Consider the following 72,089-nt stretch of genomic DNA (forward strand, 5'->3'; position numbering starts at 1 on the left):
GAGCTGTAATAGTTTGGTGGTGTGATAATACTCAATTATCAGAGGGAGAACTGTGGAAAATACATTTTATGTAGAAAAATAATGCGTAACAGGTTTGTTTCAGTTAGCATAACCAGGCTGCACCAGGCCACATTATTGAAAGTGCATGTTTAAATGTTACACAAGCATTTCTTTTCATTTACTTCTCAGAAAATCATTGAAATTCAGCTGAGGCCACAGTATGTCTTTGTATGTGTAAAGTAACATTCTTCTCTAACTCCCTCTGCCGAATAGATGTGTTTTGAAACATTGGAAGGTTATGAGCTAAACGTCTGTTGCTATGTTTGTATCAGAGAACAGTTCATTGTACCAAGTTGCATTTCTAATTTTCTACCCAGTGAAAATCGTTCGCAAGTTAGTGTTTCGGAAATTAAAAATCAGATTGATTTTCTGTTCAAGTTACATTTTAGCTATACTTTTTTACATGATGTCATACTATGAAATGTTGTGCTTTTATTATATGAAACATTATAAAAAGTTGTGCTACTTGGGAGGAGCTAAATCATTCACTCAGAGGGCTAGATGTCTTATGTTTATTTTGTGTTGTCGTATGTTCTATGGCTACTTAATTTATTAAAGGCACAATACATTGTTACATTTAATAATGAATTTGGTTTCTGATTCTAACTAAAAATGTGATTTCTGTAATTATTAACTTGACATTTAAATAAATCTATAAACTGAGAACTGGAAGAAGCCTAGCTGTGCAAATTTTTCAGTTATGGTCGTGGCTGTTTCATTGAGCACAGTATTCTTCCTCTCTCGTGAGCTGACACTCCTTAAAGTCAATTGAGTTAGCGCACCAACACCCTAAACCCCATAGCTTGCATCATATCCCTTCTCCCAAGCAAGACATGCATAGGTGATGCAAGACCCCTCCCAAAACAGATTGTTTACTTACCGTACTGCCCTTCCACCCATCCCCCAGGCATGCATATACAGAACATTCTGCCTTTTACACATGTTCCCCAGTCCCTTCTAAGCAAACAAAAATAGGGTGTTCTTCCTCACACCTACAAAAAAACCCTGTTTTGAGTCCTGTATTCCCCCAACTAACAACCTAGAAGCAGCAGTACTTTTGCTCAGTCTCACAAATCTAACTGCCAGCTCTAGTGGGCAAATACCAGTTAGCTTCCAGCCATGATGGGAGGGTTGCACTGAACGGCCAGGCAGCCTGTAGCTGTCTAGTGGTAATGCAAATTGCTGTCTGGTCAACAGCAAGTGCTGTCCCATTGATGCAGAAAGGCTGTCTGTGTGTTTGACATTCTACTAATGGTCACTTTGAAGCTATGCCTTTTTGACAATTTTTATATCGACTAGGGATGCTGGAGTGTCTGTTTAAGATATTGTGGCAAACTGGGCAAGTAGATTGGATTCATGCCTTTCAAATCTCGACGTATAATGTCTGCATGTTGCAAGTGAAGGACCTGCCTATGTGAAAGGACATGTCCTTGCACAGACATAGAACTGGGATTAACAACTACTTTTTTATGTCCAAAATAATCTTATGATGCACGTTGTCAAAGGCACCAACAGACCTGCATTTAAGTATCACGAACAGGGTGACCAGGCGTCCCGGTTTTCCCCCGGAGTCCTGGTTTTTCGGTGGACTGTCCTGGTGTCTTCATTTTGAATAAATGTCCCGGTTTTGGGACAAAGGTCAGGTAATTGCAATTTTAAGGAGAATTGGAAAGCATAGAGATTTACACAGGTGTTCAGAAGAATGAAAAAATTAAGAAATTCTTCAGTTTCTGTCAGGCAGCACAGGAGGAGTTCAGCTGCATGCACCCAGCAGAGGGGAGACAGTGTGGGGAGAAGGATATGCCATAGATAATGTTAAGTAAATGTATTCCTGTATATCTATATATGTGCGTGTGTGTGTATGTGTGTGTGTGTATGTATATATATATATATATATATATGTATATATTCACTGAAAAAAACATAGGTTTCAGGGGCGTTATAGTTAGTTGGACATTTCACCCGTACAAAACCATAGAAATTCCCCTGTTATGGTTAGTTCAGCTAACTATAACTCGCGCCCCCGCAATGCACTGCTGATGATGTCACATATTACATCACTCATGACATGGTCAGTGACATCACTCATGACATCTCAAATGACATCAGATGACATCATCCATGTGATAATTTCATGCATCTTCTCACACCCTAATATAACTTTTGATACACCCACTCTAAATTACAGACTGCCATTTTCAAAACCATAGACACTTCAATGCCAATAACTACATACCAACTCACTGATTCTTAGGTCTACACACACATCCACTCACTCACCTGTACAGTCACTCATACTTATGGTCACTCAGTACAGGACTATCATATGCACTCATACACCTATATAGACACTCACACACCGCCACTCATCCATAGAGGTACTCACACACCTAGTCAGTCATGCAAATAATTAATCACACTCTCATTTACTCACCTATACAGTTATACACACACCAGCTCACTTACTCATACTAATACTAGCACATTCTTACGCTCTTATACAATCACTGATACAAGCACACACTCATCCATACAGCCACTCTCACAACCACACACTCTCACTTATAGCCATTTATATACTCTAACACACATATATACTGCCTTTCACAGATGTAGTTATGACACCCATACACTCACTCACCCACCCATACAGTCCATCACAGATGAACTCTTGAAACCATGCACCCAGTGAATCACCCACTCACACATCTATGCACAGAGTCACACACTCCCCACCCACACAAACACTCAGGCACCCATACAGATACTCAGACAACCAATCAATAACCCATATAGACACTCATGTAGCTATTCACAAACCCATGCAGCCGCTTACACACCAACAGACAGACGGATACATTCGCACAGTTTAGTCACTAACCCATGCATTTAGTAAGATACATGTATTTACTCACTTATAGAGTCAGTCACGCACCTACTACATCATTCATTCAGACACTTATATACCCACTCATTCTTCAATATGCCTTTCCCTATATATATTAAACATATTTAAACTTTACAGAAACACAAAGTCACTGGATGATGTCATCAGAGATGTCATCAGTGATGTCATTTGAGATGTCATCAGTGACGTCATCAGTGATGTCACTGACCATGTCATGAGTGATGTAATATGTGACGTCATCAACAGTGCATTGCAGGGGCCTGAGTTATAGTTAGCTGAACTAATTATAACGGGGGAATTTTCATGGTTTTGTATGAATGAAATGTCTAACTAACTATAACGCCCCTGAAACCTATGTTTTTTTCAGTGAATTTGTAAGGTTTTTTAAATGCTAATTTCTAACTATAACGTGCCTGAAACCTACGTTTTTTTCAGGGAATTTCAAAGGTTTTTTAAATGCTAATTTCTAACTATAGCATGCCTGAAACCTATGGTTTTAAGTGAATATATTTATATATATATATTACCTACTGGCGGTCGCCAGTAGGTAGTTATAATTAAAACCTTGTTTCCATAGGAAAACCGCAACATTCTATTTGGAATAACTTTGACGCCGGTGGACGAATCTTTGCGAATTTCTCCAAGAAAATGGCCTGCTCCGCTCCGCTCCTTCCCTGAAAGTTTGGGGGTGATTCGTGTAGTGGGGGCCGAGAAAAAAGGGGGGTCCCAAAACGTGTTTTCCCCATGCAATTTCCCATAGGACCTTTAGCCAGAGCTACAGCCCGAACGGCTGAACGGAATTACACCAAACTTGGCAAAAAGGTAGAGTTCTGTTCGCAGATCACGCTTTTTGTTGAATGGTGTAAATCCGTTCAGTAGTTCGTGAGAAAATCATAAGTAAAATCATAAGTATATCTATAGAAGCTTACCGTACTCTCTACTGTACTCTGTACAGTAAGCTTACGGTGCGCGTACCTTCCCGATCACGAGCTGCATGCTAATTGGCTGTCAACTGTCTGTCAACACTCCAAACCAGGAAGTGTTGGCAGCCATTTTATGCCTCGGTAGAACCGAGGAACAAGAAAGCTGAAAACAAATGCGCAAAACACCCAAAGGGGGCAGGGTAGACACACCCTGACCCCCTAGGCCTGCTCTGGGGGTCCCACAAGGACCCTCAAGGCCCCAAAAAAACAATATTTTTATTTTAAAAATCGCGGGGTACGCGTACCCTGGTGTGCTTTTTTAATATTAGCCCCAGGGGGGACAAAATCTGTGGCCCAATCCCCCACACTGCCCCGGGGACCGCCACCCCCCGGGGCTTTTTTCTAAGTATGCGGGGGCTCACGCCCCCCCTCGCAGCCCCGGGGACCGCCACCCCCCGGAGCTTTCTTTTTAAGTATGCGGGGGGGCTCACTGCCCCCCCCGCAGCCCCGGGGACCGCCACCCCGGGGCTTCGTTTTCTATAATAAAACCTGTGTCGGGGGCTCAGGCCCCCCACACGCCCCGGGGACCCCCACCTCTCCGGGGCACTAATATGCAAATAGGGGGGTCCGTGACGGACCCCCCAGCCCCAGGGACCACCACCCCCTGGGGCTTCGTACATGTTGGGAGGGGGGCAACACGGCCCCCCTCCTGGAGCCCTTGATGGCCCTGGGAACCGCCACCCCCCCGGGCCGGGACACTGCTGTTTGCTGTGGTAGGGCGGGAGCTTCGCAGCTCCCACCCTACCACAGCAAACTGCTTTGATTTTTGAAAGAGAGAGCAGTAAACCTGCTCTCTCTTTCAAAAATCAAAGCCGATTGCTTTTCTGTACGGGGAGCAGCATGTTAGCTGCTCCCTATACAGAAAAGCAATGCCGGCTCCCGCAGGATGCGGGGAGCCAGCAGGGACCGTGGGGGGCTTGGGGACCCAACGAGGAAGGCCAGGCCCCGGGGGATGGGGTCCCCGGGGCCAGAAGTGGCCCGGGAGGGGGGCCACACAGCCCCCATCCTAAAAAAAATAAAAATAAATAAAAAAGCCCGTCCCCCCCACAAAAAAAACCACAATAAAGTTGGACATGCCCCGGGGGATGGGGTCCCCGAGGCCGAAATAAGCCACGGGAGGAGGGCCACGAGGCCCCCTTCCCGATTTTAAAAAAGAAAAAATTATAAAAATTGGGGGCAGGCCCTGGGGGATGGGGTCCCCAGGGCCAAAAAAAAGAAAAAGAAGGGGGGCTGCACAGCCTACGCCCCTTTTTACACCTCTCTGCAATGGAGCCCCGGGCGCACACTGGAGGTTCCTGGTGGGCTAGTTTGCCCCCAGGGACCCCCAGTATGCAAGCGGAATTAGTTCCCCTCTGAAAAAAGCGCCAGGGGGCTGCATTGCAGAGAGGTGTAAAAGGGGCGGGCCTCTTTACACCTCTCTGCAACGCAGCCCCCTGGCACACATTGGAGGTTCCTGGTGGGCTAGTTGGCCCCAGAGACCCCCAGTATGCAAGGGGAATTAATTACCCCTCTGCAAACGCACCAGGGGGCTGCGTTGCAGAGAGGTGTAAAAAGGGGCATGGCCTCTTTACACCTCTCTGCAATGCAGCCCCCTCGTGCATACTGGAGGTTCCTGGTGTGCTAGTTGGCCCCCAGGGACCCCCAGTATGCAAGTGGAATTAATACCCAACTTAGAACACGTTACGGGGCATGTTTGCACAGTGGTGAAGGTAGGGGGCGAGGCTTGAGGTGACATGTGTGCAAACACGCCCTGTGGCGCGTTTTAGGTTGAGGAATATATTCCTCTTCAATCCACAAGTCGCCTAGGGGCCAACTAGTCCAGCGGGTACCTCTAGCAAGTGCCACGGAGCTGCACTGCAGAGTGTTGTAAAAAGGGGGCGTGCCCTCTGAACACCTCTCTACAACGCAGCTCTCTGGCGCAAACTGGAGGTACCTGATGGGCTAGTTAGCTCACAGGTGACCTCAGGATTGAAGACGAATATATTCTCCAATCTAAAACACCCCACAGGGCATGTTTGCACACATGTGTCCTCAGGCCCCGCCCCCTTCGTTCACTATTGAGCGAAATATTCCTCTAAAATCAGCCGAAGTACGAATTCCGATTTACTCACCTGTTATCACGAGAGACGTCAGTGCTGCATCTTTGAGCCCAGGACGGACCCTGAAAAGTAAATCTAACCATACTTACAGTAACCTGAATTTCCTTCCATAGGCTAACATTGACTGGATTCACTTGGAAATTTTTCTAAGTATGGAATTTTGGAACTTCAAAAAATTCCTCTAAAATCAGCCGAAGTACGAATTCCGATTTACTCACCTGTTATCAGGAGAGACCTCATTGCTGCATCTTTTAGCCCACTACTGATCCTGAAAAGTAATTCTAATCGTAGTTACAGTAACTTGAATTTCCTTCCATAGGGTAACATTGACATGTTTCACTTAGAAATTTTTCGAAGTGTGGAGTTTTGGAACTTTAAAAAATTCCTCAAAAATCAGCCGAACTACAAATTCCAATTTACTAAGCTGTTTTGAGGAGAGACCTCAGTGCTACATATTTCAGCTCACTACTGTTCCTGAAAAGTAAATTTAACTGTACTTACCAGTAACTTGAATTTTCTTCCATGGGATATCATTGCCTGCTATATAAAATATATATAAATTAAAGAAATATAAAACAAATATATACATTACAATTTCAATATTTTTAAAAGCATTTTTTTTTCAATTTATATAAAAAATATGTAATGTAATTTAAAAACTAAAATATCTAAAAATAAATAATTTAAAATAATGTAGTAAATCAGTATAAAAAGATAACAATTAATACATTTAAAAATGATCATTTACAAAACCTTTGAAATTCACTGAAAAAACCATAGGTTTCAGCCACATTACAGTTAAAAATGAGCATTTAAAAAACCTTAGAAATTCACTGAAAAAACCATAGGTTTCACCCGCGCTATAGTTAAAAATTAGCATTTAAAAAACCTTAGAAATTCACTGAAAAAAACCATAGGTTTCACACACGTTATAGTTAAAAATTTGCATTTAAAAAACCTTAGAAATTCACTGAAAAACCATGGGTTTCACACATGTTATAGTTAGCTGGACATTTCACTCATACAAAACCATTGAAATTCCCCCGTTATAGTTAACTATAACTCGTGCGCCCACAATGCACTGCTGATGACGTCACATATTACATCACTCATGACATGATCAGTGACATTACTCATGACATCACTGATGACATCTCAAATGAACAGTGTGAAGAAGGGCTCTTGTAGCCCGAAACGCGTAGCTGTTCCTGTTGTGGAAATACATTTTCGTACCTGAGCCTGTGGTCCGTCTCCTTCTTCACCGATGTTGCAGGACTGCTTGCCGGAGGTAGTGTGGAGTTCGTCTGTGAATATATATATATAAATATATATATATATATATATATATATATATATATATATATTATAATTTTTCTATGATGCGTTGCCTATGTGCAGTTATGGAGCTAGATGTTTTAATGGATTTTGTGTTATTTTATTAATAATGAATACATAGCAATTCAATATTTTTGTTGGTTTTCCTCTTATCATTGTAATTATCATTATTATCAATATACATTAAATTATTGTTGTTATGTAAACTGCGAGATAACCAGTTACACGGCTGTGGTGTTTTATTGTTATTTGTTTTAAAGAGCCGTTTTGGGTGTGATATGATCCTCATGCTGCCTCCGGTCCCTAATTCTCAGGTCTGTTACAAGCACGGGCTGAGAGCCACGATATAGTGCCTTGGATTGATAGATAGCCCCATCTGCCTCAATGGCGCATTTGCGCCCCGGCTTCTACTGGTTCTGGCAGTTCCATTTTCTGAACTCATCACCAGTACTCTCCTGAGCCGCAGTTTGACCTCTGACAGAGACTTCCTGTGCCAGAGGAGCACTGTGGAATAGGCGATTTGGTGGCTTCCTTCCCATAGCGGGACACGCCCAACCGAGACCCGCGCCAGCTCTCTTCTCTCTCAGTAAGTCTTCCACAGTCAGAGCGCTTTTCCATGGCGCAAAACCTTCCCGTGTACTCTTATGGGCAGTCGTGATTCCTCCTTTTATCACGACAAGAACACGAGTAATAACCGCAGAGAATCGCATGCCCCCGTGACTTGGCCCACCCGGGGGCTAAATAATAACAAAGCGCGGGAGCCCGTGCTTCGTGTTTTTTTTATTTACAGACAAATTGTTGCTGGTTACGCGTATCTTGCCAATTTTGTTTTTTGAAAAAATGCTTTTTCTGGACCTGGGGGTTCTTGTGGGACCCCCTGAGCAGGCCTAGGGGTCAGGGTGTTTCTACCCTGCCCCCTTTTCTTGTTTTTTGCATTTGTTTTTCTGTCTTCGTGTGCCTTGGTTACGGAGGCACAAGATTGCTGCCAATACTTCCTGGTTTGGAGTGTTGACAGCCAATTAGAATAAAGCTTGTGGTAGGGAGGGTCCACGGATCCTCCGTGCCTCTAAATATCGAAACCTTTATTTGTTTATTTTCTCAGCAACTACAAAACGGATTTACACCATTTAAAAAGAAGGCGCTTTCTGAACCAAGCACTACCTTTTCCCCAAATTCGGTGTAATTCCATTCAGCAGTTCGAACTGTAGCCGTGTCTAAAGTTTCCTATGGGAAATTCATTTTATTACCTTTTTTTAAATTTCTCAGGCACTACTGAACGAATTTACACCATTTAAAAAAGGTCTCTGTCTAAAACAAGGGCTACCTTTTTACCAAATTTGGTGTAATTCCCTTCAGCAGTTCGGGCTGTAGCCGTGTCTAAAGTTTCCTATGGAAAATAACATGGAGAAAACACGTTTTGGGACCCCCCTTTTTTCTCAGCCCCCACTTGGCGAATCACTTTAAAACTTTTAGGATAGGAGCTGACCGGAATGGGCCACAAGTTTTGATAATTTTGTGAAGATTTGTCAACCGGCGCCAAAGTTATTGGGAAAAGAAAAAACACTTTTCCTATGGAAACTAGGTCCTAACTATAACTATCTACTGGCAATCGCCAGTAGAATATATATATATATATATATATATATATTCAACTCCTCCTCACTTCAGATTGTAGCTGCCGCCTGCCAGAACAGCGGGTGTCTCGTCCAAATAAAAGGACCTCCGAAGTCAGGTCCTTACAACACTGCACCTCTCAAGTAGTAAAACCACAAGGTGACGAGACTATGTGCTGGCCAAAGAATTTTATTTTCAGACAGCCCTCGGACGCGTTTCGCCTGACCAGCAGGCTTGTTCATATATATAAATCCAAATATTGCGTGAAGGGAAAGACAGATGCGTAGTCACTTAGGATTTACTTCCATAATTTTTAATTATGCTAGGTGCTCATTACCAAGCCCAACGCATTTCGGTCCTGAAATGAAATGAAATGAAATGAAATGAAAAGAGGATTTGTATAGCGCGGCTGCTGCCCGAGGGCGTCCAAGCGCTGAGTAGAGGGCATAGTACTCTGAGGGAAGTAGGGGTGATTCGTTTTTAAAGAGGAAGGTTATTAGCTCTTTGCGGAAGGACGAGAGGATCCGGTTAGTTGACCTCGGACTTGATCACGAGAAAGCGCAAGTTTAAATTATGGTTTTATTTATTTCTTCTCCAACAATCATTTCATGTTTTTGTCTGATTGTATGCCTGGTACATGTAGTTGAGATACTTTAAAAGTGACAATGTGCTTAATTAAGTTATAAAGTGCTCAAGTGATACTGTGCACAATACTTTCACCTAATAACATCAGCTTACCCGAAAACAATTTAAATTTAGAGGCATGAATTGCAATTGATATTTACAGTCATTTGAAAATGCATAATCTGTTTTCTCTTCCCTTTAGTGGGGTAATCCAGTCAAATGTGATTTTAAGATTGTTCTATGTTCGTGGTACCTCTGCATGTTACTTTTTATTTTTTTATTTTTTCTCTTTGATTTTATCAATTATAACTGTTTGTTTTGATTTGTGCCCACATCATTTGATCTCCATTGATCCTCATCATTTTGTCTTCTCGGGTGCTTTTTATTGCTCTCCACTGAGCCTTGTGATTGACTTCACACGTGCTCCTCAATTTTGTTTATGGTACCACATAACATGGAGTATTTGTCCCTTATTCTTATGTGTTTCTTGTTTTTCCTATTTATTGTTTTTTTGTCCTTTCCTTTCTTCTCTTTAATTTTCATCAATCACGAATGTCTTTATATTTATCCAAGGGTTTCTGGTAAGCTACATCGTTCTATCCTTTCACAAATTAGTTGCTCTCTAGTGAGCCAAATGATTTTTTTTTCTCTGCAATTCTAAGTTCTAGGATGTGTTTGTCCTTTTCGTCACTTGTAACTGGACGTCAGCTGGTCCTTAAAGTTTCCTATTTAAAATTTGTGTAATTCTTGTTTTGGAATATTTGAGATGTTCTTTTTATTTCACTTATAGATGGACATAAAGATCTTCATTGTGATTAAGTCCACCAGGGTGTAAAGTTCTTATTGACACAATATGCTTTCATTCCTTTTGTCGTAATAGCTTTTCTCGATTAATTCCTCTTTCTGAGATAGGTATTTGCTCAATGGCATAGTATTGCAAATCCTCCTATTTGCTGTCATGATATTTTTCCATGTGCTTGGAGATGGCATTACTATGAGCTTCGGGGCATATCAACAAGCGCCAGTGACAATTATCGCTGGCAGCTCTTAGCATGTGATTGCATATCGCCGGCTATCGCTGGAAATTATCGCCATGCTTGCGCTGTATCAACAACGCATAGCGCAATGGCTATAATTATTCCAGTGATAGCGATGTTTTCCATGGAACATCGCTGGTTTTCCAGCGATGTTTCATGGAAAACGGCGATATCCTTGGTGATAGGGCATGTGGTCTTAGCCACACAATCCACCCCTCCCCCCATGTTAGGTATAGCTTAGTCAGGAATTTAACGGACGTTAAATTCCTGCGTCTAGGCATACTTAACGCGATTTTAAATATTGCTAACACTCGTCAATATAACGAAGCTGGGTTAGCGATATTTTCCCATGGTGTTTGGTCAGGCACGCCTCCTTTGCATCTCATTAGCGATGCAATGGGAGGCGTGCTGACAAGGGGCGCTAATGCGTGTCCTTGTTGATAATGCGATAATATTATCGCCGCTTTTCGCCCGAAAACGGGCTCTAAAGCGGTGATAATATTATCGCCACCCATTGTTGATATGCCCCTTTCTACTTTGTGGCTCTGATGTGTTCAAGAATCTTCTTTTTAATTTCACAGGTGGTACTTCCAATATTTCAGTTTGCAGGGACATTCCACTATGTAAATCACTAATTTGCTCTTACATTTTAATTGTTGTTTGATCTTCTATTTTGTGTCATTGTTTAGTTCCACTTCCTTTTTGTGTATAGCTATCTTTCAAGCTGTACACTGCTTACATGGTCAAAATCCTTCCACTTTTGTCCAAGTGTGACACTGCTTCTCTTTAAAGTGAATGTGAGTTAACCTGTCCTCTAGATTCCGAGGTCTCCTGTATGTAATATTTGGATGATTTCCAATTATGGGTGGCAGACTGGGATCTAATTTCAATATTCCCCAATGTTGTTTTAGTTTCTGTGTTAATTTACTTGTTTCTGCAGTGCATGTTGTTATTAATCTTATCTTTTGTTGTTGTTCTTTTTTTGCTGCAGTTTTTGATCCCTATAGGATCTGAGTTCGATGTTGTGTTTTCGCTCTCTGGAGACCTCTTTCAATTATCTTTTTTGGGTATTCTGTTTGTGAATCGTATTTGTGCTTACTGGCTGTGTTTGTCAAAATCTTTATCCAATGAGCAATTTCTTGGTATTCTTAAAAATTCACCGTAAGGAATGCTCGATTTAAGATTAGTTTGGTGAAAACATTCTGCATGTAAGATTGCGTTAGTGGCCGTTTCCTTACCATGTAATGTTGTCTGTACTGTGTTATTAGCCACATATATTTGTATATCTAAGACGATTATTGCTCTTTGGCTAATTTCATATCTAAATTTACAATTAGCTGTGTTGTTATTCAGAATTTGAAAATATTCTGAAAATTCATCACTCGTACCATCCCAAATCAGAAAGAGATCATCTATAAAAACGTATCCACAAATTTGTCATTTTCTGATGTCCAAGCAAGCGATTGTTCATACCATCCTTTCAAAACATTTGCATAGTTCGGTGAAAATGAAAATCCCATTGTAGTACCTTTTGTTTGTTTAAAAATATTTTTATTGAATAGGAGTATGTTGTTAGTGAGGCAGATTGTTATCATTTCTATTCTTGTTTCATTATGTTGTTGAAATTGTATTTTTCTTTTGCCCAAAAAATATCGACAAGCCTTTATTCCAATCTGATGTTTTATACTAGTATATATAAAACAACGTCCATTGTTTCTAATTGGTACGTAGATTACCATGGAATTCCTTCTAAACGTTGCAATAGGTCTGAGGTGTATCGTAAATATGAATTAAGGTCTTTAACTAGTGGTGTCAGAAAGAAGTCTAAGTAGTTAGACATGGTTTCTAGTATTGATGCTTTTTCAGATACATATATACATAAATATATATATAGATATATATACACACACACATATATATTATGTGTGTGCGCACATGTTTAAAAGTCTACCGTATATATGTATATATATGTACATATTTACCACTGGCGTAACGAAAAGTGAGGGGGCCTCCCTGCACGGTACTTAGGGGGCCCCCCTCCGGGCTCAATCAGGAGCTCTCCCGGCCAGAGTTCAGTGCCGAGGGGGCCCCTTGGATCTAGGGCCCCCCCCCCGCACCACGTGGGCTGCAGGGGCCTGTGTTACACCCCTGATATTTACAAGGATACGCACAAACCGGGACATGCCAGTAATAGAAGTAAGACTAAAGGCTTTAGTCCTACTTTTATTTCTGGTGTGTCCCGGTTTTGGTTCTTAAAATTTGGTCAAACTAATCAATGATCAAGATGATTCCAGATGACATTCCACATTTTAACAGGGACCCAGCCTTCCACAGTTGGGCCATGAACGCCCATTCAGCCCCGAAAGCCCCCTTCAAGTTTCCAGCCAGCTGGGAAAATGCCAGAGTGGCTGAATAGGCAGCCCAACCCTCACTGAATCAAGGCCTATCCTTCCTCTCCTCCCTATATTTTACGGAAAGAGAACTACAGTTCACATTTGCAATGCACAGAACCCCGAACAAACTCCTGTGCAGTACTTATTTTGAGCCCATGGTTGTCAGTGAAGCCATCGGGTCTGGCACTTATTTTTCCTCTTCAGGCATGTCCCAAGAGCAAGAGGGGGAAAAACACAAATGGGAAGAAGGAGAGAAAGACGGAAAACCTCACACAAAGGTGCAAAGAAGGAGCCTGCGCAAGCGAAACAAAGGGGCAGGGTCAGGAACTGTCTGGGAGTGGATTGAACAGGCATGAGAGAAGGATTCCAGATTAGACAGCCTTAGTATTCAACGTGCTGACTCACCAGGGGGCTTCTGAGCAGTGCTGAGGCCCCAGTCCCCATGCTGTTACAAATTAAGCACAGCACCTATGTGAAAAAGTGTTTAATAGGAATTTAATACATCTTTTTGAGTAAGAAGAGTGCAGACTTATTGCTCGAAGCTTCCCACGTGACTTCCGTTTCATAGCCGCTGAGTGTAGGGCTTCTGCTGGTGTGTGACATCTTTGTCACGCGCTCTGTGCGCACACTCGCCCAGAGTCCCTCCCTCTGCGTCAATGAATGTGTGAAGCCCTGGGCCTTTCACATCTCCCATTGGAAGGTTTTTAAGTGCTTCAAGGCAGCAACAAAGGCTTTCACAGGAGGTCACAAGGACAGCTGCTGAGTTGATCCCAGGAATGCTTAGCGACTGCTGGTGAGTATGTGCTGTTCTCAAACCTGCCGCCATCAATTCATTTTCACTACCAATGGCCTGAACCAGTTAGACAAATAGAAGGAAAAAAACTCCACTAACACCTGTGATATAATATGTTGTTAGATCGCATTCTAAAGATGAGACCACAAACATACTGCTTACGTGGTCAAATTTGGGTTTGACACCGCCAATAACCCATACAAGGAGTTTGGTGTTTTTATTAGGCTTGATTTAATGGAGTGGCAACAGGAAACCAAAGGTTCCTGAGTCTTTTGGCATCGAAGGGCAAAACCCATTAGGTTTGATGATTAAATCGTCGAATAATGCTGCAGACGGCCTAGTAGGGAAATGTGCAACCGTGTGCAAGAGTCAAACGTAGACTGTAAGAATCTGCAGAACGTGCTAGGAAAAAGAAATATGATTGGGCAAGAGCAGTGCCCATCAGAAAGGTGTGAAAATAAAAAAGCACACAGTGTTCAATCCAAGCAACACCTGCATGTCGCCCACGAGCACATCCTACTTCGTGCATGAACAAACTGTACACGTGTACCCGTTAAAAAAGGTACTTTTGCAAAACGGGCGATCTTCCCGAGCTGGTGTTGCTAGAGGCAAGTGTGGGGTTGTGGGGTCGCTGCTCCTGCAGTGACACTACAGCAAGAACGAGCATGCCAGCCTGCTATATTGCAGGAGCAAGTGCATTTGTGTGCCGCTTCCTACTTCTTGAGGGGCACAAATGTACATTAGAAGACAAGAGCGAGTGCTTGTGAGAAGTTGGCCTGATATATAATGTTCACTATTCTAGTGAGCACTTTGTATCAGTCCAAACAACCCTTATTGATGATTGGTTGTAAGTCAACCTTATAGACCAGCTATCCTAGTAGCATGGATACGAGCAGTCTAAGGCTAAGACTCTAGAGGGCGTGTTAAGCCAGCTGTTTTACCATCACATTACCCCTTGAACACCAAGTGAAAGGACACCACACAAGTTGTTATGAAAATAAACAGATATTTATTTATAACAAGACTACCCTGAACTCTTTATGAGTCAGGGAGCTAAGCACACAACAAAACTCTTACGAAAATACTTTAAGTCGCACAATTTACACAAATGACCTAGGGGCACGAAAAACCATATACACAGTAAGTGGAATGAGAACTTGCTAGCAGGTAAGTAATACTTTTCTAGACTTAGGAATTGCTAGGCCTACAATTCTAAACACTGGGATTAGATGCAGGAGGCCTGTGGACGTTGTGTGCAAAGTGGGAACTCTCACGCGTAAGGCGGGAAAAAGTCTATGGAGGCTAGCAGTTGCAAAGTTACTGTTCTCGGGCGAACCCGACTAGGTGGGTCGAAAAAAAGAGTGGATCCGAACACTTAGGGTGTTGGACTATGCTGGAGCACCGGAGTACTCAGGTTACCTAGCCCAGGGGCTGCGGCTGCATAGGGTTGAAGTTGCGTCGGAAACCCTCGTTGAAGATCCAGGAGCCTGAAGAAAGAGTTGCTGGCAGGCGGCCAGTGAAGAAAGTTCGGAGTGATCCAAGCCTGGATCAGGGAAGGAGAAACCTGTAAGCAGAGGGGACCAAGTTCTGAATCACTAGCCAGTGATTTGAGTGGGCACCAGGATGGCACCGGACGAAGTCACCTCAGCCAGGTGAGTGGGCGCTGCTGGGCTCTGCAGTCTCTCGGACCAGGAGGCGTTGTCGGCGACCAGGATGGAGGTGCGAGCTGTCCCACGAAGGTTCTTGCTGTCGACGTCGCTGGACCCAGGATTGGGCAACAAGTCTTGGCAAATGCAAGGCCCACGTGGTGGACCTAAAATGGCGTCTTGAGGGGACCAGGAGGGTCCAGGGTGCTCCTCTGTTGGAGGGGAGCAAGGGCTAGTCTGGAGCAACCAGACCAGCGGTAGTTGTCGTCGTGGAGCATCGTGAAGGGGTCACTAGCCAACGGGCAAGCGACCTGGACAACGTGGTTGGCAGCAAAGAGGAGAAGGGCCCCACGCAGATCTCGTGGATGCAGGGGGGCTGAACTTCGGTGCTGGAGCTGCTCAGGGTCGGGGCTTCTCTTACCCCAAAGCACTCAGTCGAGGGTCACTCGGGAGTCGTGCTGGACAAGCGTCGTGCAGTTCTGAAGATGGCCGGTCCCTCGAGGTCTCGTCACACCCACGGATCACAGCTGGGCTGATGATGTAGGTTGAGGTTAGAGGTGCCAGGGAAGCCGGTTCTCGTCGTGCTGGAGCAGTCTTGATCCGAAGGAGAGACTGGCAACAAACCGCGATGCTTGGTTGGTGCCTGCTGCTGCAGGGTGACTACTCCTGAGTCACAAGGGAGAATCTTGGGAAGAAGTCTTGAGTTCCTTTTGTGGAAAGTAGTTTCAGGATTCAAAGATGATCTGATTTGGAAGGGGGCCAGTTCCTACCTTTATCCTGCAAAAAGGGGCTGGCACGCGACTAAGTCCTGCCCTATGGGTGGGACCAGGAGGGGGGTGGTTACACCCCTCTCCTTTGGCGGGCTTTCCCCAGGCCAGGGGCTGGAGTGCCCCTGGAACTGGTTTCAGCCGGCCTATGCACAGTGAGCACCGGGGTGCCACTTGCAGTCACCTTCCTCTAAAGCCCTGCCTACCTAGGATACACAAAATCCTGTCTGGGACGGTGCTGGCACCGCCCCTGGCAGGAAACCCTTTGTCCTTGCCTCCTGCTCTGGGAGGACTCCCAGCAGCAGGAGGGCAGACTTGTGTCTCGGTGGCAGCATCCATTTTGTGGAGCTAAGGCTATGTCTGACTTTAACCGGGGTTACAGGTTACATACATACATAAAAAACAGGACATAAAAAATGGGCCGCTTACTGGAATGGCTACACCTATAATCCCCCAAAATCAAACTGACTGTGCAATCACACTGTTTCCAGAGATTGACATCTTGAGCCTGCAGCAGCTGATGGCCAGAATCAAATCTGGATCTCCAGCGGACCCTTGTCCACCTAAAGTTTTTCAGGCAGCCCGGCCACTATTGGAGGAGCAAGTCATCCATCTCCTAAATAGATCCCTGGAATTAGGACAACTACCAGCAGCACTTAAGGAAGCGCGGGTAAGACCGCTGTTGAAAAAACCTGGCGCAGACCCCGCAATACTAAAAAACTATAGGCCGATCTCTCAGCTACCATTTCTCTCTAAAGTACTGGAGCAACATGTATTAAAATCTTTGTCCATGTACTTGGAGTCCCGCTCCCTGCTTCACGAACGACAAGCAGGGTTCCGAGCACACCACAGCACCGAGTTGGTGATGCTCTCGGTGCTGGATGAATTGAGAGGCTTGGCTGACGGTAAAAAACCGAGCGCCCTGATTTTATTAGACCTTTCAGCGGCGTTCGATACCGTCAGTCATGCGCTGCTACTGGAAAAGCTGAATGACTTTGGCATCAAAGGCCGGGCTTTCGAGTGGTTGCAGTCCTTCCTGTCAGGAAGGACACAAAGAATACAACTCGGAGAAGAAATCTCCGCCGTGGGAGAAATAGAATGTGGGGTACCTCAGGGCTCGGCCCTATCCCCACTGCTGTTTAACCTATATCTGCAGCCTCTGATTGCCTCCCTGGCGAGTATGGGCTGCACAGTATATAACTATGCAGACGACACGCAGCTGCTGCTGAGTGTTGACAATACAAACACCGCCCAACTCCACACTCAGAATATTTTGAGACACACGGTCCAGTGGATGACAGGAAACCTCCTAAAAATCAATCCAGACAAGACTGAGGTCTTGGTTATTTCATCTACCACCTCACCAAAGTGTGACCTCTACTGGCCCGCAGAGTTAGGTCCAGCCCCAAAACCCAGTTTGAACGTGAAGAGCCTGGGGATCAAACTGGATTGTGACCTCTCTATGGTCAGCCAAATCTCTTCAGTGGTGGGCAGCTGTACTAATATCATCCGACAGCTACGGAAATTAGTGCCTATCATTTCCCAATCTATGCTACGTTCCATCGTCGCAGCTACTGTGATTTCACGCATAGATTATGGAAATGCCCTCTACCTTGGCCTACCAAAAACCTTGATAAATAGGCTACAGGTGGTGATGAATGATGCCGCTCGTCTTATCTTCAGACAGCCAAGACACACTAAAGCATCCCCCCTGCTACAAAGCCTCCACTGGCTCCCTATTAAGGAGCGAGTGGAATTTAAAAATCTGTGCATCGCCCATAAAGCCATCTATGGCATGGCACCTGCTTACATCAAAGATCGCCTGGTAATGTATAGCCCAAAGAGAGCTCTTAGGTCCTCAGACTCTCAGCTATTAGTCTGCCCTCGGTACAAACTTGCCACCAAGGGCGGTAGAGCCTTTTCGGTGCTGGTTCCGCATTTATGGAACACACTACCTGAGCCGCTACGAAAGGAAGGAAACCTCCTACGTTTCAGAAAGGGGCTGAAAACGCTGTTGTTCAGGAGAGTCCTGTGAGCCACGTAGGCCAGTGGATGCCCTCTGTACTGTCAAAGTTGTTGTTTACCATCGATTCCCGAGCGCTTAGAGGCCTGTAGGTGATTGAGCGCGCTACAAATCAAAAATAACAATAACAATAACAATAACATGTCGTGTCCCTCTAGAAGGGTGGAATGCTAACCCCGTCGCCAGAATTGGCGAGGGGTTAGTATTCCAATTCGTATGACACCTTACTCGACATGTTTCGATAAAGCGATACCAGAGTTGGCATATAACCGCGAGGATTATAATGCACTTAAGAGTATATGGTATGCGATATCATGGAAACGGCTAAGGGATGGATCCCGAAAGCCGCAGACAGGCTCAGCTCATGCCAGAGCACTATCTCACACGATTCCAAGCACTCTGCCTTCAGGATTGTTAAGGCCTGCCATAGGAGTGACTGATAGGAGATCTGTGTGTCCATTTAGGTTTAGATATAGGGATACTATATCTAAAGCAAAGGGTGAGTACACCACCTTGCCCCCAGCTGTCAAGCAGCCAGTTGTGTCTGTTTGGTTAGTCAGTCCAGGGGTGGCATAATACATGCTGCAGCCCCTGGGAGACTTCTGGGTACACCTCAGCCCTGGGTACAGGGACTTGGAAAGGGCCCAGTGCCAATTCAGTACCTGGGTACAATTTGGAATAGAGAGAACAGCTAGGCTGTGGGTCTGATTAGCAGGCCCACAGCCAGGGAAAGTCGTAAACCAGTGAAGCAAAAAGCAAAAATCTGGGTGATCATAGGATTGCAGACTCTACTCTCCTACATGACCCCCCCAAAACTTTGGGACAATAAACTAACCTTGACCAGGTGAGTCTTCTTGCTCTAAGTGGAAATACCTGGAGAGCCCATCAGCATTGCCATGATCAGTACCAGGTCTGTGCTCCACTGTAAAATCCATCCCCTGTAGGGAAATGGACCACCTAAGTAGTTTGGGGTTTTCACCCTTCATCTGACTGAGCCATAAGAGGGGCTTATGGTCGGTCTGAACTGTGAAGTGAGTTCCAAACAAGTAGGACCTCAACTTCTTCAGGGCCCATACCACAGCAAAGGCCTCCCTCTCAATAGCTGACCAATTTTTCTCTCTGGGGGTCAGCCTTCTGCTAATGAAAGCAATTGGCTGGTCGTTGCCATCAAAATTCAGCTGAGATAGAACAGCTCCCACACCCAACTCAGAAGCATCTGTTTGGACAATGAATGGTTTGGAGAAGTCTGGACTCTTTAGGATAGGTGCTGTGCACATGGCCTGCTTTAGGTCATCGAATGCTTTCTGACAGCTTGCTGTCCACTGAACTTTCTTTGGCATCTTCTTACTTGTCAGGTCATTAAGGGGGGTCACTATGGACCCATAATTTCTGACAAATTTCCTATAGTACCCAGTCAGGCCCAAGAAAGCTCGAACCTGAGTCTGGGTGATTGGAGGAGCCCAGTCCTTGATGGCCTGTATCTTACTCTCCAATGGCTGAACCTGGCCTCCACCTACAAGGTGGCCCAGGTATAGAACCTGTGTCTGCCCTATCTGGCACTTAGTGGCCTTGATAGTGAGGCCGCCTTTTGCAGGGCCTCTAACACTTTCCTCAGGTGGACCAGGTGATCCTCCCAGGTGGAGCTAAAGACAGCAATATCGTCCAGATATGCTGCACAGAAGTCATCCATCCCAGTGAGAACTTGATTCACCAGCCTTTGGAAGGTGGCAGGTGCATTTTTCAAACCAAAGGGCATTACCACAAACTGATAATGCCCACCAGGGGTAGAAAATGCTGTCTTGGGCCTGGCTTCCTCAGCTAACCTGATTTGCCAATACCCAGCTGTCAGGTCAAATGTGCTTAAGTAGTTGGCAGAAGCCAATCTATCTATAAGTTCATCTGCCCTTGGTATTGGGTGGGCATCAGTCTTAGTGACTGCATTGAGGCCTCTGTAGTCTACGCAAAACCTCATCTCTCTCTTACCACCCTGGGTGTGAGGCTTTGGCACTAGAACTACTGGGCTAGCCCAAGGGCTATCTGAGGGCTCAATGACTCCCAGTTCCAACATTTTCTGCACTTCTGTTTTGATGCAGTCTCTGACATGATCAGGCTTTCTGTAGATTTTACTCTTGACAGGCAGACTGTCTCCAGTGTCCACTTCATGGGTGCACCAATCAGTTTGACTGGGTGTCAGAGAGAACATATGTCTGAAGGATTGCAGAACTTGTCTGCAATCCTGTTGCTGATGTTCAGAGAGGCTGCCACAAAAGACAACACCATCTACTGATCCATCATCAGGATTCTGAGTGAGCAGGTCTGGGAGAGGGTCACTCTCTTCCTCCTGTCCCTCATCTGTGGCCATGAGCAAGCTCATGTCCTTCCTGTCGACATATGCCTTGAGCCTGTTCACATGGAGCACCCTGAGGGGGCTCCTGGGGGTTCCAAGGTCCACCAGGTAGGTGACCTCTCCCTTTTGCTCAATGATGGTGTGGGGCCCAGACCATTTGTCTTTGAGGGCTGCTGGGGCCACTGGCTCCAGTACCCACACCTTCTGTCCAGGCTGGTACACAGTCAGGACAGCCTTCTGGTCATGCCAAGCTTTTTGGAGTTCTTGGCTGGCCTCTAGGTTTTTAGTTGCCTTCTCCATGTATTCAGCCATCCTGGAGCGGAGACCAAGTACATAGTCCACTATGTTGGTTGCAGGCTTTTTGAGAGGTCTCTCCCATCCTTCCTTCACCAAACACAGGGGTCCTCTTACAGGATGCCCATACAGAAGCTCAAAAGGGCTGTAGCCAACCCCCTTCTGTGGGACCTCTCTGTAAGCAAACAAGAGGCAGGGTATCAGGACATCCCATCTACGCCTGAGCTTTTCAGGTAGTCCATGAATCATCCCTTTGAGGGTCCTGTTGAATCTCTCAACAAGCCCATTGCACTGTGGATGATAGGGTGTGGTGAACTTGTAGTTAACACCACATTCCTTCCACATTGCAGTCAGATATCCTGACATGAAGTTTGCACCTCAGTCAGAAACAACCTCCTTAGGGAAGCCCACTCTGGAGAACACTCCAACTAGGGCCCTTGCCACTACAGGTGCTGTAGTGGTCCTAAGTGGAATAGCTTCAGGATACCTGGTGGCATGGTCCACCACCACCAGTATAAACTTGTGCCCTGATGCTGTCTGGGGTTCCATTGGACCAACAATGTCAATCCCCACTCTTTCAAAGGGAACCCCCACCACAGGTAGTGGTATGAGGGGGGCCTTTGTTGTGCCACCTGACTTACCACTGGCTTGGCAAGTGACACAGGAGCGACAAAACTCCTTGGTATTCTCATTCATGTGAGGCCAGTGAAAGTGTGAGACAATCCTGTCCCAAGTCTTTGTCTGGCCTAAGTGACCTGCAAGGGGAATCTCATGGGCCAAGGTGAGAAGGAAACCTCTCAGAGACAAGGGGATGACCAGCCTCCTGGTTGCACTAGGCTTGGGGTCTCTTGACTCAGAGTACAGGAGTCCATCTTCCCAGTATACCCTATGGGCACCTGTGGCATTCCCTGCAGCCTCAGCAGCAGCCTGCTGTCTGAGGGGTTCAAGGGAAGGGCAGTCTAACTGTGCCTTCCCCAGGTCTTCTCTGGAGGGTCCCCCTGAGCCCAGAAACTCAACTTGATCAAGTTCAAGCTCTTTAGGCTCAGTTTCCCTCAGCTCTCTCAGATCAGCCTCCTCAGAGACTTGATCCTCAACCTGGGGCAAGGGGGAAGGCAAAGCCTTAACCCTACTGCTCTTCTTCTTGGAAGGTGTCTGGTCCATTCTTCCAGGATCCAGCACCTGTTCAGTGGGGCATCTTCTGGCCTGTGACCTAGTCACAGCAAGCACATGTGCTGGTAAGCCTAACATTTCCATGTGAGTCCTCTGCTCCACTTCTGACCATAGTGATGACTCCAAATCATTGTCCAACAAACAATCCACTGGGAGGTCTGAACTAACCACAACTTTATTTTGGCCACTTACCCCTCCCCAGGAGAAAGCAACAATCGCCATACTATGACTGGTAGTGACGTTGCTGGCATTGGTCACCAGGAAATCTGTACCTGGCATGATCTGTCCAGGGTCCACAAAGTTAGGTGTCACCATGGTGACACTGGCACAAGTGTCCCTATAACCTGAGCCATTTTGCCATTTATTAAAGGTGTCTGCCTGTATTTGCCCAAAGTATTGGGACTTACATCAGGGGACATATCCATATCCCCTGTACAGACAAGGACAGCCTGAGTGAGTGTGCCAACTAAGTTGTCAGACTCCTCAGTTCCCAAGGTTAACCCAACTAATCCCTTGGGAGGTGCACTACCACTACTGACTGTACTAGGGGGTGCAGTGGCCTTAGGGGCTGTAGTGGTAGAGGTTTGCCCTCCTCTTTTGGTGCACTCACTAAACCAGTGAGACTTACTTTTACAGTACTGGCACCACCTTTTTGACTGGCCTTCTTGAGTCTTCTTTTTCTGCTGTGAAGCCTGTCCCCCACCCTCTTTGGTTTGTTGGGGACCTGTTGAAGACTTCTGGTCTTTTTGTTCATTCTTAGTATACCCTTCTGGTCTGCTTTCTTCTGACCACCCTGGTTCTGGTTCTGCTTGATCCTTGTTCTGACCCATTTGTCTGCCTTCTTTCCCAATTCTTGGGGAGAGGTCAGATCTGAATCAACAAGGTGCTGGTGCAACAACTGGTTCTGACAGTTATTTAAAATTTGTTCTCTCATCATCAGATTATACAATCCTGTGTAATCAGTAACCTTGCTACCCAGCAACCAGCCCTCCAAAGCCTTAGTGGCACTATCCACAAAGTCAGACCAGTCCTGAGACTGAGTTTTCTGGGTGTCTCTGAACAGCAACCTGTACTGCTCAGTGGTTAAACCAAACCCATCAACCAGTGTATTCTTCAGGACCTGGTAATTGTTAGCATCCTCCACTCTTGTAGTGAGGAGCTTATCTCTACCTTTACCATCAAAGGAGAGCCACAGTATAGCTGCCCACTGACTCTGGGGAATGCCCTGCACAGTGCAGGCCCTCTCCAAAGCAGCCATCCATTTCTGGATGTCATCCCCTTGTTTAAAGGGGGGCACTATCTTTGTCAGGTGTTTAGTATCTAAACCCTTCTCTCTATCTCTTGGGAGATTGCTGCCACCAGTGGGAGCTAACCCACTCATCTGCTGCTCTCTAGCAAATGCAAGCTTTTCTTTGGCCAGGGCATGTTCTTCCCTTTCAATCCTCAGAGCAGCCTGTCTCATTCTGGCTTCATGCTCTATTCTCTGAGGGGAAGTCAATCTCCTCTGGGGAGAGTTCCTTCTCCTCTGAGAAGAGGCATTAGAGTGCAGAGATCTATTGGAGTCCCTAGAAAGAGATCTATCTCTCCTAACTCCAAGGTTAGGCCTACTTAGGGTCAGTACTGGGGGTCCCCCAGATCCTAGCCCAAGCAAGTCTATGTTGGCCCTAGTTAGCCTTCTGACTACCTCAAGACCTTTGTCTGCCTCATCCCCAGAGAGTTCCTCAGGATCCTCCTCCTCAACTGCATTTACAGTGTTGTGGAGGTCTGGATCCCCAGTGGTACCCTCTAAGGCTGGCATATTCCCATCTAGCTGAGAAATCTTTCTCGCATCATATTTCTCTAAGAGACCTATCAGAAAGGGAATGGTGGGGTTAGACCCCTGTTTCAGTTTCCTGGAGGTACACACTTGTCTCATCTCCTGGAAACTGAGAGATGCATATCTTGAAGTGACCTGTGGAGGGTCAATAACCACAAGGGGAGTCTCTGAAGACTCTCCATGGGTAGACATGCTTTTCTAGTGAGGTGTAAGTGGTGCACTTACCTACACTATTTGTTTGCCTACTGATCCCTTGCTAGAGTTGTAGTTTAGGGTGTGCTAGGCCCTAGGAGCTACAACAGCTGGTTCAGTAGAACTCAGAGTATTCTAAGCTAAGTTATATGTACCTTTAGTATTTATGTGATCTTTCAAATGATATTCTTAGGATATGTGTGGTAAAACAACAGCAAGCTCAAATCCCAACCGCTGCTCACCAATGTGAGAAGTTGGCCTGATATATAATGTTCACTATTCTAGTGAGCACTTTGTATCAGTCCAAACAACCCTTATTGATGATTGGTTGTAAGACAACCTTATAGACCAGCTATCCTAGTAGCATGGATACGAGCAGTCTAAGGCTAAGACTCTAGAGGGCGTGTTAAGCCAGCTGTTTTACCATCACATTACCCCTTGAACACCAAGTGAAAGGACACCACACAAGTTGTTATGAAAATAAACAGATATTTATTTATAACAAGACTACCCTGAACTCTTTATGAGTCAGGGAGCTAAGCACACAACAAAACTCTTACGAAAATACTTTAAGTCGCACAATTTACACAAATGCCCTAGGGGCACGAAAAACCATATACACAGTAAGTGGAATGCGAACTTGCTAGCAGGTAAGTAATACTTTTCTAGACTTAGGAATCGCTAGGCCTACAATTCTAAACACTGGGATTAGATGCAGGAGGCCTGTGGACGTCGTGTGCAGAGTGGGAACTCTCACGCGTAAGGCGGGAAAAAGTCTATGGAGGCTAGCAGTTGCAAAGTTACTGTTCTCGGGCGAACCCGACTAGGTGGGTCGAAAACAAGAGTGGATCCGAACACTTAGGGTGTTGGACTATGCTGGAGCACCGGAGTACTCAGGTTACCTAGCCCAGGGGCTGCGGCTGCATAGGGTTGAAGTTACGTCGGAAACCCTCGTTGAAGATCCAGGAGCCTGAAGAAAGAGTTGCTGGCAGGCGGCCAGTGAAGAAAGTTCGGAGTGATCCAAGCCTGGATCAGGGAAGGAGAAACCTGTAAGCAGAGGGGACCAAGTTCTGAATCACTAGCCAGTGATTTGAGTGGGCACCAGGATGGCACCGGACGAAGTCACCTCAGCCAGGTGAGTGGGCGCTGCTGGGCTCTGCAGTCTCTCGGACCAGGAGGCGTTGTCGGCGACCAGGATGGAGGTGCGAGCTGTAGGAGAGTAGGGTCTGCAATCCTATGATCACCCAGATTTTTGCTTTTTTGCTTCACTGGTTTACGACTTTCCCTGGCTGTGGGCCTGCTAATCAGACCCACAGCCTAGCTGTTCTCTCTAATCCAAATTGTACCCAGGTACTGAATTGGCACTGGGCCCTCTCAAGTCCCTGTACCCAGGGCTGAGGTGCACCCAGGAGTCTCCCAGGGGCTGCAGCATGTATTATGCCACCCCTGGGCTGACTAACTAAATCAGACACAACTGGCTGCTTGACAGCTGGGGCAGAGTGGTGTACTCACCCTCTGCTGTAGATATAGTATTCCTATATCTAAACCTAAATGGACACACAGATATCCTATCAGTCACTCCTATGGCAGGCCTTAACAATCCTGAAGGCAGAGTGCTTGGAATCGTGTGAGATGGTGCTCTGGCATGAGCTGAGCCTGTCTACGGCTTTCGGGATCCATCCCTTAGCCGTTTCCATGATATCGCATACCATATACTCTTAAGTGCATTATAATCCTCGCGGTTATATGCCAACTCTGGTATCGCTTTATCAAAACATGTTGAGTAAGGTGTCATACGAATTGGAATACTAACCCCTCGCCAATTCTGGTGACGGGGTTAGCATTCCACCCTTCTAGAGGGACACGACATGTATGTAACCTGTAACCCCGGTTAAAGTCAAACAGAGCCTTAGCTCCACAAAATGGATGCTGCCACCGAGACACAAGTCTGCCCTCCTGCTGCTGGGAGTCCTCCCAGAGCAGGAGGCAAGGACAAAGGGTTTCCTGCCAGGGGCGGTGCCAGCACCGTCCCAGACAGGATTTTGTGTATCCTAGGTAGGCAGGGCTTCAGAGGAAGGTGACTGCAAGTGGCACCCCGGTGCTCACTGTGCATAGGCCGGCTGAAACCAGTTCCAGGGGCACTCCAGCCCCTGGCCTGGGAAAAGCCCGCCAAAGGAGAGGGGTGTAACCACCCCCCTCCTAGTCCCACCCATAGGGCAGGACTTAGTCGCGTGCCAGCCCCTTTTTGCAGGATAAAGGTAGGAACTGGCCCCCTTCCAAATCAGATCATCTTTGAATCCTGAAACCACTTTCTACAAGAAGGAACTCAAGACTCTTCTCAAGATTTCTCCCTTGTGACTAAGGAGTAGTCACCCTGCAGCAGCAGGCACCAACCAAGCATCGCGGTTTGTTGCCAGTCTCTCCTTCGGATCAAGACTGCTCCAGCATGACGAGAACCGGCTTCCCTGGCACCTCTGACCTCAACCTGCATCATCAGCCCAGCTGTGATCCGTGGGTGTGACGAGACCTCGAGGGACCGGCCATCTTCAGAACTGCACGACGCTTGTCCAGCACGACGCCTGAGTGACCCTCGACTGAGTGCCTTGGGGTAAGAGAAGCCCCGACCCTGAGCAGCTCCAGCACCGAAGTTCAGCCCCCCTGCATCCACGAGATCTGCGTGGGGCCCTTCTGCTCTTTGCTGCTCACTGCGTTGTCCAGGTCGCTTGCCCGTTGGCTAGTGGCCCCTTCATGACGCTCCACGACGACAAAACACTGCTGGTCTGGTTGCTCCAGACTGGACCTTGCTTCTCTCCATCAGAGGAGCACCCTGGACCCTCCTGGTCCACTCAAGATGCCATTTTAGGTCCACCGCGTGGGCCTTGCATTTGCCAAGACTTGTTGCCCAATCCTGGGTCCAGCGACGTCGACAGCAAGAACCTTCGTGGGACAGCTCGCACCTCCATCCTGGTCGCCGACAACGCCTCCTGGTCCGAGAGACTGCAGAGCCCAGCAGCGCCCACTCACCTGACTGCGGTGACTTCGCCCGGTGCCATCCTGGTGCCCACTTAATCACTGGCTAGTGATTCAGAACTTGGTCCCCTCTGCTTTCAGGTCTTCTTCTTCCCTGATCCAGGCTTGGATCTCTTCGAACTTTTCTTCACTGGCCGCCTGCCAGCAACTTCTTCTATAGGCTCCTGGTCCGTCAACGTGGGTTTCCGACGCAACTTGAACCCTATGCAGCCGCAGCCCCTGGGCTAGGTAAATCCAGCACTCCGGTGCCCCAGCATAGTTCAACACTCCAAGTGTTCGGATCCACTCCCGTTTTCGTCCCAGCTAGTCGGGTTCGCCCGAGAACAGTAACTTTGTGAATTCTAGCTTCCATAGACTTTTTCCCGCCTTACGCGTGAGAGTTCCCACTCTGCACGTGGCGTCCCTAGGCCTCCTGCTCCTAACCTGAGTGTTCAGTATTGTAGGCCTAGCGTTCCTAAAGCCTCTGAGAATCGTTACTTACCTGCTAGTAGTTCGCATTCCACTTTTGTAATATATGGTTTTTCGTGCCCCTAGGGCATTTGTGTAATTTGTGCAACTTAAAGTATTTTCTTAAGAGTTTTGTTATGTGCTTAGCTCCCTGACTCATAAAGAGTTAAGGGTAGTCTTGTTATAAATCAATATCTGTTTATTTTCATAACAACTTGTGTGGTGTCCTTTCACTTGGTGTTCAAGGGGTAATGTGATGGTAAAACAGCTGGCTTAACACGCCCTCTAGAGTCTTAGCCTTAGACTGCTCGTATCCATGCTACTAGGATAGCTGGTCTATAAGGTTGACTTACAACCAATCATTAATAAGGGTTGTTTGGACTGATACATAGTGATCACTAGAATAGTGAGCACTGCATATCAGGCCAACTTCTCACATTGGTGAGCAGCGGTTGGGATTTGAGCTTGCTGTTGTTTTACCACACATATCCTAAGAATATCTTGTGAAAGATCACATAAGTACTAAAGGTTCATATAACTTAGCTTAGAATACTCTGAGTTCTACTGAACCAGCTGTTGTAGCTCCTAGGGCCTAGCACACCCTAAACTACAACTCTAGCAAGGGATCAGTAGGTAAACATATAGTGTAGGTAAGTGCACCACTTACACCTCACTAGAAAAGCATGTCTACCCATGGAGAGTCTTCAGAGACTCCCCTTGTGGTTATTGACCCTCCACAGGTCAGCTCAAGATATGCAGCTCTCAATTTCCAGGAGTTGAGACACTTGTGTACCTCCAGGAAATTGAAACAGGGGTCTAACCCCACCACTCCCTTTCTGTTAGGTCTCTTAGAGACTTAGGATGCTAGGAAAGCATCTCAGGGAGATGGGAATATGCCAGCCTTAGAAGGGCACCTTGGTGATCCAGACCTCCACAACACTGTAAATGCAGTTGAGGAGGAGGACCCTGAGGAACTCTCTGGGGATGAGGTAGACAAAGGTCTTGAGGTTCGCAGAAGGCTAACTAGGGCCAACATAGACTTGCTTGGGCTAGGATCTGGACGACTCCCAGTACTGACCCTAAGTAGGCCTAACCTTGGAGTTAGGAGAGATAGATCTCTTTCTAGGGACTCCAATAGATCTCTGCACTCTAATGCCTCAGAGGAGAAGGAACTCTCCCCAGAGGAGATTGACTTCCCCTCAGAGAATGGAGCATGAAGCTAGGATGAGGCAGGCTACTCTGAGGATTGAAAGGGAAGAACTTGCCCTGGCCAAAGAGAAGCTTGCCTTTGCAAGAGAGCAGCAGATGAGTGGGTTAGCTCCCACTGGTGGCAGCAATCTCCCAAGAGATAGAGAGAAGGGTTTAGACACTAAACACCTGACAAAAATTTTGCCCCGTTTTAAGCAAGGGGATGACATCCAGAAATGGATGGCTGATTTGGAGAGGGCCTGCACTGTGCAGGGCATTCCCCAAAGTCAGTGGGCAGCTATACTGTGGCTCTCCTTTGATGGTAAAGGTAGAGACAAGCTCCTCACTACAAGAGTAGAGGATGCTAATGATTACCAGGTCCTGAAAAATACACTGGTTGATGGGTTTGGTTTAACCACTGAGCAGTACAGGTTGCTGTTCAGAGACACCCAGAAAACTCAGTCTCAGGACTGGTCTGACTTTGTGGATAGTGCCACTAAGGCTTTGGAGGGCTGGTTGCTGGGTAGCAAGGATACTGATTACACAGGATTGTAATATCTGATGATGAGAGAACAAATTTTAAATAATTGTCAGAACCAGTTGTTGCACCAGCACCTTGTTGATTCAGATCTGACCTCTCCCCAAGAATTGGGAAAGAAGGCAGACAAATGGGTCAGAACAAGGATCAAGCAGAACCAGAACCAGAACCAGGGTGGTCAGAAGAAAGCAGACCAGAAGGGTAATACTAAGAGTGAACAAAATGACCAGAAGTCTTCAACAGGTCCCCAACAAACCAAAGAGGGTGGGGGTCAGGCTTCACAGCAGAAAAAGAAGACTCAAGAAGGCCAGTCAAAAAGGTGGTGCCAGTACTGTAAAAGTAAGTCTCACTGGTTTAGTGAGTGCACCAAAAGAGGAGGGCAAACCTCTACCACTACAGCCCCTAAGGCAACTGCACCCCCTAGTACAGTCAGTAGTGGTAGTGCACCTCCCAAGGGATTAGTTGGGTTAACCTTGGGAACTGAGGAGTCTGACAACTTAGTTGGCACACTCACTCAGGCTGTCCTTGTCTGTACAGGGGATATAGATATGTCCCCTGATGTAAGTCCCAATACTTTGGGCAAATACAGGCAGACACCTTTAATAAATGGCAAAATGGCTCAGGCCTATAGGGACACTTGTGCCAGTGTCACCATGGTGACACCTAACTTTGTGGACCCTGGACAGATCATGCCAGGTACAGATTTCCTGGTGACCAATGCCAGCAACGTCACTACCAGTCATAGTATGGCGATTGTTGCTTTCTCCTGGGGAGGGGTAAGTGGTCAAAAGAAAGTTGTAGTCAGTTCAGACCTCCTAGTTGATTGTTTGTTGGGCAATGATTTGGAGTCATCACTATGGTCAGAAGTGGAGCAGAGGACTCACATGGAAATGTTAGGCTTGCCAGCACATGTGCTTGCTGTGACTAGGTCACAGGCCAGAAGATGCCCCACTGAACAGGTGCTGGATCCTGGAAGAATGGACCAGACACCTTCCAAGAAGAAGAGCAGTAAGGGTAAGGCTTTGCCTTCCCCCTTGCCCCAGGTTGAGGATCAAGTCTCTGAGGAGGCTGATCTGAGAGAGCTGAGGGAAACTGAGCCTAAAGAACTTGAACTTGATCAAGTTGAGTTTCTGGGCTCAGGGGGACCCTCCAGAGAAGACCTGGGGAAGGCACAGTTAGACTGCCCTTCCCTTGAACCCCTCAGACAGCAGGCTGCTGCTGAGGCTGCAGGGAATGCCACAGGTGCCCACAGGGTATACTGGGAAGATGGACTCCTGTACTCTGAGTCAAGAGACCCCAAGCCTGGTGCAACCAGGAGGCTGGTCATCCCCTTGTCTCTGAGAGGTTTCCTTCTCACCTTGGCCCATGAGATTCCCCTTGCAGGTCACTTAGGTCAGACAAAGACTTGGGACAGACTTGTCTCACACTTTCACTGGCCCCATATGAATGAGAATACCAAGGAGTTTGTCGCTCCTGTGTCACTTGCCAAGCCAGTGGTAAGTCAGGTGGCACAACAAAGGCCCCCCTCATACCACTACCTGTGGTGGGGGTCCCCTTTGAAAGAGTGGGGATTGACATTGTTGGTCCAATGGAACCCCAGACAGCATCAGGGCACAAGTTTATACTGGTGGTGGTGGACCATGCCACCAGGTATCCTGAAGCTATTCCACTTAGGACCACTACAGCACCTGTAGTGGCAAGGGCCCTAGTTGGAGTGTTCTCCAGAGTGGGCTTCCCTAAGGAGGTTGTTTCTGACAGAGGTGCAAACTTCATGTCAGGATATCTGACTGCAATGTGGAAGGAATGTGGTGTTAACTACAAGTTCACCACACCCTATCATCCACAGTGCAATGGGCTTGTTGAGAGATTCAACAGGACCCTCAAAGGGATGATTCATGGACTACCTGAAAAGCTCAGGCGTAGATGGGATGTCCTGATACCCTGCCTCTTGTTTGCTTACAGAGAGGTCCGACAGAAGGGGGTTGGCTACAGCCCTTTTGAACTTCTGTTTGGGCATCCTGTAAGAGGACCCCTTTGTTTGGTAAAGGAAGGATGGGAGAGACCTCTCAAAAAGCCTGGAACAAACATTGTGGACTATGTACTTGGTCTCCGCTCCAGGATGGCTGAGTATATGGAAAAGGCATCCAAAAACCTTGAGGCCAGCCAAGAACTCCAAAAAGCTTGGCATGACCAAAAGGCTGTCCTGACTGTGTACAAGCCTGGACAGAAGGTGTGGGTACTGGAGCCAGTGGCCCCAGCAGCCCTCAAAGACAAATGGTCTGGGCCCCACACCATCATTAAGCAAAAGGGTGAGGTCACCTACCTGGTGGACCTTGGAACCCCCAGGAGCCCCCTCAGGGTGCTCCATGTGAACAGGCTCAAGGCATATGTCGACAGGAAGGACATGAGCTTGCTCATGGCCACAGATGAGGGACAGGAGGAAGAGAGTGACCCTCTCCCAGACCTGCTCACTCAGAATCCTGATGATGGATCAGTAGATGGTGTTGTCTTTTGTGGCAGCCTCTCTGAACATCAGCAACAGGATTGCAGGCAAGTTCTGCAATCCTTCAGACATATGTTCTCTCTGACACCCAGCCAAACTGATTGGTGTACCCATGAGGTTGACACTGGAGACAGTCTGCCTGTCAAGAGTAAAATCTACAGACAGCCTGATCATGTCAGAGACTGCATCAAAACAGAAGTGCAGAAAATGTTGGAGTTGGGAGTCATTGAGCCCTCAGATAGCCCTTGGGCTAGCCCAGTAGTTCTAGTGCCAAAGCCTCACACCCAGGGTGGTAAGAGAGAGATGAGGTTTTGCCTAGACTACAGAGGCCTCAATGCAGTCACTAAGACTGATGCCCACCCAATACCAAGGGCAGATGAACTTATAGATAGATTGGCTTCTGCCAACTACTTAAGCACATTTGACCTGACAGCTGGGTATTGGCAAATCAGGTTAGCTGAGGAAGCCAGGCCCAAGACAGCATTCTCTACCCCTGGTGGTCATTATCAGTTTGTGGTAATGCCCTTTGGGTTAAAGAATGCCCCTGCCACCTTCCAAAGGTTGGTGAATCAAGTCCTCACTGGGCTGGATGACTTCTGTGCAGCATATCTTGACGATATTGCTGTCTTTAGCTCCACCTGGGAGGATCACCTGGTCCACCTGAGGAAAGTGTTAGAGGCCCTGCAAAAGGCAGGCCTCACTATCAAGGCCACTAAGTGCCAGATAGGGCAGACACAGGTTGTATACCTGGGCCACCTTGTAGGTGGAGGCCAGGTTCAGCCACTGGAGAGTAAGATACAGGCCATCAAGGACTGGGCTCCTCCAATCACCCAGACTCAGGTTCGAGCTTTCTTGGGCCTGACTGGGTACTATAGGAAGTTTGTCAGAAATTATGGGTCCATAGTGACCCCTCTTAATGACCTGACAAGCAAGAAGATGCCAAAGAAAGTTCAGTGGACAGCAAGTCCGAAAGCATTCAATGACCTAAAACAGGCCATGTGCACAGCACCTATCCTTAAGAATCCAGATTACTCCAAGCCATTCATTGTCCAAACAGATGCTTCTGAGTTGGGTGTGGGAGCTGTTCTGTCTCAGCTGAATTTTGATGGTAATGACCAGCCTATTGCTTTCATTAGCAGGAGGCTGACCCCCAGAGAGAAAAATTGGTCAGCTATTGAGAGGGAGGCCTTTGCTGTGGTTTGGGCCCTGAAGAAGCTGAGGGCCTACTTGTTTGGTACTCACTTCACCATTCAGACCGACCATAAGCCCCTCTTGTGGCTAAATCAGATGAAGGGTGAAAACCCCAAACTGCTTAGGTGGTCCATTTCCCTACAGGGGATGGATTTTACAGTGGAGCATAGACCTGGTACTGATCACAGCAATGCTGATGGGCTCTCCAGGTATTTCCACTTAGAGCAAGAAGACTCACCTGGTCAAGGTTAGTTTATTGTCCCAAAGTTTGGGGGGGGGGTCATGTAGGAGAGTAGGGTCTGCAATCCTATGATCACCCAGATTTTTGCTTTTTTGCTTCACTGGTTTACGACTTTCCCTGGCTGTGGGCCTGCTAATCAGACCCACAGCCTAGCTGTTCTCTCTAATCCAAATTGTACCCAGGTACTGAATTGGCACTGGGCCCTCTCAAGTCGCTGGACCCAGGATTGGGCAACAAGTCTTGGCAAATGCAAGGCCCACGCGGTGGACCTAAAATGGCGTCTTGAGGGGACCAGGAGGGTCCAGGGTGCTCCTCTGTTGGAGGGGAGCAAGGGCTAGTCTGGAGCAACCAGACCAGCGGTAGTTGTCGTCGTGGAGCGTCGTGAAGGGGTCACTAGCCAACGGGCAAGCGACCTGGACAATGCGGTTGGTAGCAAAGAGCAGAAGGGCCCCACGCAGATCTCGTGGATGCAGGGGGGCTGAACTTCGGTGCTGGAGCTGCTCAGGGTCGGGGCTTCTCTTACCCCAAAGCACTCAGTCGAGGGTCACTCGGGAGTCGTGCTGGACAAGCGTCGTGCAGTTCTGAAGATGGCCGGTCCCTCGAGGTCTCGTCACACCCACGGATCACAGCTGGGCTGATGATGTAGGTTGAGGTCAGAGGTGCCAGGGAAGCCGGTTCTCGTCGTGCTGGAGCAGTCTTGATCCGAAGGAGAGACTGGCAACAAACCGCGATGCTTGGTTGGTGCCTGCTGCTGCAGGGTGACTACTCCTTAGTCACAAGGGAGAATCTTGGGAAGAAGTCTTGAGTTCCTTTCGTGGAAAGTAGTTTCAGGATTCAAAGATGATCTGATTTGGAAGGGGGCCAGTTCCTACCTTTATCCTGCAAAAAGGGGCTGGCACGCGACTAAGTCCTGCCCTATGGGTGGGACCAGGAGGGGGGTGGTTACACCCCTCTCCTTTGGCGGGCTTTCCCCAGGCCAGGGGCTGGAGTGCCCCTGGAACTGGTTTCAGCCGGCCTATGCACAGTGAGCACCGGGGTGCCACTTGCAGTCACCTTCCTCTAAAGCCCTGCCTACCTAGGATACACAAAATCCTGTCTGGGACGGTGCTGGCACCGCCCCTGGCAGGAAACCCTTTGTCCTTGCCTCCTGCTCTGGGAGGACTCCCAGCAGCAGGAGGGCAGACTTGTGTCTCGGTGGCAGCATCCATTTTGTGGAGCTAAGGCTATGTCTGACTTTAACCGGGGTTACAGGTTACATACATGTCGTGTCCCTCTAGAAGGGTGGAATGCTAACCCCGTCGCCAGAATTGGCGAGGGGTTAGTATTCCAATTCGTATGACACCTTACTCGACATGTTTTGATAAAGCGATACCAGAGTTGGCATATAACCGCGAGGATTATAATGCACTTAAGAGTATATGGTATGCTATATCATGGAAACGGCTAAGGGATGGATCCCGAAAGCCGCAGACAGGCCCAGCTCATGCCAGAGCACCATCTCACACGATTCCAAGCACTCTGCCTTCAGGATTGTTAAGGCCTGCCATAGGAGTGACTGATAGGAGATCTGTGTGTCCATTTAGGTTTAGATATAGGGATACTATATCTAAAGCAAAGGGTGAGTACACCACCTTGCCCCCAGCTGTCAAGCAGCCAGTTGTGTCTGTTTGGTTAGTCAGTCCAGGGGTGGCATAATACATGCTGCAGCCCCTGGGAGACTTCTGGGTACACCTCAGCCCTGGGTACAGGGACCTGGAAAGGGCCCAGTGCCAATTCAGTACCTGGGTACAATTTGGAATAGAGAGAACAGCTAGGCTGTGGGTCTGATTAGCAGGCCCACAGCCAGGGAAAGTCGTAAACCAGTGAAGCAAAAAGCAAAAATCTTGGTGATCATAGGATTGCAGACCCTACTCTCCTACAGTGCTTACCGTGGAGGGTGTTGATCTTGCAATCAGATATATGAAGGAGTCGTGTTGGTGTTGTGCATGACCAGAGTTGTGTTCTTATCCTGTCTTGGGTGGTTGTCCATAACAGAGGGTTGGAGAAAGTAAGTGTGATGCAAAGCGCGTGCAGTTTACATTACTCGCCTGAAATGGCTAACTCTGCAGGTACCATATGGAATTCAACGGTGAATACCATGCCATCAATAAAGATCCTGTGCTGGATACAGCAGCCATTACAACAAGCATTTGCAATGCAATAGGTCTCACTTTTGTGAGAGTTTAAGCTATTAGCATTGTAAATGACAATGCCTTTTATTAATGTTTTAAAAAACAAAACATAAAATAAAAGGCATTGTGATTTACAATGCCAATAGCTCAAACGCGAGACCTATTGCATTGTAAATGTTTGTTTTTATTACCCCCCCCACTTAAAGCCCTGCTCACACATGCCTAATACCCCAAGCAGCCCTTCTATATTCTTAAGTATCCGACGCAACTCCCCATACACACCAACAATCATGATATAGGTGGGATTCAAGATTTTTAGAAAAGTTTAAAATAATTTTGTTTTTTCAACCTTAAAATTTCCTTGCTGAGAAGCAAGTTAAAAGGGACATTTAAATTCCTGATTTCCCCCCGCATTTCAGTCTACCTTGTTCCTAAACGTTGGAACGATTGGCTCAACCACTAAGCATCTCCATAACCTGAGGAATGTCCCACCTGCCCCACACCCAGTCTGCTCCCACGCGCAATTCTGGTGGGATGGGCATTAAAACGACATGAGCGTTATGTCAGGGAGAGTGACATTGTCTGAGAGCACTGGTAAGCGAGGCCTGCAGCCTGTGCTCCTATCTTCACGGAGAAGGGGGTGCTCTAGGTCTGGTGCTCCTTATTATTATTATTATTATAATTAAATTTGTAAAGCGCTCAGCTACCCGTAGGTTTCCCGGCGCTAAAACCAAAAAGATGAGAGGGGAGAGGCAGAAGAAAACTGTTAGATGTTAAATAACCAAGTTTTTACCTGTCTGCGAAACCTAAGATAGTTGGGTTCGGTTCGTAACTGAAGGGGAAGAGAATTCCAGAGAGAGGGGGCAAGCCAGGCGAAAGAGTGGCCACCCATTCTGGCCTTTTTAATTCTCGGGACTGAAAATAGGTGTTGGCTAGATGATCGCAGATTGCGAGGGGGACAGTATTGTTGTACCAAGAAGTTAAGGTAAGGTGGAGCTAGGCCGGTGTTTATTCTGTGCATAATACAGAGGGCCTTGAATTTTGTCCGGTTTTCAATACGAAGCCAATGCAAAGTGCGTAGGGAGTTGGAGGTAGGGGATGTAGCCGGTAGTTTGCACAGTAGTCGCGCTGCCATGTTCTGGACAGTCTGCAGTTTGCAGATCACCTCTTTACAGGCTCCCAGGAGAAGGAGGTTCCCGTAGTCCAGTCTAGATGTAATTAAGGCCTGGACCACGGTTTTCTGAGCGTCCAGGGGAAGCATCCATATGATCTTACGCAACCACTTAATGATAGTGATGCAAGTGAAGGAAGTTTTGATCATATGGTTCTTCATGGATAGTTGGTCGTCAAAAATGACGCCGAGGTTGCGTGCTGTTTTAGACGGGGTGGGTAAGGTGCCCATTTGAGAGGGCCAGTGTTGAGGTCCCCAAAGGGTGGTGTTATGACCAAACAGAAGAAGTTCTGTTTTACCCCCGTTCAGTTGCAATTTATTGTCCAACATCCAGGCTGCGATGTTGCTCAGTCCTGTACAGAGGGAAGAGGAAGGAGAGTGAGAGTCAAAGGAAAGAGAGTAGATGATCTGGGTATCATCGGCGTATGAGTAAATAGTGAGCCCAGCTTGCTCCGCAATAGTCGCCAAAGGTCTGACATACAAATTGAAGAGCAAGGGGCTCAAGATGGAACCCTGCGGAACACCGTACACCGATGTGAAGGTTTGAGAGGCAGATGAAGAGGAGAAAACCTGAAAGGTTCGATTTGAAAGAAAACTAATAAACCAGTTGAGGGCTGTGCCGGTGATGCCAGAAGATCTAAGGGCATTGATGAGAATGGGGTGGGAAACCATATCAAATGCGGCACTCAAATCAAGCAAAATGAGTGCCACGGTTTCCCTCCTGTCTACTCGGGATCGGATGTTTTCAGAGACCCCTAATAGAGTGGTTTCTGTTGAGAAACCAGATCTAAAACCGGATTGGGAAGGATGTAAGATTCCACTTGCTTCAACATGGGTAGACAGTTGGGAATTGATGTGCTTTTCCATGATTTTTGAAAAAAACGGAAGAAGGGAAATAGGGCGAAAATTAGATGGGATACTAGGGTCAGCGTTTGCCTTTTTTAGCAGAGGCACTATCATTGCATGTTTCCATGCAGAGGGTACTGTAGCTTCTCTTAGGGAGGCATTGAGAAGATCCATAATGAGTGCAAGGGAAGAATTATCCAACCTTTTTAGTATTTGAGGGGGAAGAGGGTCCAATGGGGAACCGCATTTAATTTTGCTGATAATATCAGAGAGTGTCGTGATGTTAAACGGATCCCATGTATCGATCAACTGCGAAGCACTAGAACAAGTTTCCCGTGGAAACCTGGAATCACAGGAGAGCGTAAGTTTGGATAGTGTGGGGGGGGGTCGGCTGGGCAGGAGTATGGGACTTATCCTCTGGAATCATATGGTCTGGAGGTGGGATTGGGGCAAGTGGATGTGGCAGAGAAGGGGGGGGAGGTTTCTCAAAATTGGAGTAGATGGTATCGATTTTGGCGATAAAAAATGCAGCCAATGAATTGCACTGTGCAGTATCAAGACATGGTGGTTTGGGCTGACACAGTGCGCCTGACAGCTTCTGTACTACCTTAAAAAGTGCTTTGGGACGGTTTTGTGCTTCAAGGATAGTTGTGTTGACATATTCAGCTTTAGCAATTTTACATAAGGAATGATATTTGATTAAAGCAGCTTTGTAAAATTGCTTGGAGCAGAGGTCATATTTGATGCGACATTTGCGTTCAAGGTTTTTGCAGGTGTTTTTTTCTTTTTTTAAGGCATCTGTAAACCAGGGTGCAGGCGGGTGATGGAAATTGTGCCTTTGCATGTGTTGGGGTAGACATGCATCGACAGCCTGTGCTAGCCAAACATTTATAGCCTCAGTTGCTTCAGTACTAGTGACTTCCGTAAGAGGTCTAGTGTTCTCAAGGTGGGAGGTGAGTTCATTAATGTCTAATTTATTCCAGTTTCTGGATAGTCTAGATTCAGTAGGGTTAGATCCTTAAGCGGATCGAATGGAGTTCTAGCGCCTCGGGATGATCCGTGCGAAACAGATGGTAGAGGGACTGCTACGGGTACTACACAGATTCCTCTGGCAGAGGTTAGACGTCCCACGCCTGGGCAAAAAAAAAAAAATAGCACGAGAATTCCTATCTAAACAGCCAATTCTCCGTCCGGAGCCAGAGGCCGCTCATGTCTGCTGTCCTCTGCAGGAGCATGCTTTGTGCCGACGATATTCACACCGCCTGAAGGGCAGAAGAGGCTCAATAATATTCCTGAAAGGAGACGTCTGGGTGATTAAAATCTAAAATATATCCCCCATCAAACAAACTACATCACTATAGAGCCCTAAACGCATGGGCTACCGCGCGCTTGTATTTGCGTTTAAAAATCTCTAGATATCAAGTAAACTTTTTTTCTAAACTTGCAATATGTACAGCGATACTTTTAGGGAACATAGCGGTCGGTGAAGAAGGAACAAATAAGTAACTACGCGGGGTGGTTGATAAATATTGTTCTGAGAAGCTGCTTGTGACGTCAGACGTGTCTGGCCTGACAGTATTGGTGCGTCAATTACTAAACTATTTTTTAAACATTTACACCCCTAATGGTACAAAGAAAGACCCAATATATTGCAGCAAATTAAAACAGAACCTAGAATCACACAGTCAATATGACATTTCCGGCATTACGTTCATCTTGCGGCCATCTTAGAAGAGACCGTTTGCTTATTCGCGCCAATGGCGGTCGTGAACGTATTTTCCCCATTACAAGGCAATTCCCGTCAATCGCTCATAAAAAAAGCATTTATTTTGTCAATTGCGCGAGACCCGGCGTTACCCGAACCGGTAAATCTAAGAGCCCATCTCGCTACGGCTTACCTGGAACTCGGCCGTTGCGTTGGAACGGGACCTGCTTCTCTCTAAGATGGCGACCGACGCCACGTCAAGCTGACGTGACAAATTCAGTGGCAGTCTTTCTTTTGTGTTTGTAGCACGAAGGTGAAAAGAGGACAGCTGCTCCAGGGTCATCCGTTACAGATATTTGTGAATAGGTGGCCATCTTGGAGGGAGTACGTTTTTTCCAAGTGGGGAGAGTGTGAATAGTTGTAGCGTAAAATAATTTCGTGCTGTTCTACACAGAAGAAATAGTTCAGAATCTCGAGTTTTTGAGCATGTATTGAGGTCTCTCTAAACATTTTTTATAAAGCCCGAGGTCTTGATTATTTGATTGCCCCTAGCAAGACAATTACACATATTGTACACATGTAAAATACATATCCCGGCTATGAGGAGACCTGGGAGGGCGGGGGCTGCCCGCGCATGCGCGGCATTTCTAACTTTTATTCTGAAGAGCCCCAGTTACAAATGCCGCGCATGCACGGGCAGCCCCACCCTCCCAAGTCCGGCATCTGAAGTCCCGGGTCCCAGGAGGGGGCCCGGGTGAAGAACATCGGGAAGCCCGGTGAGGTAAGAGGGGGAGGGGGGTGTAGCTGTGTGTGTGCGCGTGTGTAGCTGTGCGTGTGTATGTATATGTGTGACTGTGTGTCTGTTAGCTGTGCGTGTGTATATGTGGGTCTGTGTGCCTGCGTGGGTGTATGTGTGTGCACATGCATGAGTGTGGCTGTGTGTGCGCACGGGCGAGAGCCTGTCTTGCTGTGAATCTGAGGCAGGGGCTGGGCGTGCGCGCCCACGAGGTGAAGTCGACGCTCGTGCCCGGCCCCTGTCTCAGATTCCCAGGAGACGGACGGCTATAGTTGTCGAGCTAGACGCATGCAAGCATGCGCACTCTAGCTCGACCTAAAAATGGGGTCACCCAAAAGGGATCTTGGACCTGGGTGCAGGATGATACAAAAAACAATAGTCCTAAATCTTGATTTGAAAAAGAAGTAAATCAGTTTGCCTCTTTGGTATATCCAGCGAATAATTTCCTGAGCATGCTAAAGAACGAGATGTCAGCTCACAGTACTTACTACATTATTCAAACATAAAAACAGAGAAGTGCAACAAACCAAAGTCTAGTTCACCATACATTTTATTTTCATGTCAATGGTGAAACAATCAAAAAACTTTTTACTATACATTGATAGTTATGCATTAGAGGTTGCTCCAAGGAGAACCTGCATGAAGGAAGGGTGCTCAAGTGTAAAGTGGTGAGGAGGAATAATCAAGGTGGTGACATAAGGAAAAGACTTTGTACAATTAAACAAGTGGACTGGTTGTAAATCCCCGTCCTTTTTGGGCCTGGCCACGTTATTAGTAAGCAACTTCAATTTTGTTACAATTTTGCATTGAAATATATTCTCATGTGGCACGTTAGGTTTGGAGTCGGGGTTCAGGCCAGTTAAAATGGCGCTGATGTGTCGACCCGTCTTGTGGCCATGAGGGTTTTTTAAACCTTGCCCTTGCGGGTCTTCTTCAGGACTGGGTAGGGCAACCTAAAAAGGTATTGTGCCTTGTCATAAACCCGCTGTTACTCGCTTGGTGTTGATCATGGTTAAGTTTGAAGGGTGCTTGGGCGAATCCTTCGCTGGTCGCGCTTGCACTGGTAAGGAATCTTCAGTCAGCTTCAAACTGTCAGGGTCCAAAAGTCGGTAAAAGATGGTCCGCGTAGTTAGGACCATCTTCGGTGCATGGGGAAATTAATTCCAAGGCTTGAGCCGTGTTTACTCCACATACCGGTTCCGCCTCGTCTGGCTGTATACTGGATACAGCAGCGGCAGTCTTCGAGGGTCCAGAGAAGACAGAGATCAGCCGGGATCATCTGCATTAAAAGTCATGCATGATGCTAGCTAGCCATGTTGTAACAATGGAATTTATAATGCACTTAAGTGTCCATTTGTGAAGCTGGCGAAGGACGAGAGCTGGACATGCAGGGATGAGCTATAATAAAGTCATGCAAGACACAAGTTATTTTATAGCTAGAGTTAATAAATGCTTTAAAGTATCCTGTCGTGGAAATGGGTGACATTTAGCTGCGTTCATTGTGTGCGTGTCCGTGTTGTATTGAAGAGATTGGCTCTGAAGGGCTGATGGCAACATGAAAGGTTAGGCACGGCCTATAGGCTTTCTAATTGGAAGTTGCCCTGGCATGATTGTTTTACATGTGTGATCTAGGGGGTGGGAGTGAGAAGTGACCTTTGGTTACAAATATTTTATGAGGTCTGTTCCCAACCCTGTCTTTTCCATTGTCTATGTGTACCGACTCAGGGCATTAAAACGGACTTTATTGTACTACTGGCATAAATTGGACATGGCCAATGCCACACCTGTGTCCAAGGCTCCTAAGTGCTAGGTGCCCCACCGCTTGCCGCCAATTGTCAGAACCCATTTAGAAGTCAACAGGGCAAGCAAGTGCTACTGGGCTCAACAATGAGGGCTGATGGTTTTAACTCCTGATGTCCCAGGGCCCAACCTACTAGGAACCCTGGGCAACTGGGCCAAGTAGCCCTTCAACACTTGATTCTTAGCACGGGTCAAGGAGTCCAAGGCTTTTTTGGGGGAGAGGAAGACACAGGGGAGCGAACACTTTCAGACAACTCAAAGTACGTTCAGCACAGCAATATATGATTGTCCAGTCAAATACTTGCTTTTATAAAAAAAATTGTATTTATATAAGAACACAGAGTAAAATATGGCATAAGCAAACAATACACACAGCCCTCTGAGGTCAGGGCTCCAGTGTTACGATCCACGTGCAAGGCGGAACATCACAGTTCACTCAGCAAGTTTATTTTCTTTGGTGTGTCACAAGTAATCTGGAATTTGATCATTGAACACGGGACTATTGAGGAGTTTGTGAAGGCGCCTTTGGTTTTGCATTGTTTAGAGATGTACCGATAATCTTTATATGCGCATAATGAGATTTTACACCTGGTGATGTCTTTTACTGTTTGGATGCATTATGGGAGTTGCAGTGCTTTAGACAGCCCGGATGGATTTAAGCTGGGCAGGTGGTGATCATGTCGTGTAAATGGGAAGGTTAAGTAGGGAGGAGGAGCGGAAGTTGTGTTTAAAGGTCAGGTGTTTTGAATGTTGAAGGAAACTCTGTGACGAAGAGAGGAGGACGGATGTTTCTGAGCAGGTATGTGATGGGGGTATGAAAGAAGATGAGGGGGAGAGATTAGAATGAATGTAGCGTGATGTAGATGTTTGGTTAGGTATGTTATGACGAATTGTAATATAGACACGGAAGGTTTGAGTAGGTGGTTGCGATGTAAAGGAGAGTTGTGAGTAGTTAAAAAGAACGTTAGGTTTGCGAGTGGATATGTGAAGAGAGAGGGTGGGAAGCATGTTTCTGATAGTTGTGAGGTGAGAAAGGTTTAGGAATGACAGCTTTAAGGAGAGGGAGTTTGTGGAATTGGGATGTTGGTAAATGGGCACGAAGGGAGGGGTGAGTACACAGGATGGGACTGCATAGGAATGTTAAAAAGACCAAAACAGAATCGAATTTATAAATGCGATTTGACCACGAGGGAGACATCAGGATGTTTTCAGTTTGATTATGGCGTATACCATTATTTTTTATTTTTTTTATTTATTTTTTTTGGATAAGAATTTTTTATTGAGCAATCACATAAAAATACAAAGATGGGCCCACAACCACACGGGCTGGCCGCTAAGTCACATAGCACGACACATGAAATAAACAATCATTTCCGAGGCCAGGCCAAATCATAGAATAAAATTCCTCCAGACATAAGACAGGATACAACAGTTTTCTATATAAAACATGAAAATAAGAAACACAAAGACAAGGCGAGTACAGTAATCAAGTCAGCCCAAATAGCAGAGGGGGAGGTCACTAAACAGGAGACCAGACATAAATCAATGAGCTTCGGTAAGGCCGTGAGGGGGGGGAGCAGGGAGGACAGGAAAATCCTAGAACAGAGTGAAAAATTTCGGGAACGTCGGCCTAAGGAGACAGGGTAATATCGGAGGTGGCAACCAAGGGAGGGGTACAAATATCTCCACGGTATGCATTCCATTGACCCCAGATTTTCTTCCACGCCCCTGGCCTGCCCCTAACCACGTAGACTGTCTTCTCTCGGAACATGGACCAGTCCATGTTGTCCTCCCACACCGAAACGTCAGGAGGTCGGGATACGCCCCAGAGTTGCGCAATGTCGCGCTTCGCGACCATGTAACCCAGGGTCGCCCATCTAGTCTGGGCCACAGAGTAATCAGAGGGTTCCCACACATTCAGCAGGCACCGTCGGGCCTCAGGCCGCAGGGCAACACCCGTCACTACAGTCATTATCGCAAGCACATCCACCCAATAGGCCGCCACCACAGGACACTCCCAAAGTATGTGCAGAAAGGTAGCGCTCATCCCACAGCCACGCTTACACAAGCCATCCGGGGAAAAACCCATCACGACCAGACGCGGACCAGTCACATACACCCGGTGGAGGATCTTAAGTTGCACCAAACGAAGACGGGCGGGAATGGCGACCTCCTTTGGGGAGGAGAGTGCCGACTGCCAGTCCTCGTCATCCAGTTCCAATCCATCACCGACCCACATCTCCCGGAGTCGGACCAACAAATCCGCACGATTATGAATCAGTTTCTTATAGATGAGCGAGATAGTGCAGTCGGGCAAGTGTCCATCTAGTATACGATCTTCGAGGGGGGAAGACTCGGGTAGGGTCACAGCAGGAGTCAGAACCGAGGCCCAGGCTTTTCGGACTTGCAGATACCGGAAAAACTCTCTATCACTCAAGTCGTATTCCGCCTTTAGGGCCTGGAATGACTTCACGCGACCATTCACACAAACGTCACCCACCTTACAAATCCCAATCATATCCCAGCGTTCAAAACCCTTAGTAGACCAGAGACATCCCAAACGTTCAGAACCATAAAGCGGAGTCGCCAGCGTCAGTCGATTCTCCCACCCCAAACTCACATTCGCCGCACGCCACACTTTGACCGCAGCCCTGGACGGGCCCACAAGATGGCTCCCGGCCGATCTAGAATATAGCGCTCTATTAAAGTCCCCTCCCGGCAACTGGAGCCTATCCATCTCAAAAGCCGGATCGCGACCCGGCGAGTACATCGCGTGGTTAATGGCCGCGAGCTGGGCAGCCCAGTAGTATCTCTTGATGTCGGGGAGCGCCATGCCCCCGTCGTACCAAGGGATAGTAAGTTTCGCGAGGGCTATACGTGGGCGCCCGTCCCAAATCAATTGTCTTTGCAGACTCTCGATTTCTCTGAAATAAGTAGCGGGAATGTCGTCGAAGGAGTTCTGAAGGGCGTAGAGGAACCGCGGCAAGGACATCATTTTAAATAGAGCCGCCCTACCCAGAGGAGACAGGGGTAGCTTACGCCAACGGGCCACATCCAGTCGTAATCTAAGAAGCGGGGGGAGGAGATTGCGCTCAAACCGGAGGGAGGGGTCCAGGGTAATAAAAATCCCCAAATACTTGAAGCCAGACTGGACCACCTGGATAGGGAACCTGGCCGGCAAAGAGGGCAAAACACCCGAGAGAACATACACGCAGAACTTAGCCCAATTAATAACAAGGCCCGAGTTAGCTCCGAACGAAGTAAGAACATCAAATAAGACGTTCAAGGATTTACGCGGGGATGTAAGATATAGAAGAATGTCGTCCGCGTAAAGAGAGACACGGTCTTCAAAGTCCGGCGACCAACGGATCCCTTTGAGTGAAGGTTCCCATCGAAGCCACGCAGCTAACGGTTCCAGGGCCAGCGCAAAAAGCAATGGAGATAAGAGGCAACCCTGCCGGGTCCCTCTACCAAGGCTGAAGGGGACAGAAACTCTACCGTTCACCACCACTTGCGCCAAGGGTTCCACATACAACAACTTCACCCATCCAATAAATTCAGGTCCAAAACCAAATTTTTCGAGAGCTGCCCAAAGATAGGGCCACTCGACCGTGTCAAAAGCCATTGAGGCATCCAACGAGGCCAAAATGGCCGGCTCCGTCAGACGCCCCGCCCTCGCAACAGCACCGTGGAGACGACGTAGGTTAAGAGCCGTGTTGCGATGTGGGATAAATCCGGACTGATCCGGATGAACCAAGTCGCTAATGACCGTCAGTAGGCGGGTCGCCAGGAGCTTAGCCAGGACCTTAGGCTCAACATTTAACAGGGAAATGGGCCTATAAGACGAACAAAGGTCCCGCGGTTTCCCGTCCTTGGGAATTACGACTATCGTAGCAAGACGCTGGTCATACGGGAGAATACCCCGTTCCCGGGACTCCAAAAACATGGCACGAAGATGGGGCGCTACCTTGTCAGGGCGTAGCTTGTACAGCTCAATTGGCAATCCGTTCGGGCCCAAGGCCTTGCCCGAACGGAGCGAACGAATGGCAGTCGCTATTTCATCCGTAGTAAAAGGGGACTCCAACGAGACACGGTCTAGATCGGAAACACTGGGCAAAGCTATATCGCGCAGCAAAAGGCGAGAGTCAGCCACATCCCGTCCTGACACAGGGGTATAAACCACACGAAAATATTCTGCAAAACATTCCACTATTCCAACCGGGTCTGTCACTTCGACACCATTCGACGACTGAATCACAGGCACCACACGATTCGCTCTCTCTTTCTTATCCAACCACGCCAGCAATTTACCCGCTTTGTCCCCCACATCATATAGACGACCCTGCTGTTCCCGAAACATCAGTCTAGCCGCATCCGTGACCAAGGATTTATAAGCAAATTGTTTCAGACCCAGGGCGTGGAGTTTATCAGAGGTGACCTCAGACTCTAAGTCGGCCTCCCTCTCCGCAATCTCTGTCTCAAGGTCCACCACCTCCCGATTCCTAGCCTTCTTGGATTGAGCAATAAGGGAAAGGGCCTGCCCACGTATCACTGTTTTAAAGGCCTCCCACAGTGACACAGCCGAGGAAACCGACCCCTCGTTGTCCAAAAAATAGGCATCTAAAGACTTAGTCAAAAGGTTTCGGGTCTCAGGGGAGGCAATATACCAGGGGTTGATAGGAGCCACTCGGCCCGCCGCCTCCACCCCAAACTCAAAACAAAGCCAGAGCGGAGAATGATCGGAGATGCCCCGGGGGAGGTGTCTGATCTCACGCACCGCCGGCGTCTGCGCCGCGGGCATCAGGAAATAATCCAGTCTAGACAGACTCCCATGGGCCCCCGAATGGAAGGTGTATTGGAGCTGGGTAGGATGCATGAGCCTCCAGCAATCCACCAAACCAAACGTGTCCAAAAACCCCCCTAGCCACTGTTGGGCCGAAGGAGTATCCCTAGGGGGGTAGCGATCATGTAGACCGGAGATCACAGAATTAAAATCGCCTGCAAGAAAAAGAGTACTTTCAGGAAGGTTCAGCAACACACGGCCCAAATCGGAAAAGGTGGAAGTCTGTAGGCCGGGGGGCACATAAACAGTAAACAAGGAGAGGGTACGACCCTCATAGCGACCCACGAGGACAGCATAACGCCCCCGATCATCAAGGATCACATCATCAATGGCTAGGGGGAGGGAAGCCCGAACAAGGATACCCACCCCCCTGGAACCAGTGGTAAACCCCGAATGTGCAGCAAGGCGATATCCCCACCTATTCATCGCACGACAAGAATTGCCCACCAAATGAGTTTCCTGCAAAAAAACAACATCTGGAGATAAACGGCGTAGACATTTTAACACCACGCTCCGCTTAATGCGATCTCCCAGACCATTAACATTCCACGAAACCAGCCTCAACCCGCTACCCCCATCCCACACAGCAACGCCGAAACCCCCCCGTGATGAGCATGACATAACAAATATCAGAAGCAAGATTGATTCGCCTTGAAAACATAACACATAAACATCGAACATCCCAATCACCCACCCCCCAACAATTAAGAAAACACCCCCCACCCTGCACCCCTGCAAAATGCTAAATAGCCACCCCAACATGCAGTGTGCCTGTCGCCCAAGAACCCCTATTCTACAAAAAGAACCCCGGAGGAGGAAAGGCTCTGGCCCACCCGCCACCCCGAGTAGGACAGATAATGAGGAAAACACCCAAACAGTAGAGGCACTGAGGCATTAAATCCCTGAAGAGTTTACTCTATTCGAGGGCCCAGGCGTAGGCGGATTGTTCAGCTCTCCACGCCACCCTCAGCACCACCCGGGTGGGCGGCGGACTCAGTCTCAGGAGGTCGGTCAGGCAGAGAGTCCATCCAGTCATTTACAGAATCAGGCCGATCAAAGAAGAAGGTTCGGTCGTTGTACTCGACGCGCAGCCTGGTCGGAAAAAGCATGGCGTAGCGGAGCCCCATGTCTCGGAGACGTTTCTTGACATCACGGAAACCCATACGCTGTCTCTGGACCTGTTGAGAAAAGTCCGGATAGAAGTTCACCGTGGCGTTCTCAAAGGCCACCGGGCCCTTCACACGCGATGCTTGCAGGATAGCGTCCCGATCCCTATAATGGAAGAGTTTCGCAACAATAGGCCTCGGCGGGGCACCCGGCTTACCCTTGCCCCCCGGAACACGATGGGCACGTTCCACTGCGAAAAACGTAGTCAAACCAGACGGGGAGAGGTGGTTCTGGATCAAGTCCTCAACAAGGAGATCAACCGAGTGAGGTTCTGGATTCTCCGGAACGCCGACCACGCGCACGTTACAGCGGCGGGCCCTGTTCTCAAAGTCCTCCAAGCGCCGGGTCATGAAGTCGTTCACCTTACGAAGGTTGCCGATCTCCGTCTGTATCTCCGAAACGTCTTCCATGAGACTGGATGACTTGAGATCCAACGACTTCACCTTCTCATTGGTTTTCGACAGGTCAGCACGAATCAAGTTCACATCAATGGCCACGGTGTCAATTTTGTGGGCCAAAGCTTCATATTGTTGGCCTATCGTCTCCTTCATGGCAGAAATGGTGCCAATGACGTCCTGCAAGGATGGCTCCGTTGACGCATCCACAGTGTGATCAGCGTTACTTGATCCGGCCAGGGCGGCTCCGGGGGACCCCTTGGAATGGGTGTAGCGGTCCATAACGTTGGATTGGACCGGGCCCCCACGCAGGGGCGTCTTGGTCTTCCGAGTCTCTCGGTCCCCTCTGCCAGCCATGATAGAACTGCGTCACTAGGAGATCAACCAGGCTCGATAGAATGGCCACAGGAAAGCAGGGCCTCGGGACCAAAGAACCGCAGCAAGGGTACCACTATTGAGAGGGTCAACAGACAGGAGAATAAACCAGCCAAAGGCCCGACAGCCGGTCCGTGCCCTGACTTCAGCCCAGGCCAGGCTCCTCTGCCAGATGTCTCAGTCTGAGGCAGAAACGAAACCGAAACTTAAGAGGGGGACCCACAAGTCGAATCCCCCTGCCGTTGTTGTTCAACTGCAAGACGGCCACTGAGCCTCACCCAGTCCCGGGCGTACCTCGAGGGCGGAGCCCGAAAGTCCGAATCGATGTAACTCCGGCACCCCGGGTCCAAATCAAATTTCAAGAAGTCCAGGGCAACCAGCCCAGTGTCCTCTACACAAATCCTCGTAAAAAGTCAGGATTAGTTCAGGATATCATGCCGGGAGTGGCGGGGGTCCGGGGAGCGCTGAGCTCACGCGGCCATCTCGGATGCCCGCCAAGCTCCTCCTCGCGTATACCATTATTGAATCGCATGAACGTTGTTTTAAATGGGTTGCAACTGACAATTATGGGATTTTGTATATATAGCGGCGCATTGCATATTAATGCTTGTTCAATTGATTTTTCAGTTACCCCTGACGAAGGGCCCCTGGATGCCCGAAATGCATTGGGTTTCAAGTAAACTGCTTTTGATGAACTCTGCCTTAGTACGTATTCTTGAAATAAGAGGCTCGGATGGCCCATCCTGAATGAATCACTGACATATTATCGAAAGACACAATATCGTGATACAAAATTATCGGCACAAAAATATCGAAAGCATTAATATCGACATCCTATACTTAACTAGAAACATACAAAAATATCGGGTACACATTATCGACATACATAAACACCAGTATCAATAATATCGACTACATAAATATCGAAGGTAATAAATATCGATCACATTAAAATTAATACACCTGAACAAAAATATCGAAATAACAAATATCGTCAACAATAATATTGTCTATTTAAATATATCGAAACTTTATATATACATATATATATATATATATATATATATATAAATACTTTCAAGCTAAAACTAATCTTATTGCCAATAAAATACACACCTCTCATTTGAATATATATTTATAAACATGTTTTTAAATTCTAAAACATATAATAATTATAAATTATATTACTAAAATATTTATATAAATATATTTTCATTTATTATAAACATAAATAAGTTGCATTTGCCTTATCTAACTACATTAAACTCTCACACAAATTCAAAAATACTAACTGACCAATGAACACACAGAAATACAAATATAACCAATAGCTAACTAATTGCTAATTACAATGCTCTATATAAACAATTACCCACTAAACACAAACCACTTGCTAAAACAAACGAAAGGAGATACATCTGTGGATGAATTTGACTACACCTACAAGAACATCAAAATTAACCCGAAAAATTATTGGATTTCAAGTAAGTAACTCTAATAAACTAAATATAAGTAACTGCTAAAATGTAAATTTATTAATAAATATCCACTTTTCCCTTTCTCAAACAACTAAAGAATACTCTACTAACAAATAACAGACAACTGATTTCTGAAAACAAAGAAACTACTAAGAAAGTAATTATAATCTCAATATTAACTAAATGGTAAAATCTTTTACATAAAATACAAGTTATAATGAGTAAATCCTATGCATTTTTATTTTTCTCCTAACGCTACTAAATACTCTACTGACAAATACAAGACAACAGAACTCAAAAAGAAAGATACAACAAACAAAGTAAGTATAGTTAAACCCTAAAGTAACTGGTAAAATTCCCAAAAATGAGCGCATGTTCTAATTAATTATACATATCTACTTTTTATTTTCTACTACCACTACAGAAAACTCTACAGACAAAAAACAGAGATGAAAAATCCGATAACCAAAGATACAACTAACTAAGTAAGTATATTCAAACACTAAAGTAACTGGTCAAATGTTAAAAATCAAAACACATGTTTACATTTCTAACACATATCTACTTTTTATTTTCAGATACCACTACTGAATACTCAACTAAAAAAGAACAGACAACAAAACTCCAAAAGCAAAAATAAAACTAACAAAGTAAGTATAGCCAAACACTAAAGTAACTGCTAAAAGTAAAAAAAATGAGCACATGTTCTAATTAATGACAGATATCTACTTTTTATTTTCTCCTACCACTACAGAAAACTCTACTGACAAAATACAAAGATCAAAAATCCGAATACCAAAGATACAACTAACTAAGTGAGTATATTCAAGCACTAAAGTAACTGGTAAAATGTTAAAAATCTAAATACATTTTTACATTTCTAACACATATCTACTTTTTATTTTCAGATAACACTACAGAATACTCTACTAAGAAAGAACAGACAGCAAAACTCCAAAATCCAATCTAAAACTAACAAAGTAAGTATATTCAACATTTTTATTAAAATCCTACACTTATTTGCAGCCAAATGTATAGCAAAAATTGGCACTGAAACTCAAACAATATACAAGATCAAAGAATAAAAATACATGTATTTTTCCCTGACAGATCAAAGAAAATCAGAAAACACAGGCCACAACTAAAGAATAAAGCATATCAAAATATTAAACAAATTTCCAAAAAATGTAAGTATATACAATACAATTGTTTACTTAATTAAGTTTAAAAACATACATTACCTTTTAAATAATTATTAAATATATCTCTTGTAGATTGACAAACAACAAAATGACTGAAGGAGCTGAATTTGTAACCAGCCAGAAAGGAAAGCTATTACTCTGCTACATGGGTTACACTTATACCCAAGAGAAACAATTTGGGATGAAAGTAAATTGGAAATGTTGCAAATATTATTCCAACAAGTGTTATGGAAGGGCAACAACTAGAGAAGCAACTGTACTTAATACTAGGGAACACAACCACCCACCAAGCGTAACAGAAATAGAAGTTAGAACAGCATTAGAAAACATAAAAGAGGCAAGCACAGGTTCCCAAAAACCAACCAGCATCATATTAAAAGAAGAAATTCCCAAAATTCCAAAAACAGCAACAACACAGATGCCAAAAATTCTTGCAATAAAAAGAACTATAGCACAAACAAAAATAACTACTACTACTACCACACCACCTCCAAGAACATATAGCGATATAAGTTTAAATGCCAACCAAATTATAACTTTAAACAAACAACCATTTATCATTTACGACAATGAAAGCAATGATAAAAGACTTATAATTTTTGGAACAAATATGAACCTAATAAAACTTCAGCAAAGCCAATATTGGATGATGGATGGGACTTTTAACATCTGTCCCAAACCCTTTTTCCAATTATACTCTATACATGGCCTATATCAAAACTGCAACATACCTCTACTTTATGCACTACTACCAAATAAAACTAATTCCACATATATGGAATTATTAAATACAATCAAACAAAAAACTATTGACTATTCCCCTGAAAAAATAATCCTAGATTTTGAGCAAGCAATGCTTTCAAGTATCTTAAAAATACACCCTCATACCTGCATTCAAGGCTGCTACTATCATTTAAACCAGTGTCTATGGAGACATCTACAAAAGAAAACCTTAAGCATAGAATATGCAACAAACTCATCTTTTGCATATTAAATAAAAAAACTCATAGCACTGGCTTATGTTCCAGAAACAGACGTAGCAGAACACTACAACATTCTAATAGATAGCACCTTTTATAAACAAAATGAAGCAAAATTGAGTCCATTTTTAGACTACTTTGAAGACACCTGGGTAGGCAGACTCCATAGATCTGGCCACAGAAGAAACCCTAAATTCCTAATACCCTGGTGGAACGTTTACAGAAGCACCTTAAATGGTGAATCAAAAACAAACAACGCAGTCGAAGGTTGGCACAATGCCTTTCTACAATCAACTGGCAGAACTAAACCAAGTTTTGAAAATTTTGTTAAATGCCTACAAAAAGAACAAAGCTACCAGGAGCTCCGAATGGAACAATCCATTACTGAACTAGTCCCTAAAACATCTAAACAAAACAAGCAAATGCACAAATACCTAGAACAACAAGTAAAGTTATATCCTAGCACAAAAGGCATTGAATACCTAAACATAATTGCCAAAACACTACTCTAAATCAATCTGAACACCAAACCAGTCCCTAAAAATAAAACCTAAACAATCTAAATAACATTTAATTCTTTATTTTCAAAACTATTTAATGTATGCAATATATATAATATTTAATTACCTATATATGCACACATTACTTACAATTAACAGCAATAAAACAGAACTATAATATTAAGTACATTACCCACCCACAAATAGTAAAATAAAAATAACTTACCAAGCATTTAGCAAATCCAGTATAATCCTTCTCCACCAAAACAATCCAGTTAGTGAAAAGTTTACCCCCCAAAAAATGAAAAAATACAACTGTCCCAAAAATCGTCAAGCCATCAAACGAAGATCTTTCGAAGAACCATAAAAATCCCGAAAATTGTTAAAAAATAGAACAAAGGTTCCAGGAAAACCGAAAAATTGAAAGAAGTGTTTGAAATACATTAGTTAATAAAACTAACAAACACTTCCTTAAAAATAAAACGCTCCTTCCGATATGACGAACACCTGCAAAAGAAATATATAAAACATACATTCCCACCCACATAAAACAACACATAAACAACTACTAACATTAGTATTAACATTATATTCCTACTACATATACTTTAACTATGGATATAGTAACTCTACAAACAAGCCTAAAACAAGCTAAAACTACGAGTAGCTACCACACGTAAATAAACTATCTCAAAAACTTGAATACAACTCACTTACATCTAACAACACTAAATAGCACCAGACTACTCTCAAAAATACATTAAAGGGGCGTGGCTAGCAGCCAAGCATGGCGGCAGCATAGCATAAGAGCTCCTGAAGGCACTGTGGCCTAACATCGATCCGACACAATAATCCGGCACATAACCCACCTGAAGCGGCGGCGGCTGGGACTGGGTCCGAAGCGTTACCACCCGATCCGCTTTTGGAGAACAGCGGACTCTGCAAACCGCTCCGACGCCATCTGACGCGGTTGGGCCTGCACTTGCGAGTGAAGCACCGGACTAGCGTGAACCTCCGGCCCCGGCGGAAGTGGGTCCGGGCCGGCGTACTGGTGGGAGCGGCTCCCGGTGCCCGACTAACACCTGCAACCCACCCACAGAAGAGGCCGGACAGACGGACGGGCCCCCTGCGGCACGGCCCGGGGGTGCGGCAGCCAGTTGCGTCTGTCGGCGTCCGCCCCATATAGCCGGAAGGAGAAGGACCCCTCGGAGGCCGGCGGGAGGCGGCGCCGCAGGAGACACAGCGGGGAGCCACGGAGAGACGCTGGACGGCCTGAAACAGTGGCGGAAAGCGATAGACGGCTGCAGCGACCTGTGAGGACACCGCTGGCCCCCTGGAACGGCCGGGTTCCACATAACGAGGTCCGGCCGGAGGCGGTGAAGGCGAGTACCCCCGGGGGACTAACAAGCGCACAGTCAGACGGCAGGCATTATCGGAGGGAGGAACAGCACTGGTACGTGCAACGGAGTCTGGCCGGTGACGGTAAAGACGGGGTGCAGGAGGGAGCACCACCGATCTATAGCATTACTCAACGGGAAGAACGGCGCCCATCCTGCGATATTAATAACGCAAGTACTGTATTAGTGAGGGGCCTGAGATTAAGACTTGGTGAAGCGAGCACCCCACTGAGGCCCTGGATGGTCTGGTAGCGCGCGCCCAAAGCGTGGCCCTCCGGCACTACGGCAGGCCCAAAACAGGAAGTCCCGCTAACGAGTACACCTTCCACCCTGTGTAGATCCAGTGGCCCCGTGTGGGGCGCGTGGGGCGTTTCCTACTTGAGGCGCTAGCAATCAGCCTGGACATTGCGTGATGTAGAAGTGGGGCGGTCACATTGCATGAACGAGGACGGAATACCAGCTATCACTGAGGATACTATATCACCAATAAGTAGTGAGGTGGCAAAAAGACAAACTACAAGGCGGAGAGTGGCGGAGAGGAGGGGTCCCCACGGCACCTAGGTGCACGGCTAGACTTTGACCCGCGGAGCCCTGCCCCAGACGCGGTTTCCTACAGCATTTCACCGAGACACAGGGAGGGACGAAGCCGCTTCCTGCAGGCCTCAAGACATGATGGGCAAGACGAATAGGAGTAGCTCCACGCAGGCCAAGCTAGACAAGTTCGCTTACAGCCAGCATGCACAATCTCAGCCCAATGGGCGAAACTCCACCGGGACTTCCCAAGAAACGGAAGGGACCAAGAAGGTAACGTTGGAAGACATCATGAGAACACTGTCGGATGTCAAAACCACAGTTGGGTCCATCTCCTCTGAAGTCACGCTACTGTGAGCAGACTTTCAAAAGATGACAGAAAGAGTATCCCAGGTAGAAGTGGTGACGAAGTCTCTGGTGGAGGACATGTCGGAGCTACAAACGGCCATGGAGCGAATGGAGAAGTTCACCAAGCTTTTGCAAGACAAGCTGGACGACCAAGAGGGAAGCTCACGAAGAAATAATGTACGCATCCTCGGCCTGCCCGAGACGGAGGGTAAGGGAGCCATGGACCTTTACATTGAAGATCTCATAAAAACCAAATTGCAACCAAAAGGGCTGTCACACTTCTTCTCCGTGGAAAGAGCACACAGAGTTCCAGGCGGACTACCCAAATCAGGTGCTGCTCCGCGGCCTGTGCTGGCTAGGCTCTTTAATTTCAGAGACAGGGATGCCATCCTGCAGGCGGGGAGAGTCTCCCCCCCCCCGTCAAGATTCAAAACGCAACTCTGGCCTTTTTCCCAGACTACACGGCGGAAGTAGCCAGGTGCCGCAAATCGTTCACAGAGGTTAAAAAAGCACTGCGAGACAGGGAACTCCCGTACTCCATGTTATTTCCCGCCAAACTAAGGGTAGTCGCCGACGGAAAGACTTGGTTTTTCGATAATCCGGAAGTGGCCCGAGACTGGCTCGATGGATGGCGCCAGAGAGGGCAACAACATCGTGCACACAGAGATCGACCCGATCAACGTAACGGCAAACAACTGCACAGACAGGTCGACCACCCGACGCATCAGGGCGGCCCGGAAGGAACTGAACTTAACGCGACACAAGATCTCTTCGATTCGGGACAACCAGCCCCGGTCTGATGTCTACCTATAGCAGAGCGGGACAAGATGAGACAAGAAGGACCTGGGTCCCGAGGCAGCTGAGTAGGGTGGGCACAGTTAGTGCCTGTAAGGAACTCACCAACCCCACGAGCAAGTAAGATAGTTGGGGAAGGACTAAAGCACTCTGCGAAGTTGGGGTCACAGGCGGGGGTTTGTCCGTGGAGCAGGGGAGCAGGGAGGGGGGAAGGAGTTACAGTTATGTTGTTCTTGTTTCTGTTTTTAGCCATCACTCACACCACGCAATACACTATCTCCCGATGTGGAGACACACGCCTGCATACTATCGTAAAGCATCAAGTCGGCATTAACCCGAGCGCCACGGTGCGCAATACATTAACACACCGGCTCAATGACCCAACAACTGCATGTAGCGCCCGCAAGGACTGACTCCAGAAAGGTAACCGTGCCCCCTCTGCGCCTCTTAACTTGGAACGTCAGAGGCCCAGGGGATAAAATAAAGAGGGGGTTAGTGTTACAAGCCATTAAGCGACAGAGCCCAGATTTAGTCCTACTCCAAGAAACACATCTGGCAGGGACAACATGTAAAGCGCTTGATAGGCGTGGCTATGAGATGGCAACACATGCAGAATTTACCACCGGTTCCAGGGGGACAGGAATCCTAATAAAAAAGAAGTCGCCCTTTATCATCACTCATCGTGTGACAGACGACCAGGGTCGTTTCGCCGCTATACATGGCCAATGGGAGGGAAAACCGCTGAATGTAGTCTCTGTCTATATACCCCCGGCACTCCACTCCATAACTCTGCCTGTCCTAGGTAAATTCCTCCTGGACCTACCTGAAGGAGACACGATTATAGGGGGGGACCTGAATGCCATAATGGACCCGGAGGTAGACACCTTACCCACTAGAGACAATCCAAGACGGAACACAGCATTACCTGACTTTCTAGACGCCTTTGGCATCACGGATGTGTGGCGGCATCTGCACCCCACGGCGACACAATACACTTATTACTCAGCGGTACACAATAGCCTATCTAGAATAGACTACTTCTTGTTCCTAGGTTTGGGGCTGGGGGCCGTGGACAACCTAGATATCCTGCCCAGAGGTATATCTGACCACTCGCCACTCATTTTGTCTCTCACCACCGGGGAAAAGACGTGCGCTAGAATCTACCCGTCATATCCGAATTACTTAAAAATCCCTAAAGTCCGGAAACAACTAAAATTGGCGACAACACACTTCTTCGCGGAAAACACAGGCACGGTGACTTCCCCGTCAGTCTTATGGGAAGCTTATAAAGCGGTCATCAGGGGCGCAGCGATAGCAACGATAACAGGACACAAACGAGATTCCCGGCGGGAACTCACGGAGAAGGAACTGCTGCTAAGCGACGCTAACACCGCCCATATGGCGAACCCCACCCCTGCCACAGCGCACACATTGCAACTAAGACAGCAGCAATACCAGACTCACCTTAAAACGACAGTTCAGGGACACATCACCAACACTGCACACAGAATTTACGATGTGGGAGACAAAGCAGGAAGAATGCTGGCGTGGTTAGATAAGAGAAAGGGAGGAGCAAGGGGTATCCTAAAGCTTCACGCTCCTGACGGCCAAGTAGTGACGCACCCGGAAGAAATTGTACACACTTTAACGACTCACTTTCAAGAAATATACACCCCGGAGCGTACCATCACCGCTCCAATGGCGTCGGAATCGCTAAATGCAATTGACATCCCCAGTATATCACATGAGGTTCGGCAAGACCTAGAGAAAGACCCGACAGAGGAGGAAATACAATTGTCAATCCAGGCATTGCAATCAGGCAAGGCACTGGGCCCTAATGGACTACCCGTGGAGTGGTACAAAGCCATGGCCTCGGAGCTTAGCAGACCCCTGTTAGCAATGTATAAAGAGAGCAGAGACAGGGCGGAACTACCACTTGATCAGCGTACGGCTACGATCATAGCCATACCAAAACCCGGAAAACCGCCGACTGATTGTGCCTCTTATCGCCCAATCTCACTGCTTAATGTGGAGGCCAAAGTACTGGCCAAGCTTCTGGCTAACCGTTTGATGCCACACCTACAAGCCCTGATCCACCCTGACCAATCAGGCTTTATGCCTAATAGGAGTACAGCGTTGAACCTCAGGAGGGTCCATGGAGTGCTGGCCCGTACGCACCTCCTCACTGAGAGGGCTGTAATTATCTCGCTCGACGCCAAAATGGCCTTTGACCTAGTGGAGTGGGAATATCTCTTTGAGGTTCTCGCACGTATGGGCTTTGGGCCGAATTACATAGCCTGGATACGACTCCTATACACACGACCGGTGGCACAGGTGATAGCAAATGGCCACATCTCGCTAGCATTCCCATTGGGCAGAGGGACCAGACAGGGATGCCCCTTATCACCCTTGCTGTTTACATTGGTGCTCGAACCCTTGGCTATCCTGCTTCGGGCGACGCCCCTGTTCCGGGGCATTAAATGGGAGGAAGGATGGGAAGAAAAAATATCACTATATGCAGACGACATGCTCGTCTATGTGGTCGACCCTGATGTCGGGATCCCGGCCCTACTAGATCTTTGCAACACCCACGGGAAATCCTCGTGCTATACCTTAAACTGGTCAAAATCAGTGATATACCCACTGAAGGGTCCGGCGCCAAACCTACAGATAGACTGCCCATTGACGACATCGTTGTCCTCCTTTAAATACCTGGGCATTGTTGTCACACAGGATGCACCAGCCTTCTTTATCAACAACTTGAAACCGCCTATGGAACGCCTGCGTGCAGACGTTAAACACTGGGCCACACTGCCCCTGACCCTCCTAGGGAGAGCAGCCTTATATAAAATGATGGCACTGCCCAGGTTTCTATATGTATTAGAAAACACCCCATACCTTGTCCCACCGCGATATTTTAAGCAAATTGCGGAGTTAGTCTCCAACCTGCTCTGGAACGCTGGCCCGGCACGTATAGCTTACGACAAACTGGTAAAAAGTTGGTATGAAGGGGGAATTGCATTGCCCAACATACAGCTATATTACTGGGCAGCTCAACTTAAAATAATCAACCAATGGCTCCACGCCCCGAGGAACGACCCAGCTTATCAAGCAGACTGGTCTCAACTGGGGACGGATTGTATGCTCTCGGTACTCTATAATAAACCGCAGCTTGATCACCTGACTGGCCCAACGCGGCACACGGCGACACTGTGGCACATAGCACAGGCGCGGATGGGCTGGAAAGGAAAAATAACTAAAATGACACCATTGTGGGACACAAAGGCACTGGGGTCCCTGAGAATATGAAAGGGGTTTACACAATGGGATCCTATAGGCATTTCCACAGTAGGGGACATGTGGGACAAAGACACAGTAATAACGTTTCCACAACTACAACATCTATACGGCCTTAGACCTACGGAGACGTATAGATATGTCCAAATCAGGCATGCACTGCTACGGGCGATTCCGGCGGGCACGGACTTACCGGAATCCTCGCCCCTAGAAGATAGACTTCTAACAGATTTCATGCAACACAAAGCGACCTCTCTTACCTATAAAAAGCTAACTAACAACCTAACTGACCCCACACAAAAACTGAAAGAGAAATGGGAAAGGGACGTAGGGGAGATGGATGAATCAGAATGGAACGAGGCATTGGCCTCCCCAAGAGAGGTAGGAATTTCGACAAAGTTCAGACTAGTGCAGCTAAAGATCCTACACCGCATCTATTATACCAGAACATTGCTTCATAAAATACATAGAGCGCCACACCCCTTTTGCCTGCGGGGATGCGGGGAGGAGGGAACACTGTTCCATACACTATGGGATTGCACACGTATACAAGAGTTCTGGAAAAGAGTGCTGCGTACTGTCTCTCAAGCACTTAAAATCACTGTTTTGCCTGAACCGCGCAGATGCCTCCTAAATGTCTGGGAGCCCAACGACTTGGACAGGTATGGGATACTGTGGGCTACACTGGCCATGACAGTGGCCAAGCGAGACATCGCGCAGAAGTGGGGGGCTCCGGAACTACCCACGGCGAGCAGATGGGCTAAAAATATGGACGAGCTAATGGTAACGGAGAGGGCGGTTTATGTCCTCAGAGCTTCCCCCCGGAAGTGGAACAAGGTGTGGGCAGCATGGAATGTCTATCGAGGGGAGATATGCGATCCTCTGCCGGAGGGAGATGATCTAGACTCCGAAGGGGAAGATTAGTGAGGAAAAGGCTCAGAGATGATCATAGTAGAGGGCCGAATGCACTGGTGGCCTAGTATATGAAGACTAAGTGGTGCTGAGAGAGGATTCGGACTTGCTTGTGGACAATGGAAGATAGTAACGTAAGAGCTATGATGGCTTAAGTTTGAGGGGGGGGGGTTGTTTCAAAAGGTTCTTGGGGACAAGGGGGCATATTAGGCGATGCAACCAAGACAATGGTTGAAGTCATTCAGAAGCATTGATTTAAACAAACACGAATGGTCGCACTCATCGCAGGAGGGATGACTAATATTATTGTTTGAAATTTTATGTTACATGATACGTGATGCAAAACTGTTAACATGTCACAAGGAAAATTATGTTGGAATGTAACACGACAACTGCTTAGTTTGCCTTCATGTCAATAAAGATTTTCAAAAAAAAAAAAAAAAAAAAGACATTAAAACACACATAAAAAATATAAAACAAACCTTACCTCAAGCGACGTGAAGCCTCTCCCAACCGCGAGCTGCTCTCCATCCAAATGACACAAAACGACCTAACCCAGTTACAAAATAAAAGACCCAAAAATAACAAAATAGTCCAATATAACAAACATATTATTAATTCTTTCAAAATTCACCTATAATAATTAAAAAATCACTACTATATTTTATAAAATGTTTTTTTCTTCCTTGTATTAAATAATTGTGAAATATGTTGTACAACTGTAAAAATAAATATTATAAAAGAAATAATATTTATTAAAATATTATTTGAAATGTTATAAAATGTTACAAAATTTTGTGATATCAAATTTCAGTTTGTACATAAATAAACATATTCTTAAAAATGTTGTATACAAATATATTGTTTAAAAAATTAATATTAATATTTTATATATTAATATTAATTTAAAAATTGTATGTACTAGCAACATGTGTAACACTATAAAAACGTTTTATTACATTTGCCAATATTATATTTTCTTATTATTATTTAAAACAAAACTTACATTTGTATAATGTTTTTTTAAAAATATACATTTCTCACAAATGTAAACATTTTAATTTGACAATTATTATCTCTGCAAAATATATAATACCTAATAAATGTATGTTGAAGAAAAAAATATTAATACATTTCTGTGTTTTTATTATTATGATCTAAAAAAAATATTATTTCCCATACACAAAAACTTATATACATTGATTTATGTACATAAAGAAACTACTCTTCCCACACCAATCCACATAAATATCATGTAGGTGCTGGACACTAATTAAATATAATTTACTATTCCCACTCCAGTCTACATAAAATTAAAGTAGTTGCTGGACACTAATGAAATATAATTTAATATTCCCACTCCAGTCCACATAAAATTGAAGTAGGTGCTGGACACTAATTAAATATAATTTACTATTCCCACTCCAGTCTACATAAAATTAAAGTAGGTGCTGGACACTAATTATATATAATTTTCTATTCCCACTCCAGTATACTTAAAATGGAAGTAAGTGCAGGACACTAATTAAATATAATTTAATATTCCCACTCCAGTCTACATAAAATTGAAGTAGGTGCTGGAGACTAATTTAATATAATTTACTATTCCCACTCCAGTCTACATAAAATTGAAGTAGGTGCTGGACACTAATAAAATATAATGTAATATTCCCACTCCAGTCTACATAAAATTGAAGTAGGTGCTGGACACTAACTATATATAATTTACTATTCCCACTCCAGTCTACATAAAATTGAACTAGGTGCTGGACACTAATTAAATATAATTTACTATTCCCACTCCAGTCTACATAAAATTGAAGTAGGTGCTGGACACTAATGAAATATAATTTAATATTCCCACTCCAGTCTACATAAAATTGAAGTAGGTGCTGGACCCTAATTAAATATAATTTACTATTCCCACTCCAGTCTACATAAAATTGAAGTAGGTGCTGGACACTAATTAAATATAATTTACTATTCCCACTCCAGTCTACATAAAATTGAAGTAGGTGCTGGAAACTAATTAAATATAATTTACTATTCTCACTCCAGTCTACATAAAATTAAAGTAGGTGCTGGACACTAATTATATAGAATTTACTATTTCCAATCCAGTGAACTTAAAATTGAAGTAAGTGCTGGACACTAATTAAATATAATTTACTATTACCACTCCAGTCTACATAAAATTGAAGTAGGTGCTGGACACTAAGGGGTCGATTCCGATTCGGGAAAAAAGACGTCCGTACGATTTGTATCCGGAGCCCTCTCCGTTCGAATCGTACCCGTCCGTCCGAGTCGCGAAGTACGATCCGTATTCCGTGAATCCGTCCGAATCGTCGCGATCCGTACGTATTGCAAGGCTGAAACCGTGAACCGTACGACTCATACACATACCGTACGACTCGTACACATGCCGTACGACCCGACGAGTACGATCCGGACCGGGGTATGAGGACGCGATTCGTACGGTCCACGTCAGGTAAGGGCGAGTCGTACGGAAAAGCACACAAACACATACACACCAGTACGGTCCGTACCCCCCATATTCGCAGGGGTACGCACCGTACCCCTGCGATCATGGGGTGTACGAGCCGTACCCTCATTGTACAATCGGCGTACGAGCCGTACCCCCATTGTACGATCGGTGTACGAGCCGTACCCCCATTGTACAATCGGTGTACGAGCCGTTCCCCCATTGTACAATCGGTGTACGCACCGTACCCCCATTGTACGATCGGTGTACGAGCCGTACCCCCATTGTACGATCGGTGTACGAGCCGTACCCCATGTACGATCGGTGTACGAGCCGTACCCCATGTACGATCAGTGTACGAGCTGTACACCGATCGTACATGGGGTACAGCTCGTACACCGATGTACAATGGGGGTACGGCTCGTACACCGATCGTACAATGGGGGTACGGCTCGTACACCGATCGTACAATGGGGGTACGGCTTGTACACCGATCGTACAATGGGGGTACGGCTCGTACACCGATCGTACAATGGGGGTACGGCTCGTACACCGATCGTACAATGGGGGTACGGCTTGTACACCGATCGTACAATGGGGGTACGGCTCGTACACCGATCGTACATGGGGTACTTGGGGGTACGGCTCGTACACCGATCGTACAATGGGGTACGGCTCATACACCGAGGCGCGAACTCTGCTTTTACGGCTGTTTTCAGCTCCCGTAGAAAAAGGGTCGTACGGTGCGTACCCGACACGTATCGTACTTGCTGGTTCGTAAAAACCAGCCGCGAACCGTACAGATGTCACGTACAGCGGGTTCCGAGGGAGAATCGTACGGAGATTAGAGTGGTACGGTGTCTTGTACGACTCGTACGGAGTACGGCTCCTGGTACGAATCGTACTTCGTCGTACGTACGGGACGTTTACAGGTACGATTCGTGCGGGGAAAAAACACTCCGTACGACGATTCGGAGCGCTTTTTACCGGATCGGAATCGACCCCCAAGTAAATATAATTTAATATTCCCACTCCAGTCTACATGAAATTGATGTATGTGCAGGAAACTAATTAAATATAATTTAATATTCCCACTCCAGTCTACATAAAATTAAAGTAGTTGCTGGACACTAATGAAATATAATTTAATATTTCCACTCCAGTCTACATAAAATTGAAGTAGGTGCTGGACACTAATTAAATATAATTTAATATTCCCACTCCAGTCTACATAAAATTGAAGTAGGTGCTGGACACTAATTAAATATAATTTACTATTCCCACTCCAGTCTACATAAAATTGAAGTAGGAGCTGGACACTTATTAAATATAATTTACTATTCCCACTCCAGTCTACATAAAATTGAAGTAGGTGCTGGACACTAATTAAATATAATTTACTATTCCCACTCCAGTCAACATAAAATTGAAGTAGGTGCTGGACACTAATAAAATATAATTTACTATTCCCACTCCAGTCTACATAAAATTAAAGTAGGTGCTGGACACTAATTATATAGAATTTACTATTCCCAATCCAGTGTACTTAAAATTGAAGTAAGTGCTGGACACTAATTAAATATAATTTACTATTCCCACTCCAGTCTACATAAAATTGAAGTAGGTGCTGGACACTAGGGGGTCATTAGGATGTCTGGCAGATTGCCTCCGCCAGCCTGGCGGAGGCAATCGGCCAGACATCCTTCCCTGAATTCCCCCCGGCCATATTACAATGGCGGGGGGGACCGCAGCGAGAGAAAACACCGCCCGCCTGTTTTCCGCCCCGGTCGCCTTGCGGCCGGGGTGGAAAATGATTAATATGGTGGCGGTGTCTATTAGACACCGCCAGCCATATTAACATGGGCTGTGTTACATGCTTTTCCGCGGCGGCAATGCCGTCATGGAAAGGCTGGCGGTGTTCACTCTGGGGGCCCGCTGCGGGCCCCCAGAGTGAAGCAGAGTGGGGACATGCTCATGGGGGGGTACTTGTTGTACCCCCCCACATTTACATGAACAAAGCGGCAGGCACCGTGCGGTGCCTGCCGCTTTGTTTATGTAAATGCTGCAAAGCATTTCTAGTATTGTGGCGGGCGGTGCAGAGAGCACCGCCTGCCACAATACTAAAAATACAGGATGTGCGCTCCACTGTGGCGGGCACATCCTAATACCCCCCACGGGACCCCCGCCCTTATGGCGGGTGGTCCCATTTACCACGAGGATGGCGGGCGGACAAAGTCCGCCCACCATCCTAATGAGGCCCTAAGTAAATATAATTTATTATTCCCACTCCAGTCTACATAAAATGTATGTAGGTGCTGGACAATAATTAAATATAATTTACTATTCCCACTCCAGTCTACATAAAATTGAAGTAGGTGCTGGACACTAATTAAATATAATTTACTATTCCCACTCCAGTCTACATAAAATTGAAGTAGGTGCTGGACACTAATTAAATATAATTTAATATTCCCACTCCAGTCTACATAAAATTGAAGTAGGTGCTGGACACTAATTAAATATAATGTACTATTCCCACTCCAGTCTACATAAAATTGAAGTAGGAGCTGGACACTTATTAAATATAATTTACTATTCCCACTCCAGTCTACATAAAATTGAAGTAGGTGCTGGACACTAATTAAATATAATTTACTATTCCCACTCCAGTCAACATAAAATTGAAGTAGGTGCTGGACACTAATAAAATATAATTTACTATTCCCACTCCAGTCTACATAAAATTAAAGTAGGTGCTGGACACTAATTATATAGAATTTACTATTCCCAATCCAGTGTACTTAAAATTGAAGTAAGTGCTGGACACTAATTAAATATAATTTACTATTCCCACTCCAGTCTACATAAAATTGAAGTAGGTGCTGGACACTAGGGGGTCATTAGGATGTCTGGCAGATTGCCTCCGCCAGCCTGGCGGAGGCAATCGGCCAGACATCCTTCCCTGAATTCCCCCCGGCCATATTACAATGGCGGGGGGGACCGCAGCGGGAGAAAACACCGCCCGCCTGTTTTCCGCCCCGGTCGCCTTGCGGCCGGGGCGGAAAATGATTAATATGGTGGCGGTGTCTATTAGACACCGCCAGACATATTAACATAGGCTGTGTTACATGCTTTTCCGCGGCGGCAATGCCGTCATGGAAAGGCTGGCGGTGTTCACTCTGGGGGCCCGCTGCGGGCCCCCAGAGTGAAGCAGAGTGGGGACATGCTCATGGGGGGGTACTTGTTGTACCCCCCCACATTTACATGAACAAAGCGGCAGGCACCGTGCGGTGCCTGCCGCTTTGTTTATGTAAATGCTGCAAAGCATTTCTAGTATTGTGGCGGGCGGTGCAGAGAGCACCGCCTGCCACAATACTAAAAATACAGGATGTGCGCTCCACTGTGGCGGGCACATCCTAATACCCCCCACGGGACCCCCGCCCTTATGGCGGGTGGTCCCATTTACCACGAGGATGGCGGGCGGACAAAGTCCGCCCACCATCCTAATGAGGCCCTAAGTAAATATAATTTATTATTCCCACTCCAGTCTACATAAAATGTATGTAGGTGCAGGAAACTAATTAAATATAATTTAATATTCCCACTCCAGTCTACATAAAATTAAAGTAGTTGCTGGACACTAATGAAATATAATTTAATATTCCCACCCCAGTCTACATAAAATTGAAGTAGGTGCTGGACACTAATTAAATATAATTTACTATTCCCACTCCAGTCTACATAAAATTAAAGTAGGTGCTGGACACTAATTATATATAATTTACTATTCCCACTCCAGTATACTTAAAATTGAAGTAAGTGCAGGACACTAATTAAATATAATTTAATATTCCCACTCCAGTCTACATAAAATTGAAGTAGGTGCTGGAGACTAATTTAATATAATTTACTATTCCCACTCCAGTCTACATAAAATTGAAGTAGGTGCTGGACACTAATAAAATATAATGTAATATTCCCACTCCAGTCTACATAAAATTGAACTAGGTGCTGGACCCTAATTAAATATAATTTACTATTCCCACTCCAGTCTACATAAAATTGAAGTAGGTGCTGGACACTAATTAAATATAATTTACTATTCCCACTCCAGTCTACATAAAATTGAAGTAGGTGCTGGAAACTAATTAAATATAATTTACTATTCTCACTCCAGTCTACATAAAATTAAAGTAGGTGCTGGACACTAATTATATAGAATTTACTATTTCCAATCCAGTGTACTTAAAATTGAAGTAAGTGCTGGACACTAATTAAATATAATTTACTATTACCACTCCAGTCTACATAAAATTGAAGTAGGTGCTGGACACTAAGGGGTCGATTCCGATTCGGGAAAAAAAGACGTCCGTACGATTTGTATCCGGAGCCCTCTTCGTTCGAATCGTACCCGTCCGTCCGAGTCGCGAAGTACGATCCGTATTCCGTGAATCCGTCCGAATCGTCGCGATCCGTACGTATTGCAAGGCTGAAACCGTGAACCGTACGACTCATACACATACCGTACGACTCGTACACATGCCGTACGACCCGACGAGTACGATCCGGACCGGGGTATGAGGACGCGCTTCGTACGGTCCACGTCAGGTAAGGGCGAGTCGTACGGAAAAGCACACAAACACATACACACCAGTACGGTCCGTACCCCCCATATTCGCAGGGGTACGCACCGTACCCCTGCGATCATGGGGTGTACGAGCCGTACCCTCATTGTACAATCGGTGTACGAGCCGTACCCCCATTGTACGATCGGTGTACGAGCCGTACCCCCATTGTACAATCGGTGTACGAGCCGTACCCCCATTGTACAATCGGTGTACGCACCGTACCCCCATTGTACGATCGGTGTACGAGCCGTACCCCCATTGTACGATCGGTGTACGAGCCGTACCCCATGTACGATCGGTGTACGAGCCGTACCCCATGTATGATCAGTGTACGAGCTGTACACCGATCGTACATGGGGTACAGCTCGTACACCGATGTAAAATGGGGGTACGGCTCGTACACCGATCGTACAATGGGGGTACGGCTCGTACACCGATCGTACAATGGGGGTACGGCTTGTACACCGATCGTACAATGGGGGTACGGCTCGTACACCGATCGTACAATGGGGGTACGGCTCGTACACCGATCGTACAATGGGGGTACGGCTTGTACACCGATCGTACAATGGGGGTACGGCTCGTACACCGATCGTACATGGGGTACTTGGGGGTACGGCTCGTACACCGATCGTACAATGGGGTACGGCTCATACACCGAGGCGCGAACTCTGCTTTTACGGCTGTTTTCAGCTCCCGTAGAAAAAGGGTCGTACAGTGCGTACCCGACACGTATCGTACTTGCTGGGTCGTAAAAACCAGCCGCGAACCGTACAGATGTCACGACAGCGGGTTCCGAGGGAGAATCGTACGGAGATTAGAGTGGTACGGTGTCTTGTACGACTCGTACGGAGTACGGCTCCTGGTACGAATCGTACTTCGTCGTACGTACGGGACGTTTACAGGTACGATTCGTGCGGGGAAAAAACACTCCGTACGACGATTTGGAGCGCTTCTTACCGGATCGGAATCGACCCCCAAGTAAATATAATTTAATATTCCCACTCCAGTCTACATGAAATTGATGTATGTGCAGGAAACTAATTAAATATAATTTAATATTCCCACTCCAGTCTACATAAAATTAAAGTAGTTGCTGGACACTAATGAAATATAATTTAATATTTCCACTCCAGTCTACATAAAATTGAAGTAGGTGCTGGACACTAATTAAATATCATTTACTATTCCCACTCCAGTCTACATAAAATTGAAGTAGGTGCTGGACACAAATTAAATATAAGTTACTATTCCCACTCCAGTCTACATAAAATTGAAGTAGGTGCTGGACACTAATTAAATATAATTTACTATTCCTACTCCAGTCTACATAAAATTAAAGTAGGTGCTGGACACTAATTATATATAATTTACTATTCCCACTCCAGTGTACTTAAAATTGAAGTAAGTGCAGGACACTAATTAAATATAATTTAATATTCCCACTCCAGTCTACATAAAATTAAAGTAGGTGCTGGACACTAATTATATATAATTTACTATTCCCACTCCAGTGTACTTAAAATTGAAGTAAGTGCAGGACACTAATTAAATATAATTTACTATTCCCACTCCAGTCTACATAAAATTGAAGTAGGTGCTGGACACTAATTAAATATATTTTAATATTCCCCCTCCAGTCTACATAAAATTGAAGTAAGTGCTGGGCACTAATTAAATATAATTTACTATTCCCACTCCAGTCTACATTAAATTGAAGTAGGTGCTGGACACTAAGTAAATATAATTTACTATTCCCACTCCAGTCTACATAAAATTGAAGTAGGTGCTGGACACTAATTAAATATAATTTACTATTCCCACTCCAGTCTACATAAAATTAAAGTGGGTGCTGGACACTAATTAAATATAATTTACTATTCCCACTCCAGTCTACATAAAATTGAAGTAGATGCAGGAAACTAATTAAATATAATTTACTATTCCCACTCCAGTCTACATAAAATTGAAGTAGATGCTGGACACAAACTTTTTATAACAACTAACCACAATTATTCCATATACAGCCAAGATGAAGCTACTAAATTTAATATTTATAAAATATTTTTACAATTTATTAAAAAAAATTATATAAAAAAAAATTATAACAATTTTTAAAAAATATATTTGGTTTAAATGTAAATTTTTTAATTTGTTCATTATTTATTTAAATTAATATTTCAAATTACTCCCCAGCCTAATCCCCTAAAAATAAATTAACCATTACTACAATAAATATTACATTTATTTTAAATTTCAAAATTAAATTTCAAAATGTAACATTTCAAAAATTTTTACAATTTTTTAAAAAAAATTAAATATTTGCATATATATATTTAAATTTGTTAAATATCATTTTTTTTAAATATATTTTTAAAACACTCCCCACCCTTATCCCCTATAAACCCAATAACCCGCTCCTAAAAATGAAAATGTTTTTTTTTTATTTTAAAATATTATTTAATTATTTTTCATATTTTGACACATATTAATTATTTGGACAAATTAATAATACTTATTATTTATACATTTTAATAGAAATATTATTAAATATTTGATTTTTTTAAACTAAAATACCTACATTTTGTATTTTTAAAATTGTCAATATAGAATTTTCTTACACAAATATTTATTATTTTTACATATTTTTAAAACACTCCCCACCCTTATCCCCTATAAACCCAATAACCCGCTCCTAAAAATATATAATTTTTTTAATTATTATAATATTATATTTATTTTTATAATTTTTTTTATATTACATTTACAGATTATACTACAATATTGTCATAAATTAGATATTTTTAACTATTATTTACAATTATACTATATTTTTATTTGTCGATATTTTGTCTTCCGATATATTTACTTACGATATTATAATACACATACTAAATACGATATTTTTGAATACTATATTTAAATTTTCGATATATTTTACCTTCGATATTAAATCTTCGATATTTTGTCATATCGATATTGAAATTTCGATATTATGTCTGATTACCATCCTGAATATGAGAAACACAGGAAATGGCATTTCCTTGCATGTGGATGAAAAATGTTTTAAGAGGTTAAAATATAGAGTAAAAAGGATTAAAACGGACGATAAAGAACAATGATAATTGCAAAGGCAGCAGCAACTGTGCCATGGTTTGGGGCACTAAAAGTGTCCCAGAATGATGTGATTTAGTGTACAACGTGCTGTTGCGGCTGGGCACGTCAATATCGAGCACGCTATGTTAAATTTGGAACGACTAAACAGGAGGAATTTGATGTTACTAAAGGTGTGCAACCCGCTCACATACGATGGCCTCACTCCAGTGACACGGGTAAAACGGTCTGCTCACTCCCACTGATCCCTACATAATATGCTGCCACCTACCAAAGCCCTCACGCTGCTTAGCTCCTGGAAAAGGCAGTAGCCTTTCACCACTGGGAAGGTAGCACTTGGGGCGCCTCACTCGGTCCAAAAAGACCCTAATTTGTTACACAGTCCTATGTCATGGCACACAAGAATTATCCGTGTTTCCCCATGACAACAAAAATCAGCATCAGGGATCCATACATCACTGCAGCTGGGGCACTTAGGGCAGGGTTAAATGTCCTTCACCATGCAAAGGACTTTTCCATCCCAACAAGGACCCTCAAGAGAAGAGTAGGTGTGGTCCAAGACCTACAGTGATTGCATTCGGCAGTGGCAGCTCCTGTGAGATTTGGCAAATTTTGGGTATTGGCAATTTCAAGAGAAATTAACAACCCTGGTAACCAGCACAGATTTGATATGACAAACTGTTGATTTTGTAAAGTGCCTGTTCGTTGTTGAAGTGCTCTGAACCAACACCGTGGTGCACGTTTTATTGACCTATGAATGAGTAAAAAAATAATGTCCCTCTACGATTCAAATGGGTAATCACAGTTCCCTTCAGCCAATGAATTGCTCCACTGATCCACCAAACTGGTTATTTAACATTAAAGTTGGAGATAGTGTAAGTCACCTAGGCATATGGCTTATACAGCTGGATGGATACTAAAAGGCTCATCTCTTTGTTATATTGTTTTAGCTTTTATTTTATGTATTCATTTCTTTTCTTATTTCTGAAGCGTGAATCTGGCCACTGGGAAAAAAGATGGATTTTCATACAACTCTAATTAAGAGTTATATCAAGGAAAGCAAATCTGTATACAAAAGAAATCTAGGTACAATAAATATAACAGAAGGAAAGTGAGGAGTTCGGGCAACAGCATGTACAATAGCTAAATCGAGAGATAGTGAATCTACATAGCCGTAGTTAGTATGTCTACATAGGAGCAGAAGCAGTGAACAGGTGAGGTATTGCATCGGGTTCAAAATATGTATCTTGAACAGGTAACTCTTTAGGTCTTTTAAGAAGGACAGATGATTTGGGCTGAGTCTCATGTTTTCTGGAATCTACTCCTCCAGTCTGGGGCCTAAGCAAAAGAATATCTGGTTTATGGTTTTGCTTTTTTTATTTTTGTGATTTCTAGCAGGAGTTATGATTTGTCCCTAGGCACTATTTCCCTCCTATAATGTATTGTTTTGTCATTTGGGAAAGATAATAGTGCGGAGATCCTTATGAGTTATACAGGCTACTTAAAGTACATTTTTATCTGTAAGGGCAGTATTGGTATTATTTTATGATAGAGGTGATGTGGCCTGACATTTGATCATCAGATGGCAAATGTGCTGGTGTATGTAGGATACCCTGGATGGAGACAAGTCTCCGTTGAGATAAGGTGGGACTAGGGTTTTACTGTTGCCCTGAAGTCCATAGGAAATAATTAGGCTGAGTTTTACCATCATGTGGAGTTGGAATTAAAGCATTTGCAGTCAAATTAGCAACATGTTCAGTCATATTGAGGCTTCAGTAGCTAATGAACCCCAGAGATGTGACAGCTAGGACCAGTGATGGGTTGATACCTAAAGATTGTTGGTTTATTGCCAAAACACTACAACCTTCTTCAGAGCTTTTGTTTGGAGTGTTAGAAACTAAACATTATGGGGCCGAT

Source organism: Lissotriton helveticus, chromosome 5_1 (genome assembly GCF_964261635.1).
Source record: "Lissotriton helveticus chromosome 5_1, aLisHel1.1, whole genome shotgun sequence".
NCBI classification, from domain to species: domain Eukaryota; kingdom Metazoa; phylum Chordata; class Amphibia; order Caudata; family Salamandridae; genus Lissotriton; species Lissotriton helveticus.